This window comes from Struthio camelus, chromosome 2 (genome assembly GCF_040807025.1).
Source record: "Struthio camelus isolate bStrCam1 chromosome 2, bStrCam1.hap1, whole genome shotgun sequence".
NCBI classification, from domain to species: Eukaryota; Metazoa; Chordata; class Aves; order Struthioniformes; family Struthionidae; genus Struthio; species Struthio camelus.
In genome coordinates this window covers 13,444,479-13,516,567 of record NC_090943.1, presented here as the reverse complement: position 1 = coordinate 13,516,567, position 72,089 = coordinate 13,444,479, and the positions used below count along the sequence as shown (strand labels likewise).

General features: G+C 36.6%; 1 long non-coding RNA gene across 1 annotated transcript; it reads right to left on the bottom strand.

The window, feature by feature from the left end:
* Positions 1 to 17,940: 17,940 nt before the first annotated feature.
* On the bottom strand, positions 17,941 to 52,973 carry LOC138066275 (uncharacterized). Its single transcript, XR_011139538.1, has 5 exons — positions 52,520 to 52,973; positions 50,206 to 50,940; positions 40,611 to 40,674; positions 21,308 to 21,578; positions 17,941 to 19,038 (listed from the first exon to the last, which is right to left on the bottom strand). It is a non-coding gene; the product is annotated as an uncharacterized lncRNA (long non-coding RNA).
* Between the last annotated feature and the right edge of the window lie 19,116 nt (positions 52,974 to 72,089).

Sequence of the window (72,089 nt, the reverse complement as noted above, 5' to 3'; positions counted from 1 at the left end):
CTTCCCTTCCTTCTCTCGGCATCAAGATGAACATTTTAACTTCACTTTGAGTTCAAATATGAAGGTTTCAGATCATGTACTTCAGACAGAAAAACAGAGAAAAGAGTAAAGCTCCAGAAATGAAGATGGGGTTTAACTCCGACAGACTTTCAGTAATTGAGAGACAACATGAGAAATATTCCTCATCTGTACCTGAGATGAGGAATCAGGTATCTGAACACATGGCTGGGTATCTGCATAAGGTCTCTTAGTCAGTCTGCCTTAGGGATTCCTCCAGCAAGTTGCTACGAATGCAGCTGTATTGCCTTAAATTCCATTTACAAATTACAGTGTTCCTAGTTTTGCTAGAGGAAGATCTTGTTCATATGCATAATTATTTCCTACAAAGAGCCTCCAAGAGATCTGGACCTGAGTACTGCAGTTTGTGACACCTTTGGCAAGTGAAAGAAATGGGTTATTAATTTATTGGCTAGCAATGGACATGGCACTTTTAAAAATAAACAGATTTATTAAATAACTCTGTGAACTTCTCAAATTTTTCAAATTTCCTTTCCATCAACGCTTTGAATGTTATTTTTTTTTCAACTTCTGCTTATCTGAATTTAAAAATTGGCAGGAAATTAAATTAAAATTAATTAAGAAATACAGAAAACATTTGACAGAAAAAATTATTCAAATGACTGTAATATAAGAAAATTTGACCCCTTCCATCGAGCACATTACAGATTTGCCCACTTCTAGCTGCATGTCTCAGACTTAGGCAAAGCAAAGCATTTTGTAAAGAAACGGTTCCTTGATCTGCTTATTAGACAAAAGCTAACATATAGCCACCCTCTAAAATTTATGCAGATATTTAGTCAGTGTAATAGAAAAGCTTATGTTCTGTTACAAGTTCCCTCAAGCAACAATGCAACCCTGTAAAACAAAAGCCAACTACCATACAACAAACATCCTCATTTTCCCTGTCACTTCTATCCATCACTTATGTCTCACCAAATAAAAACAGTCACTTTACTCTCTTTCTTCATCAATTTGCAATTAAGAACTGACAAATAAAGGCTAAGGGGTAAGATAATACAGTAGGTTTATGTAGAGTACATCACCAACAGTGTCATAATGCTGGCACAAGGGAACATGCACATTTTAAAATTAGTATTAGTATTAGTCTACTAATTTCATTAATGAAATTAGTTTGAGAAACAATAATTGATCAAAAATATCAAATAGTATTTTAGTATAAGCCCGTTTTCTATGAATACCATTAGTAAAAATAACATGAGTCATCCAAATTTTAAGAGAAAGTATTGTGCAATAGAACTAGCTGTAGTAATTCTCAGAATATATATATATATTTTACATTGAAAGACACACGTTTCCAGTGACCAGTTTCTAAATTTTTTGAGGCAAAATTCTACAATAATTCTAAAAAATACTATATAGTCAAATTTTGCCATTTCAGTAGGAAATTAGAGGTATCTTAATTCAAAATAACTTTCCTAATGAAAAACGAAATAATTTAGAAAGGTAGATTTTAAAATAAATATTAGTCATAGGATGTTCCACACAAGGCCAGACTCCCTGATGATATCCTCGGCTCAGAGCTAAGACATTGATGAGCAAGCAGGAGGATTCGCAGACCTCCTGTGTGTCCCCTGTGTGCACTCGAAGCTTGAAGAAACTGTTCTCCTCTTTCTGGTTTATCCATTCAGCTAAAGCATCCATCCACAGCAATGAGTTTAAGAGATTTCCTGTTCCTTGTGTGGGGTGTGGTGACTCTTATCATAGTAACGTACACAAAAATATATATTACATTTAAATAATTTTACCCAGGCCTTTCTATTTATTGTATCACATCAGGCTGCATGCATTAATCAGAGGCACTGTGATACATACGTCATGTCATCTATTTAAATAAATTACCTTTCTTCAAGAGAACCAATGCGAGCAAATAGTTCTATAAAACGAATGTTCTGAATCTAGTCATAACAATTTAGATGCGCACCACTTAAATTCCTGCTTTCAAGTTCTACCTCTTTCTCAGGCTTCTAAAAGACCATTTATTGAATCAATTAGTTGTAGAAAAACAAGCGTCCTCTAAATAATGCAAAATACTAAATGCATGGTGAATAACTCTCTTCATAAGAAGCAAGATTGATTTTGCCTTTGATTATCCTCGCTACACAGAAATACTTTTTCCAATTAAGGTTAAAAAGTTAATGTTACAGAGTCAACAACTTGACAAAATATCACATTAATCAGGAAGTATAAACTCATTGGAATTCCACATATTATGCTGAAGGAACCATTTCTGGAATATCAGACAAGTGCAGAGATACAGAGCACTGTATCTGGAGCACTGATTAGCAACACCTTTAAATAGTGACATTTTGATTGTATCATAATATATCTTTAACTAAGGTACCAAAATATCCAGTGTATCAGCCTTTTTTTTCAGGAACAATCAAGAGCCTAAACTGAGGGTGAGGAGCAGTTGAAATGATTTCTAAGGAATAAATGCTGCATTCCATAAAACATTTTACTTAAAAGTAGTTGAATGTATCTAGTTTAACAATACTACCACAGTCAGCTCTTAACTATCAAGCTGCACTTCCCTATTTGTCCCACAGGCTCTTGCACAACACTGCATGAACCTTACTCTGCTAATTCCAGATATAGCCCCAGTGTGTGAGCTTTATAACCACTTTTTCCATAATGTGGAGGTTAAGTTAATAAGCCTAGCTGGCCCCTGCTGTGTTCCCGCCTGTGTCTCCATCGGGTGCCTGTACTGCACCCTACAACCGGACACTCAGGGAACACAATGCAAAGACGTTTCAGCAGTTCTGGATGGCCAAGCTTATTAGCTTGGGCTCTATACTGCCCTGCCAAATTGAACTCCAGAGCTGGTAGTAGCTTCCCATTTCCAGGAAGGGCTCAGAAATGGGCAGAAGATGGGCAGATAAGAATGGGGAGAAGAGAGAAAGTGGTGGCAGTCACCCTTGGGGCTCAGTGGAAAAATGTTACTAGCTTAGGACAAGACAGCAAAGATAACTCTGACGAGTTTGGAGGTACACTTTCCTCAGAGTTTTGAAATATATGTCATGAGGATATTCACTTGCCTCCACAGCTCTAATTCTGTCACTAGGCACATCTTTTTCACGCTTTTCATTGCATCCTGTGTTATACTGTTTTCTGCCCCAATCTGGGGCCATGTAGCTTGTGTTTTCCACAAGGTAAAGCTCAGAAAGGATTACATTTAAACCAGTGTATTCTATCTAAAATTTCTCCTGCCACTTTCATTGGACAGACTATATTTCTTCATATGTATCCTTGATTTGCAAGGCGGTTGACCAGTAACCACTGGAGCAGCTAGTTCCCCACACCTCTGAAAATCAGACAGCAGAGGATTTAAAGTTCTTGTAAATATTTATAGTCAGAATAGTCCCATACTTGTGGGTCCTATGCTCTAGAGTTGGTGGGGAGATACATTTTCTGGACAGTAGAAATGTAAAAGAGATTAAGTATCAAAAAAGAAAATCTACCAAGTAAATTCACTTCATTTGGAGATTCATTGTTGGCTCCCATCAATGTGATGGACGTGTTCAGAGGAGTGCAATAACTTCCTGGTGTTATGTCTCTGCATTCCTACACGTTACACTCAAAATAAAATGCTGGAGTGATGGTTGAATAATATGTTGTCATTTATATAGGATAGTGATATCATAATGGTGAATGAGACATAAAAATATAAATAGATAAATAATGTCAGATATAATGAGGGAGGATATGACCAAATGAGCATTAAGAAAGGATGATGTCATAAAAAAAAACAATTTCTTGATAATTTTGTTAATGGATAGGGAATAACATTCTTCACTTATTTTTTTTACATTGATAACAGTGCAGAAAATGAAAGAATCAATACAAAGAATAAAATAATGATAAAACTTTTTTTCAGGAAAAAGAGTAGCTCAGAAGACTATCAAAAATATAGTTGTTATTATTTTTTCTAATTTCTCTATCCTGTACAATAGATTTACATTCTCCCATTGTAAAACTAGGTATAAAAAAGAGATAATGAAAAGACAGATTATTGGCATTAATTTCAGTTTGAAAACCTTGTTTCCTTTATCCCAGAGTGTACTTACACAAGGAGGAGTCGTAGTTTGGCCTCTGGCAGTTGGATATTCAAAAGGCATAAATGGAAACATCTAATACTGCCTGTAGCAGTAATAGCCTTGCTAAGAATAATTTTGAGAGAGACAATGATGAGATCACTTCATTTGGGACAATGAGACAGTATTTGAAGTGCTATCTAAACCCTACCACTCTTATTGCACATTTCAGCATACATGATATTCCCATATAAGCTCCTCTAAGCATTGAACTAAATTCTGCTCACTTCTGCCTAAGCAGTCCTTTCAAAATCAATAGGAGTGTATAGGTTTAACTGAAATAATTTGGCTTAGTACGCCAAAGATGAAAAGTACCATTTTGTATTATATTAATCAGGCCCCCATCTGATATGAAATTTAACTTATAAAAGATCACATCATGTGATGGAAAGAGTAAATCTTAATTCTAGAGAAATTGTATGGGGAGAATTGAGAACAGCTATTACCATGCTGAGGAATAATAAACGAGCAGTCGGGGAAGGGAAGGAAAAGGTAAGAGCGTAAGGCAAAAGGAGGTGGGTTGTGATTAATGGGAGTGGCAGAAAGGACAGATTGACTGATCATAACAAAAGAATACTCTATAATTTCTTAGTCTACTTCTGGAGGACTTGTTTTTGCAATAAAAGGCAAGACGAGCACTACAGTAGTTCCTTGTGCACACTGCTAAAATTACAGTGCTAAATTAGCAGGCTAAGACGGGCCTTCAGGAGTTCCAAGCCCTTGAGACCACAGAGGAAATATGGTGAAAGGAAGACTTACCCTTAGTGCAGGAGGACCAGGTTTGGGGACCCTTGAAATGGACACAAACGATTTCACGGGCGTTGGTGAGATGCACCACGAGTGCTGAGGGAGTTGGCCAATGTCGTTGTGAAGCCATGCTTAATTATCTTTGAAAGGTCAGGGCGATCAGGAGAGTGTCTGAGGTCTGGAAAAAAGCAGGAGTCACCCTTATCTTCACAAAGGGCAAGAAGAAGGTTCCAGAGGACTACAGGTTGGGGAGCCTCATCTTGATCCCTGGTAAAGTGAGCGAGTAACTAATCCTGGCTACCATTTCCAGACAGGTGAAGGACAGGAAGTAACTGAGAGTAGTCAGAATCAATTTACAAAGGGAAATCAACCTTAACCAAGCTGACAGTGAGATCTCATCTATCGTGAGGTGACTGGCTTGGTGGATAAGGCGGGGGAAGTGGATGTTGTCTGCCTTGACATCAGTATGGCTTTCGACACCGTCTCCTCGTAGACAAACTGATAAGTACAGGCCAGATGAACAGACAGTGATGTGGACTGAAAATTGACTAAATGGCTGATCTCACAGGGCTTTGATCAATGGAACAACATCTAGTTGGAGGCCAGTTACTAGTGGTGTCCCCCCAGGGTCGATACTAGGTCCAACATCGTTTAACATCTTCACTGATGAGACCTAGACGATGGGACCAGATACACTCTGAGCGTTTCAAGGTTTGCAGGTGGTACAAAACTGGGTGGAGTGGCTGATACATCCAATGGTTGTGCTGCTATTCAGAGGGACCTCAAAAGGGTGGGAAAATTGTCCTACAGGAAACTCATGAAGTTCAACAACGGGAAGCGCAAAGCCCTGTACCTAGGGATGAATATGCCCCTGGACCAGCACAGGCTTGGGATTAACCATCTGGGGAGCAGCTTTGTAGAGAAGAGTCTTTGCACCCTCACACAAAAGAAGGACAACAGTATCCTGGGCTGCTTTAGGTAAAGTGTTGCCAGCAGGTTGATTGAGGTGATCCTTCCCCTCTACTCAGCCCTGGTTAGACACATCTGGAGTGCTACGACAAATTCTTGGCTCCTCCTCTTGGCTATAAGAAAAATATAGATTTAGTGGAGCAAGTCCAGCGAAGGGCTCCTAAGATTAGGGGCCTGGAGCATCTCTCATGCAAAGAGAAGCTGAGAGCTTGGACTGTAAGCCTGGAGAAGAGAAGGCTGAGGGAACTGTTATCGATGTATATAAATATCTGATGGGAAGGTATAAAGTGGACAGAGACAGACTCTTCTCAGTGGTGCCCAGTGATAAGACAAGAAGCCATGGGCACAAACTGAAACACAAGAAAGTGCTTGAACATAAGAGAACAATTCTACACTGTGAGGGTGATAAAACATTGGAACAAGCTACCCGGAGAGGTTGTGGAGTTTCCATTCTTGGAGATATTTAACACCCAAATGGACACAGTCCTAGGCTACCTGCTTTAGGTGACCCGACTCGAGCAGGAGGGCTGGACCAGATGATCTCCACAGGTGCCTGGCAACACCCACAATTCTGCGATTCTGTGAACACGTCTGTTTTATCTAACTGTTCAGAGGATGGAATTAAGGGTAGGCAAAATAGACATCTGTTTCTAAATAGCACATGAACATTTTAACAATTATAACAAAACAACAAGATAAACTTATATGATGATTAATATTACAGTCAAATTTTTAGAAGCTGTTTTTCTCTCTGTTAACACCAAATAAAGGGCAGAAATATTACCATATTTCAGAAAAGCTGCTCTCTAACTATACTGACTTCTTCTGTTCTCTAACTATACTAGTTTTACTCCTAAACTACCTAAATTACATGATCTTATATAATGCTTGAATTCTGCATGCAATTCTGATTTCTCTGTCTCCAGAAACTGAGAAGTGGAAAAGGTTCAGAAAAAGAAGGCAAGAACGATCTGAGGTGAGACATGGCTTCCGTATAAGCAATATCTATGCCAAAATAACCTAACCCAAATCAGAGAACTGATTACTAACACAGATGGTTTCATAAAAGTATGAGATGTCAAAATAAATAAAATGAAATGAATATAAGTTTATATTGTAGCCCATTGTGTGATACTGGCACTAACAATCACACTGTCATTAGTCTGTCCTCATTGGGAGGTGAGACATGATTGCTTCTTCCACGTAATGTTTTAAAATGGGTTGATGCGGACCATGCATGGTTGATCACTCTCTGCAGGCTAAATTAGCCTGTTCAGCACTCCATGCCACTATGACTTCTGGTACCTGGCTATCTATATGTCTTCTACACTCTGCTGCAGTGTGCAGTGTAGACAGATCCTAAACAACTTGTCTGTGTCGTTGAAAGTAAGTAACTATTAGAGCCAGAAGCAGAACACAAGCAACCTTAGCTCCTAGTTACCAGTAGATCACAGTTCTGGAGGGATTAAAGAGTGTGTGCTAATACTTTTCGGCTGAACTGCTTCACTTTGAATACTCAGATTTTTTAGTAAAAAAAAAAAAAAAAAAAATGAACCCTAATCCTGCAGTTTTTCCATGTACTCATTTAAATTTGTTAATAGTGAAGAAAATGTAAAAGCTGTACTTTCCCAGCTTAGCTGCAATGACAGCTGCAATAAGGACAAACTGTGCAGGAAGAATAAAAAGAAGGAAAGGAAAAAAAAAAAAGCAAGCTTAAAACAATGGTGGAAGCAATTATGTCTTCCAACAACCCCCTCAACCACTATCACACCTGCTTTCCATCTATCCTTATTAACAAGTCTAATGTAAGAAATTAAAAACTGGAGACTTTTGGCACCCAAATACTCATTACCAGCTGTTATGTGCAGATGTCAAAAATTAGGACTTTCAGGTGGGTTACCTGAACCACAAACAGCCTTCGAAAGCCTGGGTCAGGTTTTCTATCGCCTCACATAAAATGTATTGATGAGAAAGCCTGTTTGGCTGGAATGAAATATTATTTTATCAACATGCTCTGTCAGAGACAAAGGGAGGTAAGGGACACTAGAAAAGAGAGGTGGCCTCAGCAGAAAAACGTATGTATTCATAATATATATGAACTTTCTTTCTCAAAGGTTTTCCACTCCTATCCCATCCCAAGTAAAGCCATTATCTTGTGACCTGTGCTGTGCACTTTCAAAATTAGCAAACAGGTGTTAAATTTGGTATTTGACAGCTATAGCAATGACAAGCATTGTCTTCACAGCTGTGGTAACTGGCAGCTATTGTTACCATAAGAAATGCTGGCAATTGAAAGAATAATTTGCATTATTTTGCAATTGCATAGAAATTACTATTGTGCAGCCACTGCAGCCATCAGTCAGCTCTCTGGGCAGAGCGTTCAATATCTTTTGTATCAGTGGAGACATTAGTCCATTTATCTTGCAAACTGGCACTTAGCGTCAGCTTGTTACTTGGTGGATTAGGTAAATGTGTGAACATAATCTCTGTAGCCTCATGAGTTATGAGATCTTCAGACTACTGTAGTTAAAGGTGAAATGTGACTGGAACATCCACTGTGACCTTCCTCTCCAACCTTGAAAGAAAGTGGGCTCTTGATTACTTTGTGATTGTATGGGCTCAAAGCTGAATGTCCACTTGCAATTCTGAGGATTTTTCTCCATCTCTGACTTTTAGTTAGACACTGAATCTCAGAGCTAGGTCCAAACATAACAGTTTGTAAAGCCAGGGACAAGGCAAACTTCCTATTTACCGAGACAGTTTCTACCAGGTACAGTATTACCACTGGAGGCAAGGACTAAGAAAACCCTTGAACACCTTTCCTCCTCTCCTTCCTGATTTATTTGCTCATTATCAGTTTGTTGTGTGTAACAAAACGGTGCTTCTGGACTAAAGTATCAGCTTCCTTCATTCACAGAGCTCTCACAACATTTCCACATTTTAGACTTCCATCCCAAGCCAAAATCAAAAGATTTTGCTTCCAAACCCTACTATTGAAGGCACTTCCATTCCTTTGAGCCTGGAAAAAACAAATGGAGGTTTTAAAATTGCTTTGTCACATCTACAGGACAGCAGAAGGTGTTTTTCAGCCTTTCTTTACTACTGCGGAAGAGTAAGGAGTAAATTTCTCATGATTTGCTATGAAATTAACCATCAGAAAGTGTTACAAATAAAGCTATAATTAAAAACGAAGTGTTTAAAAAAAGGAAATTTGTAAATCAAACTGTTTGCTTAACTTTATGTTTAAATATCTCCTAATAAGCAACGTATTTCCACAGCAAATCTACCATAAATCACTTCTTGAAATTATTTATATTTTAGGAATGCACAGCCCATATCCATAAATATTATGTTTGGATTGATTTGTTTTAGTATTTATACACAGTCTGTTCTTCAAGCTTCCGGGCTTTTAATTAATCTGGATTTGGGGCATAAATTCTTTATGCCTTGATTAATACCAAGCAGGTTTTATTTAATTAAAGAGACAGACTGGTGAGAGACATTTTAATCAAAAATTTCATATGCATACAGTACATCTGTATTTTTTAATACAAGCTCAAGCACATTAAAAAAAGATTTATTCTTTCTCAGCTGTTTTCCTTTTTGAATGATGGCATATTTCAGGTTCATATGAGGAGTTACTTTCATGCATTCATTCCATCCTCTAGCTCCTCTCTCCTCAGCACAGCAGAGAAGGAAAGCAAAGTGAAGTGACAGAACAAACAGATAAACAAGGACAAAAGTAAAATAATCACATGCTAAGAAACAACTTGTAATATATCTCTGAATTTTCCAAAAGTAAAACTGAATGCTCTAAAAGCCTTCACTTGAGGAGCAAAGCTATTCCAGTAAAATACTGGAAATTCCTTTGGTACTTGCTAAAGAAATGGAAAATGAGAAACTTTCAAGAAACGGCCTGTAATACAGTCACATCTTCACTTTCTTTTCAGCTGTGCTGCTACAAGGCGAATTTTAAAGCAGTATTCATTTGTTTTGTATGGAAAAAATTGTTTTACAAAAGGATAAACAGTTGGCTAAAGTTTTGCACCTGTTTATATTGTGTGTATGGTCATCAGAACAATGCCATCTTAGCAGTTTTTGTTTCTTCAGAATATTTATTTGCCACTTAACTATATCTATGTTTAACATTTTTAAGTATCTGCAAAAATATTTTGAAGCAATTTTTTTTCTTTTAATAGAAAAGATAGTCTCTTCAGCTCATAGAACAGATGTAGTTTCATTTTTCATTGTGTTGAAAGCACAATCAAGAGTGATCAGCACTATGTTTTCAGTGAGACCACAATATTTTGGGTGAGAGTAGATCAGTTTAGATTAACAGAGGGGAAGATCTGGAAGTCTGAAACAAACTGATATATGCAACTTATATCTTTCACAGGTAATTCCTCTAAAATCAAATGCAACATTCAGATTACTTTCTCTTGTGTATAATTTTTGGGTATACCTCTAAGTTTGTTTATAGTCTGTACAATTATATATGTATATCTATGTACTGGCTCAATATAGACTAATTTGTAAGTGAGTATTAAAGCTGAATGTCTACCCTACTGTGGACAGGGCATTATGGTGAGGTGCAGCCCCTCCGAGGGAGGATATTGTGCTTTTCCAACAAAAGCGTTTGGGAATGTGCCAAAGAGCTTCTAGAATAAGCTTCTAGCAGAACCAAACACTGCAAATGAGAAACGCCTCACCTGGCTTCAGATGTTTATAATGCAGCTATATAAAGCTGAGGTCACCCTAAGTTCCCTTTTAACCTGTGGTAAGAAGCAGTTTTTGGGTGACCCAAGTAACCTACTTCAGTTTGAAATTAATTTTACCCTCAACATCCTTAAATAGACCTCCACAGACTAGAGAGAGAGGAAACAGTGGCTACCTCAAATGTTCATGTCTGCTTTACGGATTTCAGTATTTAGTCAGAGAAATCCTCTCCTGAAAAGTGTTGCCCAAGTCTGCTGGCTTGCAACCTAGCAATGGTAGACACCTGAGAAAAATAAAAGCTTGTCTGCAACAGGGACCCAGCATGAAGACCTCCCTTAGAGGAGATGGAAAACCCTGAGGAGACTACATGGGCATTGTGGAATGCAGGAAGACACTAAGATATGTTCATTTATTATGGATCATTTATTTTCCCCTTTGCTTTTACCCTTCTTACTTTCTGGATTTTGTTGCTCTATTCTAGTTTAGCATTTGAGGTTTTGATAAAACCAGATTTAGAAATTTGCCATCCTTTGGGTTGTTTGTTTTAAACAAGAGAAGAACAGCTCAATTCAAAAAACTGGCTATGAAATCCTCTAGCAAAAGATCCTATTATCACTTATGGGAAACTTTGAGGGGAAAGTTGTCCCCAGAGGGGAAAGTTCTAACTAAGTCGGTTATTTGGTCATTATAATTTTCCCATGCTAAGTCAAAGACACAAAAGCTAAGAGCTCATGATGGTTTATTTGTATAACCAATTCACATTTAGTTTGATTAAAGTCCAGCTTCATTTTTTGAACTTTTCTTTTCAAAAACATTTATTTTCTGAACTCTTGTTTTCCGGTAGAAAATTACCTCAGAGGAGGATCCTTTAGCTCTAGATAGGTCAAGACTGATATCTACATCTGAATTACTTACCCTATATTTCCCTTATAAACAATGAAAAGAAACAAGCTAGGTAACTATTTTTCTGGAAGTACTATCCCTGGTTATTGGTAAAGAAAGATTATAAATGCTAGCTCAGATTTTTATATCCAATTTTCAATAAAAAATATTTATGCAAGGGTTGATGAAGCCCTCAGATGACTGCAGGTAGAAAAACAGAAACTGCTGTCAAAAAGTCAAGTAAATTGATCTGAGACTAACTTGTGTGGTTACCTTGCCAGTGCACATTTATAGACAACCTTGCTTGAGAAGCAGGTAACTATATTTCATGTTTTTTCAGTACTGAGAAGAAAATGGGTACAGGTCTCTAAATAAACACCAAGACTTCAAAAACATCACCTACCAAGACATTTCACCTTTTACTCCACTTTGCCTTCAGATGCGGGAGTATGTCAGTGAAATCTGATATCCCAAAGAGCACTGAATGATGCAAAGCCAGAAGACCAAAATCAGGATCCTCTTCTTACTCTCACATGCGTACATGTGACCTTGTAGTAACTGGTCTAGCTGCAGTCTAGCTGAAGGGGTTTGCTCCGGGTCGCTCCCCAGGAGTTCAGGAACCTTGGGTGAACCACGGCCGGAGTCACCACACTGTGGGATTGCTGTATCCTGGGGGTGCATCCTCCAATGACCCCATGATTGACAGGTCCAGGCAAAGGATAAGTAACACCACAGACTCACACCATAAACGTCTCCGTGCTGTGCAATTCCCCATAGAGAGACCTGTTAAGGGGCGTATTGTTACCAAAGGAGCAGTGTTGTGGACTGAATACTAGATTATCTATTGATATGCATGCTGTTATTGACTAAGGCTATACTGCTTTTGTTCAACTGTGGGCTGGCGTTGTTTTGACTGGATATAAAAGAGAATATGACATGTACCTTGATGTGGACTCAGCTAGCCCGTGGACCCGAGGACCCACCCATCAGCAGGGACACACTTGATGACAAGGGCGTGGTAAGGAGAAACCGGAGATAATTATACTAGAAGGATGGCCCATAAAGGATGAAAGAAGCCATTGTACTGTGCACCTGTTGTTCAAAAATCTGAGAAAAATTAAACCGGAAGGATGGCCAGTCATTGTGCTGTGCATCCATGGTTTAACTGTAGAGCTCTGATATGTATATGTATTTTGAGGTCTGTTATATTTCTAGCTTAACTATACTTCTAGTTTTGCTCTTACCTCTTATATCTAATAAATTCTCATACTTGACAAATGATCTCTTGAGTTCAGTGCAGCTCGTCTCAAAATCTGAAAGAATCCCAGACACACCTCTATTGGCACGTCACAGAGGAGCAGTTCACAGTACATGATAATTCAAACAGAAAGGGAAAGTCACAAGTAGAAAAGAACATTGAAAGTCACCGACTTAGATACAAAAGGTAACAAAGAGTACTATTATCCATACACTAACATTCCTCTTTTTAATAACAATCAACTCTCATTAGTTAAATTAAAAATAAATACAGGATTAACATATCAAACATCATAACATACTAAGTCACCATTCAAACATAGTTCACATGGGTCTTTAAATAAATACTAGAGGAGATTAGATCAGTGTTTAAAAGATGAGGATTAACAATAATTTTCACTGCTTTTTGACTGTGGACGTTTGAAGGCAGATGCAGGAAGTTTTGTTTGCCACCACCTTGCAAACCTCTTCAGTGGTCATCATATTTTTCAGTTTGATGTGTCTGAGTGATACTTGTGCCAAGAATTTTGTGTGTTCAAGCTATGCAGTCTTGAACAGTCTTACAGAAAACAGTCACAGGGCTGCTCTCTCTCCCTCTCGCTGATGTACTAGTGAACACCGATTTATTGTGTTTCGCCAGCTGGCTGTCAATATCTCCCTTCTTTCGACTAAAAGCCATTTGGAGCTTTTGTTTCATGTTTTACAGCATCTTATACAGGGATAGCATCCTAGAAATAAAGTAATCAGTGTGTTCACAGCATCAAGATAACCACAACAGACTCCCAGCACTACAAAACCACATAGAAGATGGGGCGTTACTACTGTCCTCTCTCCCTGCTCTTGCGTGTCCATGTGTTAAGTCTAAATTATTCAGCCCTACAGCCGTCCCTGCAATGTCTGTGCCTATGAAATGGTTGTAGGAAATGGCTTCACAAATATATCTACCTACAAGGCAAGGCAAGCACCAAACCAGACAGGCACGTCTTTTGGAATGAACTAGTTATATGTTGCATACATTATGTAATGTATGTTCTTATAGTCATCATTCAGAAGAACTCTGGTCTGGATGTACTCCCACTGTTTTCAGTGGAAGTCACTGACAATTAGGGGCACTAGTTGAATTTTTCTCAGCAAAAATATAATTCATAGGTTCCTGAAGTTGTGAATCATTTACACTTAGGTTTATGTGTTTGTTGTACCTCCAACTTGTGTTTAAACTAGTATTCACATGTTTTTTGATATAAGTCTTGATTCATAAAAAATATTTTAAGAAGAAGAATGGCAAAGGAATTTGCAATTTATAAGAGATGTATTTGATATTGATACTTTTCTACCTATCTTCACTCAAGCTTCTGTAAGGCATATACTTCATACAAATATCTTTATAAAGAAATAATCACTCCTCCAAATAGTTGGGGAGAGAAAACACTCTAGTGGATCATGATTACTTCAAAAGCATGGTTCTAGATTTCATTGAAAGAAACACTGATAAATACTTTGCGAATGCTGAAATGTGCTATAGTGCTGAGAATTTGCTTTGATATACCCACAGGAAAAATTGTAAAGATTTTTGTCTATATATTTTTCCATTTTTTTCCTTAGAATTTCACATGCTGAAAAACTCCTCTGCGAGTGATTAAAATCTGATTTTTAAAAATTTCAGTTCATTTTAAAAAAGAAGCACAACTCACATCACGTATTTTCAGCTTTTAGGGATTAGTCCCTAAATCTACAAATTAAACATAAGTTTTGTACAAGTTTTGTGGATTATGCAGGAGCAGATTATGTCATTGTATTCTCTTTAAACCACACTCTGCTCCTCTCCTTACAGACAGCCATTGCGAGAAAAGCAAATAGTGCCACTGAGATAGGTGAGGTTCAGCTCAGGACGAATAATGAAGGCAGCAAGTGTTATATTTACTCTTTGACTCACATGACCATCATGAGCCACAGCTTTCCCAGTGTATCACTTAGCTCTGCAAGCAGCAGCAAAGTATACAGATATCAAGCATTACACTTCCATAGCAACTTATATCCTGGGATTTCAAAGACCTTGAAGATCCCAATATACTATCATAAGGAGTCAGAACATGGTGTTTCTTGTTTAAATGACAAAAAATGGATTTTTTCTAATGCATAAGGAATTGCATACAAATTTTAATTGCTGGATACATCTTTTCAATACGTAATATAGCTATTTTGATAAGAATCACATCACATGAGAATTCTGTTTAGTTGCCTTAATGCATATGCTACATGCATTTTTTTCTCTTTTAACAGATTCATTTTGGGGTTTGTCAATCTTATTGATAAAGAAAATGGTTGCAATGTTCCAAATATCAGAGCCAGACTTCCTGTGTAGAATGAAATTCAGAATTTCATTAATTACTTTATTACCACAAATTGTTGGAAGAAACATGTGTTCTTGGATGTTAATTAATAGCTCATTATTATTATACAAATTAACTTGGCAGCACTATGTACCGTATATTTGCGGAGTAATGAATTACATTAAAGGGAAGCCAAGATGGCAAATACAGAAGTGCATTCATCTATTATCTGCTCCTTATAAATGCATAAACCTTTCCCAGGGCGTTAAACAGAAATCCTAATGAGATGCACACTAGAGTCAAGAGAAAATAGAAAAGAGTAAGGAATAGAAGAGAGAGGCACATACAGCTTGAAATATTGAGCATTACACCGAGAAGCTATAGCTGCTGTTTCAGTCCCACAGGCATTTATTCTTAAATAGGTTGTCATAAAAGCTGGGTAAGCTGACAACATACTGAACAGTAGTGTGAGCTTTGAGTCTGACCTGTGAAACTAGTAGTAGTAACGGGCTCATCTGAACTGCACGGAGCAAACTGTGCAGCAGAAACAACTGCTGGCCAATACAGTAATGTAGAAATTAAAGGGTTCAAAAAGGATTGTGATCCTGCATTTTGCTCTGTTCCCTCTTCGCAGGATCCTGAACTCCATCATCTCGTGGTCACCGCAGCCAAGGCTGCCTGCTGTCCTCACATCCCCAACCTGTCTGTCCTTGTTTGTATGTACGAGGTTCAATAGTGCACCTCCCCTTGTTCATTCCTCAATTATCTATGTTAGAAATCCACTCCAGAAACTTCTGGATTGCTTGTGTCTTGCTGTGTTACCCCTCCAGCAGACATTGGGATGGTTTGAGTGCTGCGAATATGCAGGCTTCTTCCACTTGTCTGAAGAAGACCTTGTCTACTTCCTACCGATCAAGCAGTCTGTAGCAGACACCCACTACAACATTCGCCGTGTTGGTCTGCCTGCTTGTCCTCACCCACAAGCTCTCAACTGGCTCATCACCTTTCCCTGGGCAGAGCTCTGTGCACTCCTGCTGCTCTGGCCGTGAAGGGCTGCTCTGCCCCTGCGCCTTCCCAGCCTGTCCTTCCTAAAGAGCCGATATTCGCCAACGGCAGCACTCCAGTCATGTGAGCTATCCCACCCCGATCCCGATGAGACTGATCTTCTGTAACGGCATCAGACTGCTAGCTCCCCTGTTCGTTCCCCATGCTGTGCGTGTCAGTGCCCAGGCACTCCCGAGAGGCGCCCAATCACGCTGACTTCCCAGAGAGGGCACCAGAGATATCCCCGTGATGCTGCCCCTAGGCACCTCCCTGTTTACATTCATGTGCATGAGATGATTCCACTTCAGCCCTGTTTTGTTCATTGCAAGGTTCCTTTCCCTTTCCTTTTCCCTTTCACTTTTTCTTTTTTTTTTTTTTCCATTTAATGTAAAGGAGATTGAGCTGAGTTCATGTAGATCCAAAGAAGTAAGAGTTATTCACTGGAAGAAGAATAAGCCAAATGCACGATATATTCACGGGGTAAACCATCAGGCTCCCTCATTTAAGCATTTTAAGTTCCAGATATTTTTCCTCCACTTCATACACAGCCATTTTCTTTTCTGTATACTCATTCCCAATAGCTTGCCTGATCTCTATTTTTATTATTTACTGAAAACTAAGAAAAAAGTTTAATTTTGAAGTCCCTATTTAGATTATCTCCAAATTCTATTTTATCTTCATGTTGCACTCTTTGTACTTACATACTTGTTTATATTTTTATGTATTTTAACTTCCTTGAATTTTGGTATTTTTCTTGTCATTTCTATAAATTTTCATATATCCACACAACATTATATTCTCTGCTGTTCTAGCTTTTCTTTTATCTACTTTATAAATTCTCTGCTTACTCTAGTGCTTTTGCATATAGTAGTTCTCCACTAACTTCTATTATCATGCATAGATGACTATTAGTCTGGGCTGAAAGGAATGCCTTACAAGTGTTACTTTCTTTTCTTATAGCAAATTTTAAATAGCTTCAATTAAAGCTTCTCCAAAATTAATACCTTGAGATATTCTTTCCTGTTTGCTTCCCTGATAGTTTTCCTGAGCTTCTCAAATTCTGCCTTTTTAAAATCAACTGTTGAGAGTGTATTTTTGTTTAATGTTTCATTTAACTGCAGTGAAATCTCTGTGTTATCACATGCTCTAAGATTAATTTTTGTTGATAGCTTTTCCTTTACGTCTTCACTACTCATAAGAGCAAGGTTTAAGCCCTTTGTTAATTGATTGGTAGAGAAATCTGGTAGCTTTTACAGAACAAAATTATTAGGCTTCATCAGTATCAGTAATGATATTAAATAATCTGTTTATAGGAAGTTAAATTCTTTCATAATAATATAATTTCTACTAGCATTTATCACAGTGATTATGCCATATGCATAGCCAAATCCAACCCTTGCTGTCTACTGGAAACTCCTGACACTGTCTCAAGAGATCCTCTTTTATAACCTTTTCAAAATCATGCTAGAAAACAAATCATTTCTGCTTTACCTGCACTATAATGTCTTATTTCTTAAAAAAATTATCAAATCACATCATTTAACATGCTACATAAAAATATGTGCATTCGTACAGCTATAAAACTTTATTCTGAATATCAAAAATGGGTATTATCTTCAAGTATCATTTCAAGTGTAAGTGTACATCCATGAGGAATAATATTCTCATGCAAAGTTTGCATTTTCTAGTGGACAGTTTGGCTTCCGAGAAGTATCAAGTACGCAACAAAACCACCTCATGCTTCCCAAAGCTTATTTTTACAGATTTAGCATCTTAGTAGGAAAAGAGAAGGGAAGGGAAGGGAAGGGAAGGGAAGGGAAGGGAAGGGAAGGGAAGGGAAGGGAAGGGAAGGGAAGGGAAGGGAAGGGAAGGGAAGGGAAGGGAAGGATCAGCCATATCAATATATTCTTCAGTAACATCCCCCTCTGAAAAGCGCAAGGGCTGGATTTTGTCTAGATCTTGGTTATTTCTTTCTTATTTGTCAGGTAGTGAACAGAATTGTCAACATACCTAGTCAATAGGCCTATAAGAAAATTTTAGTTTCTTCATTACTTCAGCAGCAGGTACTGCTTTAAAAGTTGTTTTCTTATATATTTAGATAGCAAAGGGAACTATGATGAGGTGTAAGGGGGAGAGATGAAAAGTGCAAAAAGTCAGTCTTTAAACAGTATAGGTAATGTAGTGAAAGCGTATTATCTGATAACACCAAAGCCACGGACTAAGGCAGTTATGACACTATCAATAAAGGAGGTTGATAACAGTTTCATCTTACAAAAGAGAAGGTAGCTTCTTTGATGTCACCTTAGTATGGACCTTTCATCTAGGTTTCTACTCTCATAAACTGGATAAACCTATCCAGACAATTTGTACCACTTTTCTGCTTTTTGCTTTGCATTTTTAATCATCTACTTACTCTAATTATATTACCACAGATGCCTGAATCATTATTTTACAAAGTTCAAAGGAAAAGTAGCTTAATAGCAACATGGGGCTGGAGTGGAGATAAAATAGAAATGATAACCTAAATTTTAAAAGTTAAAAAACAGTGAACGCAGTTCTCAGTTAATCTTATAAGAGAGGGAAAATACTTGAATCCCACAATTACTAGTGTTCTCCGTAAGTGAAAATTTAGTTCTCCAAAATTCAATTTATTACAGCATCCAATTTTTGTTTCTCCACATGTAGCAGAAAAATCCAGATAAAGATTCCATATTTTAAAGCCGTAAGCAAGGAGAATGTGCTGAAGATTCATCTCATTGACAATCCAGCTGATGTCAGAGTACCATGTCTACGTACGCAGGTCAGGGCAGGTGCTCCAGGTGTTTAAGTGCCAGTCCTATATTTGTTGTTTCTGTGTCTCCATGTTTTAGAGAGAGGGATAGAATCACACTCCACCAGTATTTTATTTTACACTGAAAATCCTGAGGAAACAGATGCAGTAAGAGTATGGTAAACAGCAGAATCCTTTATTGGCCACCTACTTAGAAAATAAGTATCAATTATTAAGTAGCCACAGATACTGCAGTCTTTGTCAGTAGAATTTCCTGACCATCATTTTTAGCTTATAACAACATTAAAACATTTTATTTATATTACTTGCTGTGTAAGCAGTTTTGCACTTGAAGAAAGTAATGATCAAGAAGGTATGGTATATAACCTTTTAAATATTATTTTCTTCATATTATGAGCACAGTTTTAAGTTTTAGTGTAAAACATCCCCTGAACAGATAATCTTGAGCAGGGCTTGGAAGGAAAACAAATTAATTTTAGAGAGATTCTCTGGTAGTTAACATCTTCAGGTAAGAGTGTTCACTGACTTGTCTGAGAACTAAAAACATTTAATGACCATTCTCTCATGCTGTATGTAGCTAACGATAATGGTCTGTATATCAATAATTATTTATAAATGTATATATTTTTATAAAAAGAGAAAGTTAATAACATCAGTGGGACCAGAAGCTCTCCCCTAAATTCATGTTTTTAACTACTAGTATTTAAGTCGTTAGGCAGAATGCACAACTAACACATTTTATAGACAGGAGCTAAGTTTTGGTCCAGGAAAATGGTAAACTGTGTACAGTATCTTCCCTCCCAGTCTGGTAATAACCAACCTTTAGTTTAGATCGCATACATAAAACCATAGCCTCTCTTAGGCTGATTCTTACTACTATTTGTACAATTCTAGATACTAGACTTATTTTGTAAGAGAGCTTTTTAGAGGGCTAATATATATGATATTATGACCCTACTATAACGATACTAGTTTTTATTTTCTGCATTTCTAGGTCAGCTGGCATATGTGACCCTGCAGACAGAGGTAAAGGCTTCATCTAGAAATAGTATCTTACAACCATTAACCTCCTCTTCTTGAAGAAGCCAAGGGAAAAATTTGCCTGATCTTTTGAATTATCCCCATCACTAGCCCTTTAAAAAGTTCAGTACGACTGTACAATCCGTCTGGACTGTGCTACTTAGCCAGCTCTGTGAGGTTGTGCACAAAATTCCCTAGCAGAGTTTTTTCAGAATATTTTGAACATATCAGTGTCTGTTGAAGTTTCCGAAAAGTAAAAATACAGAACATCATTCAAGTAATCATCAATTCCATAATCCCACTATAGTGGCCAAGGAATTTCCAATTGTACTATGGCATGTCCAAAAATTTCCTTCAGAAGTGTTTCTCAGTGTTAAACTTTGAAAGAAAATGCATGTGCATATTTTAATATTGGGGGGAGAAGGGGTTATAAAGTAGTATTTGCTTTCTGTGGAAAATATTTTACTTTTCATAGAGAGAAGATTGGGTTTTTTGGTGTGTTCAGAAATGCTGCTATAGCATTTCCTAGGAAATTTATTTTGATTCCCGTATTCCTCTGAGGGCTGAGCTTTCCATCCTGAGGAGATCTTTCACCTCTCTCCCTGAGGCATTACAGCAGTTTTTCTCAAAATATTTGGTTTTCTCATTAAAAAACAAAAACAAAAACTAAAACTAAAAACCAATTATTTTAAAATTAACGCATAATCTGACTGTAAAATTACAGCTCCTTCAAAAAAAGAAGAAAATAATGGCATGATGCTAAAATTCAGAGGCATGCAAAACATTTTTTGTATTCAGAATATTTATGTGTATTATATGTATGAAATAGAACAGAATATATATGGAGGAACCCAGTTTCTGAAAGTAGGATAAAATAGCATGTATGTGCTATGTTTCTGTTATGTTAATTTAATTAAGTGGAAGGAAACGTCAGGTTGATGGTTAGGAGGTGGCATGAGGTGGCACTGTGTGTGAAGCAGCTAAGATAATTAAGGTCTCTTATTTCATGTCTAAAGCTATAAAACCTTAAGCCTTCGTAGATCCTACCAAAATTAAGAATCTTATTTTACTAACTACCACTTCCTCAGTAGTTATGATCTGTCTAACTTCGGAGTATCACAGACCCACATGTAAGCTGGTTAAAGAGTGAAATAGTATTGATATCATCCAAGTGACACCTCTGCTTTATTCTGAGGAACCATCCACTGTTTTATGAGTAAGGGCATGCTGAATACGTGAAACCATTGAAAAGTGTAGTGTAAGCATTAATCAAACCTTGTTTAAAGCATAGAACTCAGCTTGAAAAAATCTAATATTTTAGTAAAAAATCACAAAGCTCAACAAAGAGAAAATTTCTTATAAACTGCAATAACACTTACAGAGAGGTATGCAAAGAAATGCTTGCCGCAGTCAGCGCTTAATTTGAAGGTAAAGGCTTGGGTGTGCTGTGTGTCGAGTGGGGTTTAAGATGTGGCAGCAGCTCAGGTCCACCTGGAGAAGGCTCCGTCTTCCTGGACGGGGGTCTCTTCAGAGCTCTGTGGACATGTTCATTCAGATTCAGCAGGCAGTCAAAAGGGCAGCAGAGTGAGGAAATTCTTTACTTCATTTCACTGCTGAAGATGTTGCAGCAGGAGGCCTTTGGTGACAGAACTGGAGAGAAACAGGTGCCTTTTTAGCTTAGATCTTCTCAGAGAAATGGAAGGATTTTACCGGTCCTGCGTTGAAACTATTGCTTGAACACTAAAGGACCTCACCAGACTTAGGTAAAGATCAAGACTGTGATTATACACTTCTCCAGATGAACTTTTTAACTATGAAATAAACTGTCTTTCCAGAAAGCTAATTCTTTCCACATACCACCTTGCCTTTTGAGATCCAAGCTTCTGTACCTCACCACTGTCATAGTCTGTTTATTCTACAGCTCCAACAATAAAGGGTCCTAAACTGAAAATTTTTATATGAATATCTTTGATTCTGAAATATAAAAATTAATTTTGAAATTTATTTCTAGAATAATTTTATCATATTTATATTGAAACTAGGACTCCCCTATGCATTCTTATTTTCTTATTTGATGGGGACTAAAATTATTTTGTCTACACAGTTATCATATGCTAATACAGGGCATAGCATTTGGAGCATAGTATTTATGTATGTGTGTGGTGTAAAGGTAACTTTGATGCCCATATGACGCATAGTCTTGGATTAAGTAGTCAAATTATGTGTTTACACTTGCTGACTGCAATTGTCACTACAATGGTAAAATTCCATCAAGTCAAAATACAGCCTCTAAAAAGCAAGACCATTATATTTTCTAGAGCTAGTGAATAAATGGTTTTGTATTGACCAGTGAAGAGCAATACTTGCACAAACTTTATGAACAAGAGCTTCTCACCTGCTCTTGAGGACTATCAGGAAGGCATTATTCTAATGGCTCTGGTCATAATAATTCTAACATACCTAAGAATTAAACTGGTATTCGTGTTTTGAATATGGAAATGTAGAAAATAATATGGTAGCTGCTACAGAAGCATCTGTACTGCAGTATTGTCATTCATATAAACTGCTCTACTTTGACAACAAATTAAATAGTATAGTTTTACAAGATATACTTACAAGTAAAATGATATATCTTCGTAGGGCAAAGCCTTTGTATTGTCAGGAATATGACAGGCAATATTTTTCTCTGCAGATGGTTCTGCTTCATTCCATGGAAATATTAAAAATCTTTCACCAGTTATTCATTATGACAGACTTAAGAAGGGAATAACCCTTTGGCTTCTTGATTTTTTTCAAGACAACATGGAAACCGAATATTTGAATCAAAATAGAAATATTTGGAATGTAGCAAATATATCAGAAATGAGTGAACTGAACTTTGATGTATCATCATGTACAGCTGATAACGACAATGCTATTTTTGACACAGATTACTCTCTGTTTGCTTCTAGCTAATTGTCCAGCAGCTACACTACGAAATGCAGTACAATGCACTTTTTATAAGTCATTTGATCTTGGATGTTGTATGTCACACATTTTCAATATGCTTTTCTATCAGCCAGCAGAATTTCCAGGTTAGTGGAGATCTCATTTTTTGATCTTAAATACATGGAAATGGTAACTATTCTCATAAAGGATATAAAGATATTTATATTTTATGACTCTTTCTGTTACATGGTATAACATTTTCCAGTAATGAGGAACTACTTAGCAAAATCTGATTTGAGTGAACATGAGGATTATAGAAACATACTTTTTTGTGACTTACTGCTTATAGGTATTCTATATACACATAGACTTTTGTGACATGGTAGAAGAACCTGGTCTTGTATGGGCAGAACTTTACAGGCTACAGCATTCACTACACAGAATGATACACTGCCAAATTAATGACAAAGCCTCTGGTCATCAATGTAACTTGCTTAAACAGAGCGCTGAACCAAAAAAAGAGAAAGACTTTTTTCATTCAATGATATTTATGAGTTCATCAATAGCCAAAAAAGAAAGAAGTTTTGGCAAACAAAATAATTTTGATTCAGTTCAGCCATTTTCTCTGAAAAAAAAAAACAACCAAAATTCAGAATAGATAAGCTTTACCAAAAGTTGTATCATAACTGTAAATATAGTAGTTTGTATGAAGAATATTGTACTCAGAGATTTGCCACTCAGTCTGTATATGCTTCAGGAGTCCTGGCTGGTCTCTTAGAGAAATTACTAATGCCTTATTTTTCAAATGCTGGTTTTCTCCACTGCTATTTCACACACAAAAGTGAAAAGTATTTTCCTTCTAAAGGCTGAACTGAGCAGGTTGAAGATACCTCATAAATAGTTAAATTGTTAAGCTTGAACATTAAATTAGTTCATTTGTCTGTGTAAAATATTTCATAAACTAATGTAAAATAAAAGGTATATTTAAATATGTGGAACAAAATAATTAGTATTTTACATAATAAACTGAATCTTATAAATGAAATACCTGACGGAGAGCAGTGCAAAAACACTTATACTAAAGCAAAGATACTTTCCTAAATGAAACTTTAAATAAAAAACTGCTCTGAATTTCCATCCAAGAGAGATACCTGTTCTACAGCTAATATGAATGTGATGTGTTTTATATTAACCATATGTTATAGTGTTTCAGTGGAAATCTAGTCCTGCTATTTCCTTTTGTCCGTATATTCTCAAACTGATTTTCATTTCCTATAGGACAAGTAGATGGTGCAACTGATCTGTGACAGCAATTTAATGTTGCATGGTTCCTGACTGTTTCTAAGTCATTATCTAAAATGACAGCAAAAGAAAAGAAACTAACTTACTAATTTAAAGAATTATTGGAAAAGTCAAAATATCTGCTTTATCTGCTTTACCTTGATAAAATACACTAATACATTCCGGTCGTCCGTTTTTGACCAGGAGTCCTTTATACATATAAATCTTCATTGAATCAAACTTCTATCACCTTGAATTGCAAAAAGATTTTCTGTTGTCTTGACAGAAAATCTTGATAGTTACACAGTCCACAGATTTTTATGTGCCATTTCAAACATATTCTTTTTATTATATCAGAATTCAACCAACCAGGGTAGATGCAGTATACTGGGCTTAATTTTATAGGATAAGTTGTTGGCGTATTTTCCAACTACAAGGGAAATAGTCCTTTGCCTATTTAATCAGATATTTCCTTAAATTTACCGAAAAAATTATGCATAACTTCTCTGTAGCTTGTATATTTGTTTTTGCCTGTGTAAAGCAGGTATCAGAGATCAAAGTAGAATAATGGTATAGCCATTCACTCTACTTTTTTTTTCCAAAGGATTGGACAAGGCTAAAAGTAAAACTCTTATATCAAGCTTTATCATATGCTAGAAGGCAAATGAGAGAAGTGCAATTCATCCCACTGAAGTGGAAAGATGCTCAATAGTATCAGTGTATTGTCACCACATTTTCAAATGCAAGTGATAATTTCCATTGCTCCCAATTAGGTGAAACTGGAAGGTATTGGTAATGCATGGTGGTAGACTAACTATCTCTTTGTATTTATTATTCTGATACTTTAATTATTACTGTTAAATGTGAGACTTTTTGCTCGTATATCCTGACATAATGAAGTGAAATTACTGAAAGTAAAAGGTCTTGTACTGTATTTTGTAGCTATGGATTTACCTTCTTACTAGGCATATATATAAGTATTATTGAAATAGGGACCAATAAAATAAATGGCTTGTTTTATAACATCTTATAAAGCACAAGTATGTATGTATAATATGGATTCATAAGTACTATGCAGCTCATACATACGTAAGGCAAACAAGAGCCATTCAAAGGTCTATTGCTAAATTCACACTGCTTTGGGGTTAAAGGAGCATTTCTGTAGTTCATAAAACAAGCAATGCTATATATTTTACTCCCTCTGTCAGTGTGTCCCTTAAAGGCACGCAGCACTGCGTACAGGAGGTCATCTGATAACTTTGTTGTGTAGCTCCACGTGGAGTACATAAGTCATATCTTGATTTACCACATTTGTCCAAAGCTTTTTTGAGAACTAATTCACTTGCTTCTCACAGCAATACATGGCGTAGGTATTTCACGAACGAGATCATAGCTAGACAAGAATTAAAGATGCTTCTCGGTGTGAAGTTCTGCCAAAGCACCCTAAAATGCAAGGAAACACTAAGCGATGGGACATCTCTTAGCTACACTCTCCCAAACACTTTTGCACCAATATTTATGTCTTTTGCACTCCTTAGGAAACTTTCTACAGCTTCTGACTGATATATACACTGAAAACAGGAAACTGATCTTTGCAAGTCTAGGATTTCAGTATTAATGGCAGACATTCAGGACCACAAAACAGCTACATATACCAGTGTGGTATATCAGACCTCTGGGGAAAAAGTGAGTTTGCTGTTAAATCACTACATTGTTCAGAAAGGGAAAACGTGATTTTCAGTTGAAGTCAGTAACATAAACACAGGTTAAAAAAGAGTTTGCACGTTTCAGAATTGGGCAATACAGAGTAAAGGAACTTGTGGGAAGGATCACAAGCCTCTTTCTTATTCCTCACCTAACAGTACCTAGCAGTGGAAGAAGTTCCTGAATTTATTCAATATCTGTCGCCATCAAAAATATATGTGCTTTGGGAGAGATACGGTACAATTAAAAAGTATCCCTAACTTAATGTTCCCTTGTTTTTCAGAGAGCGTTACCAATCATAATCTCAATAATTGTTTGCTTTTTTGTTCTCTGCACTTTCAATATGGCCAGTGTAAGAGGTATTGAAGGAAAATATTTCTCTTTCATCCCAGACTCCCTCCTTTCCTTGTATATCACATGAGATGTAACGGTTTTTCATTCTGGAGGGAGGAACAAAGCAGTGTGGTTGAGGGAAACAGATGAATTTTTTTTTGATGGAAGCTCTACCAATCCATCTATAGTCTTTCTATCTTTCATGCAACACACTCCACACTCCTTATCAAGCAATTTATCTATTCTGCAGGACAAACTGTTTTATCAGAACACAGCTGCTTCTATCAAAGCTACAGAGCTTAGACTTGCCAGAGCTCAAAATACCTTCTTTCTCCCATAAATGCTTCCTGCCACCCACTAGAATTACCAGTGCTCCCAGCATAGATTGATCTGCTCAGAATCGCCTTGCTCTCTCATGAAGGGACAATAGCTCTCCCTGGTTCTAACATCCTAATGGCCACCAGTTGGCCCTTTTTTCTACATTTCACAGGACATGTTCACACCTCCGAGTGTGCCATTTTTCAGTTGAATATGACTTATAGTTCACAGATGGAGAGACATTCCTGATAAAAACTCTTTTTAGGAAAATACTTTTCTGCATTGTGACAGGTTAATACTCTCCACTATGCATTGATTTATTCAGTTTTCAGGGTGTGAAGCCAAAGACTTTACCAAATTAGAGTCATCTTCCTTGAGACTAGTAAGGGAAATGACAGAGTCTGTATAATAGAGGCTCCCGCTTATGTAAAAACAGCAGTTATCCTTATGGCCACGTTAGCAACTCAGATTTCAATGGGTGGCAGTCCCTAGCCATTATCAATCATGGGATATGGTGACTAGTTATTTTTTTCAAAGGAAGTAATCATCAAAACACATCTGTATATAAATTAAGCACTACTCACCTCAAACTCAATGTATTTATTAGAAAATCTCTCAGGAATTCATTTTGTCTGTTCACTCCTTATCTTTATAGCATCAGCAGGGTCAACAGCATGACTCATCCCTGTCAAAACTAAAGGTCTAATTTACAAGATAGAACTTCATCGCTGAAAAATAAAAACAAAATAAACCTCTTCTGGGAAATGGAACAGCGTCCTGAGCAGAAATACTGTACATATATGAAAATAAAGAACAAAATACCCTCCTGGGAACTTTGTCAACATGGCTAATTTTCTTTGCCCTCCATAATGAGATTGTTTAATTGACAATTGTTTGGACTATGCATCTCTACCCCTGCAAACCTCTCATCCTTTTTTTTTATTTTGATGACAGCCAGTGTCCTAGTTGTCCTATGTTCGTCTCCAGTTCAAAACTACTATTTTCCTGATTTTCCTGGCCACCTCAATGTGCTGCCACTTCTACTGTTCACTAACCACTAGAGTCAGGCAGCGTGAGGGCAGTCTCCTTCCTTCAGTTATTCTGTTCTCACTGATCAGCTTAGCAGCAAAAAATAAAATCTTTTTCATCACTCTTGTTAATTCATGTCAGAGCCTCTTACAGATATGGTTGTCAACATCACTCCTATCCAAATTCAGGGATTCAATTTACGTGCATAATAGATAGTGCATCACAGGAGTCCATTTCACAAAGTCTCCAGCTGTTTTCTCTAACATCAGTACCAAAGGAAAAGGGTTGTGAAGCTCTTTCACTTATGGAGTACAGTTTTGGCTTCTTGGATACAGACTCTTAAAATCAGCTGGACAACCACTAACCCCATAATCTTGGTGACCCTGCAAATGATTGAAAGATTTTTACAGAAGGAAGCTTTTTAATGGAGAACTTTCCCTTTTTACCAACAGAAGCAAAGGAAAGCCATAAATACCCGTTGAATCTTTTATCTTTGCACGCATGCGCACACTCGTCATACACTGGTGAATATAGTATGAGAGAAATAAGATGATGATTTTCCTATGCCTAAGTATAAAGTCATTTTCCAGATTTAAATTTTCACATAGAGCTAAAAGTGTTGCATTATTTCTCAATAACAGTGCTATTTTTATTAGTTCAATAATCGCTATCTAGTCATGTGGAAAATCTCTTCTAGTGAACACTTTCAAAAATTAATTTTATTTTTTGCTTTGTTATCTGGATATCTTTCTACTGAATCTTTAAATGTAATTTTCCATTTCATTTTGATAATTCTTTTTCAGTACCATAGCTTCATTGTTTCAGTGGGCACCAAGTTATTATGAGGCTTAAATTTAATAAAACTTTTATGATAGCTTGCATTTCAGTCACCTGTCAAAGAAATTTTACTGTCTTCCTGCTTGTCTGTGGGAAGTTACTGCAAAGTAGCTGATAACACCTTACTTGTTTTCCATGATAAGTAAAACTCTTTAAGTTTTTTTTGTGGGCAAAACTGAAATTTGTAAGACAGCACAGAATCTGGAGAGACTATGTCATCTTCTTGGCATGAAAGGTGCTTCTTTGATGCAGACAGTCAATCCAAGAATAAAAAAGTCCCCTTGATGACAAAATTGGAGATGTTTATGGAGATAATCTAGTTCAATGCCTGAGGCCTAACTATGACTACCCACGATGGATATTTATCTAATATGTTCTGGAAATGCTCTAGCAAGGCCCTTTAAATTTTTTCCGTTGTTTTATCAGCTTAGCACTTAGAAAGATTTCCTAAGTTTTTCCTTCTTTACTAAAATGTTCATTTTTTCCTATCCTTCCCTAACAGCCATAGAAACCATGAAATGAACACAAGGTTATTCTATATGGATGTAATCAAAAGCTGTTATGTTATCACCGCAAACAAAGGACCACAAAGCCCAGTCACAGTAATTTGATATGTACAAGCTTTTAGTTTGTCCGGTGGTGAAATAAATAAAGTTTTGTTTAAAGCAATATTACATTAATACAGCTTGAGTATTTCTGATAGTGGAAGAGTAACTTATTCGCTCCACATCCTCCTAGGAAGTGTATGGTCATGTTGCCTGTTTTGGAAACAAAGGGATGAAATATTGACCTGATCATCAGTTAAATATTGTTAGCTAAGTCAAATCAAGAGAACGAGATACAGGAGGTCTTTGTCTTATATATAAAGCCAAACAAATAGTAAAATATTACTTTTAAATTAGTTAGAACACCTTGGGCTTTGATGGCCACAATGCAAATGCCAGTTGTCCATGTCCTTCCCGCTCCTGCCCTGGTGAAAGCCACTCGTCCTGCCCCTCCGTCCCCTTCAGAGGCAGCACCGAGGAGCAGCGGGGCCAGGCCCTTTCCGCAAGCCCTGCAACGCCATCAGCCACTGGCTAGCAGCCTGTCCTGCAATCTGGCATTCACCTATTTGCCAGATGTAAGTATGTTTTGTTATTAATCACTCGCTGTTCGAGAACTTCACTAATTGAAATAAAGATTAGAAACAATGGTCCATTTTTTTAGGTTATCGGGGGTTTACGACAAATAGTTGAAATGCACCGCTCCTAGTTTCCATTCTAGCTTGAAAATTATTATTCAAGCCATTGATAATATAGAATCTTCCTGTCTGGCAGGATTAGTTTTTGAAGGGTCTATCCTAAATCAGTAAGTTTGAAAGGCTCAAATCTAATTTGACTCACTCAGGCTTGGTTAAATCCAGGAATTTTTCCCTTTGACATCAACAGAGGAAGCTGTATAAGTAAGCAAAGGGAGGCTATTTATCCTTAACTGAAAGCTTGTTCGTCATCATAGAAGATATCTGTCACAAAAGACACTTGTTTTTTTAAAAAATTTGCAATATGACCTGCACTACTCACTGAGCCTTATACAACTCTTCTAGAGTCTTGGAGCCAGAGATCCGAATTTGAAGTCCACCTAAATAAAATAGAGGCAAAAATAATAACAAAAAGTAAAAAAATGTTGAATTTTGGGGGAAAATCTGTAATCCATAAAGAGGTGACATTTTTATAGACTAAGTAAATATTTACACTTTGTGTTTAACATGTAGTCAGTTTCTGTGTATTGTCACAGCAGCGTCAAAGCTCTAATAATGAATTCTGAAGTTTCCTTTCCTCAAGCAATAGCTGCAATTACTGATACAGTCTAAATATTTTAGTACCCTCTGGCTGTGAAAGTCCTTTGATAAAAAGACATATGTCTCATTTTTTCCTCTCTTTTTATCCCTTTTATATAATTTCCAGAAAGGAAATTTTAATATATGTCAAAGTTACCTTAGTAGACTAAGAAGTATAACACCTCTACTTAGCTAGGCTATGTGAGAATTTTGGTAATATGAAACGATTTTCCCTTAAAACTGACCAGCTCTTTTGTATTCACCCACCTTTTCTATTCATACATCTTCTCTAGACACATGGGGTCTTTCTGAGGCTTTTAGGAGGTGTGAGTTTGATAATTTAAAGCAAAATTAGTTTCTTCTTTTCGTACAATAACAAGTCACATATAGAAGGAGGTAAAAAGCTAGGGTTTTCTCCTAGAGGTAGATTTCTCCTACAATTAAAATGCTTTTCTAAAATCCAGCTCTTAAAAGTGATGTTCTACAAGGAGTAGTAGATTCTTATCAGATGTGGAATGCTGGAGCTCTCAATCATGTGGCAAAAATATTATAGTCCAGATCTAATTATTATACAAAAAGAAAGAAAAAGAAAATGAAGAATGTTGCTATACACAAAAAATCTCAATAATAATAATAATAATAATAATAGCACAGTTAAAATTGTTGTACACACACTTCCTAGCTTCTACTTCCTAGCTTTTTTTTTTTTGTATTTTGCTTACCCTTCCACTACCTCTAGGGAACCTAATGTTTTTGGCCTCTCTCTGGTGGTGGAAGGAGAGGCGAGGTGAAGTGGCAGCATCTGGAATCTTTCTCTAGGAGGAGTATGACGTACATGATAATCACTTCTTCCTCACTCTATGATCCACTTGAGGTCATTTTTGTATGTTTGCTAATATGCTTTTAAGCCTTGCTCTTTCTTCTTTGGTCTGCAAGTTCACATTACATCTGAACTTACTACATATAGTGCATTTCATGTATGTTAGGTACTTGTTCTTGTTCTCTTTGTTAAATAAACCACTTTTTTCCAGCTCCAGGCTGGCATTACTTTAAGAGACCATTGGTGAGTCATTTACAACCATGGGGTCTATAGTCCCATCCTGTGCCCTGCCTTTTATCACCCCATGCCTGTGCCCCTCTATGCCCCATCCCATGTCTCCACTTCTCAAGGCCTCTGCTATTGTACAAGGCCTGTATTGCTGTACACATCATTGGACTGGAGTTGTAAATATTTCTTTCTACACTGTGTAACTACTTTTTACCATCAGCTATATAATACCTACCATTGTGCCGTACAAATATAAACAAAAGTAAAACAAATTAGACATAGCCACCTGGTCAAATTGCTGTTACAGCTAAACTAAGTGAAAATAAAGCTCCAGGCAGGTCAAGACAAGAGCAGAAAAAGACTGATAAGCCTCAGGATGAGGCTTTGCAAGCTCAGTGCAAAGCCTGCAGCCTGTTACTATCAGTGGCAGTACTGCATGTCATGGGCTATAGCGCTACAGTCCTTTGCTATCATTTTGCAGTAGTACCTCCTTGGGTGAGGTCTTAGTTCTTTGCATGTATGCAGTGAGCAAAACTGGGTATGTCTGCATCTGCTCGTCATGTCCTGCAAAAATATCCTCATGCTCTCAATTTCCACATCTGCTTAGAGCACTCTTGACTTGCACCTTGTTTTGCCAGGAAGCACCATGCTCATTGCTGAATTTGAGCCCTAGTGAATAACCATTGAAAAACATTTGGGAAGTATGTCTAATATCACTATAGATGGTCGGACTATGACAGAAAGATCAAAGTATTAATCTACTGAGTTTTTCATCGGGAGTTGTGAGGATCTGAACCAATACAAGTTAATTTCTTAAAGGGATTTGTGACATAGAGAAGGTGTAATTTGGCCCTTACTAGAAGCTGAGTTCTTAATTTTACAGCAGCTCTCAGCCTAACTAGGGGGCTTTGTCTGTGCAGGCTACTTTAACAACATGTATTTAGTTAAGACGACGTCACAGAGTGTACAGGGATGCCTCATTGCAGCACTCTGAGCTGTCAGAAGATCCTTCCATAAATCACAGGGACCTCTGAGATTTCATGGATCCCCAAAGAGTCTTCACAAAGAGCAAAAGGAACTAGCCTGTTTCTTTTGAAAATAAACAAAAATACCAGAAGAAGTCAGTGCTAAATTTCAAGTCCCTTCTTATATTTCCAAGAATATCCTTTCAAAGAAGAAAGCTAGACACTGTAAGAAAGGCCATTACCTTGACATAGCAAGTTCCAAACTTAAGGGTACAGGTTACAGACATTCATTTTCCCAAATATTGTATTGATATGCTACATATATGACTCTAATATTGTGTAAGCTCCAGCTGTAATACAAACCAAGTAAAAGTTGTCTTTTAATTCAATGGATTATTGTGAAAAGAACTAATAATGGCCCTGGTTCTCAAAAATCTTTCAATTTGAGGCAAATTCACATGACGTTCTGAAGATGAATTTCCAGTGTCTTCTAAAAAGGCCTACACAACTGTGCCTGTGAAAGGAAATAGGATTCTCAGATGGCTTCCAGAATACTTGCCATCTACATTACTAATTTTTAGATTATTAATTTTTAAATCATTGGCATGTGTCAATTCTAGGGAAATTTACTGAGGAGTAAAAGCAAGATAAAAGGTAAAAGTAAAATTTTGCATCTCATGCGTTAGACAGCAAGATAGGAACAGCACATATTTTGATATGTTGATAGAGAATTGGATAATTAAAGAGAAAAACTCCATCAAAGTTAAATCACAGAGCATAATTGTAACAATACAGCTGGGATGTGCTGCAAGATATTTGACTCAATGACTTAATACTGGAAAACTTAAAGTGTTTGTCTCTCACTTAGACTCCAGCCCAGCAAAGCAATCCGCTTTCAATGAGACCTAACTATTCAGCAAACCATTAAGGAAAATGCTTAAGGCCAACCATGTTCAGCAAAGCGCAAAAGCATATGTTAAACTGTCAAGGGGACGTCAGCGTATGCCAAAAAAGGGCCTTGCTGAATATGGATGAACTGCTGTATGTCGGGTGACAGCTGCCCAGTAAAAAAATACTCTAAAAACCACATGTAAGTGACCTCCAGTGAGATGCTGAGCATCTTCACATTTTGATGTGAGATCAGGATACCTAGTGCAGCGGAAGTTTGAGTCCTTGAAGCATGTTCCTCTTCAAAATGCAGGTATGTTTGACAGCCTTGTCTATATTCCCCAGCTTTCCCAACCTGGAGACTTTAGGGCTCACAAGTATGGGATGGTTTGCTACACTATAATGGGAAATGTGCAAACTGTAACTGAGGAACAAAGTACTCATTTGAGTTGACATTTATTTATATTTATTTTGCAGTCCTTTTCTTCTGAACAATGATCCTTTGTGCTGCAGGACTTGTTCGCACTTTAGGTCTCTATTAAAAGCTATTTTGTGTGTTTTGTAACATTCAGCCTTAAGAAACATGAATGCTTATAATTTCATCATTTCAACATTGATACACAATACCTTTTGGTAACCCATGGTAACAATCTCCCTTATTTTAAGTAGCAGGTGTTGAGGACATGGCAAATGGCTCCCTATTCAGTTTAGGCCACCTAACGGAGCTTTTAGGTCTAGTCAACATTTTCATTTAAATTACACCAGAATATTCTACACGCATCTCACACAGTGAGCTTTGCTGCAAAGCTGCAGGGATTCAATAAACCCTGCATTACACAATCTGTCTCTACAGACAATTTTAATACTGAGAGTCTAGGCTGCTTTTATGTTTGCCATGTTGAGCCTGGGTTTTTACATACGTTAAACAAGACAGACAGCATGAGCCAAATTCAGTCCTCCTGCAACCGAGTTGTAGTCAATGGATTTATTCCAAGAACAACCTGGCTTACTGTGGTCAATTTTTTCCCTATAGAAAAGAGTGAGTCTCAGTCTTGGATACATTTCCACTTATGAAAGGGAGGAAGTATGATTGGTTAAACAACCAGCATATTCTAAAAACTCCTTTCACACCTTTCATTTCAGCCCTTACAACTATATGGCCTATATTTGTCATAAAAAGGGGTAAATGTCAATGCCACTGTTTTATGAAGATGAAAGTTAAAAACTGAGAAATTTGATGTGAGGTCCTAAGAGTTTTCAGAAGCTAGAATTGCTGAGGTTCAGATTTAAGATCTCAGACTATTCACAACTGTTTTACTATACAGGAAAAATGGTTGCTTTTCAGATATTCCTACATTTTGTTTAATCAAAATTCGTTCCAAATGTCTTCCGTTATTTATCTATCAGAATTTATGTTTAAATCTAGGCCATCATCAAAACATGTGCCTTTTACTGAACATATTGCTTAGGAGACAGAGGTCTTCCCCCATTACCTTCTATTCCAGAGATGAGAGTACGAGGAGAAGGGAGGCTTTCAGCCACAGAACTAAGACTGAAACTGGCTGTTTCCTGCACAGATCATTTAGCTATTCTCAGAATTAAGAAAAAAAAAAAAGTATTACAATCTTTCTGAGTTGGTTTCTGGAGGAAAAAAAAAAGTCATGCAGTAAATTTGTTAGAACTCAGGTAGTCTGGGACAACTAGAGCTGTATAAGTATGTCTTTAAAATATTAGTTGCCTTCATCAAGTCTTACTTCAAATATCTTGAAATTTCATTAGCATATCTTGAAAAAGTATTTGGCAGCTTATGTTCAAATATTAACATTAATTCTTTAGCAATGGCTCCAGATCCAGGCTCAGCCTAACTCCCATAAAGGGTTACAGATGCTTTAGGGCAGGATGTAAGAAACTGCTTTAGCCCAATATGCATTTTGGGTCTATTGCCAAGGAAGAACCAGAGGAACCTGCATGGTTTGTGATACATACAATATCAGCTACAGAATCAGATAGCCTCTTGTTTCCTTAGAGAAAATTTATGAATTGAGTCAACATTGTGTCACTCTGATTTCCCTTTCTGTTAATGAGGGCAGTATATAGTAGTCTAGTTATTTTTTTAGATCACATTTGTCCAGGTACTTACTTCATTTAAATAAATTCTGGATCTAAGTAATGATTTGATAGCTAGCACTTGCTCTAACTATAGAAATATTCTGCTGATATAAAATGTAAGGTCAAGATTGGTAAGATTTATGTAGCATCAGTTCAACAGCAACTGTATGTGCCACACTCTACTGCATAGTCTTACCTAGAGCACAATGACATTATACACTGCAACAGCTCTGAAGAATAATACAAAAGCTCATTGATTTTCTGCTATTCTTAATAAGCTTTAGAAAATTCAAAGCATCATAATTGCTCCAAAAGAGCAGCTAGAGAATACATTGTGTCACCGAGTCACAGATTAAGAGGTACATATGATACAACCTTTTCTGCACAGTGGAACAGCAAGAGGGACAATATAAATTTGCCCAGCTCCTGTTTGATATTAAAAGGAGATTATAAATACTATACAGATACTTTGAAACATTCCCAATTGTATATATGTTCTGCCTATACACACGCAGAAGGTGAATGACTTTAAGAGTCTGAAACGTTCCCCACTTTTTAACTGCTAGCTTGCAATTGAAGTCAAGGTGCATTGTCATACCTGTGCTGCGGACAACATGTATATGAGTACATGCAATACTATGCGCAAGAGATTATCGTTGCTTATCTAATATACATATGATCATATGTTCCATATGATCCATTGTCACACACTGGATTCTTTTTACTTTAGCACATTTATAGGATCACCATCTTAATTGAAAGCTTCTTCTAACCACCTACTGGACTCTGCAGCCATGTAATGTGGCTCCATTCACTAGGATTTAGTGAGCAATTAAGACGTTATCAGAACTGGCATGTGGACATAGGAAGGACATTTCTGGTCATTTGGTTCAGTTCCCTGCTATCATAGAAAACACACTGTGTAATTCATAATAAACATAATGAACTCCATTTAAAATCACTTACCCTACTTTGCCCACCCTACTCCCTCTGGAAGGCTGTTGCTGAACCTGGTTACTCTGATGTTTTGGAATTTTCTACTAACTTCCAACTTAACTCCACTGAAATCAGATCTTACCCATACAGTTATTGTACCAGAACTGTTAAAAAAAAGAATTTTATCAATTATTCCTTCCAGAATTTTAATGTCCTCAGGTAATAGGTAGCATAGCCCCTCTCATAACCCACTTAGCAAGGCTAAAGAAACAACAGATCTGTTAATCTCCTCTCAAGAGTGATGGAATAGGGAATATTTTCTCTTTATTGCTTCTTTGGTGTAGAGATTGTTCCCCAGCAGTCAGCATTGTTTCCCTGTTCATTCAACTCCAAGATAGTCAAAAGCCCCAGCCATCCTCCATGTGCTCCCTGCTGGTCTCTCACCAGGCTCCGTGCCCTCAGTGCCAGAACTGCCTCAGCCATCCTTCAGGGAGCTCAGGGCCACCGCCAAGCCATTTTTACCTTAGACATTCTGCTCATTATAGCCAGGCTCTGCTCATTAAACTTCTTCGTTGTTCCCTAGGCTTCTGCTACCTCTGTCTCTGTAGGGATATTTCTGACAATAACAGTTTACTTCACGGTCCACGTCTAAGACACATCGGAAACATTTCCATACCCCTCTATCACTTTCTAACTATTCTACAGCTTTTTGTGCCGGATGCTGCTAATTATCCCGTTTAGTCACTACTAGGGATAGCACCTTGGAAGAGACAACTTTTCCTGGGCCGTTGCAGCGAGGTGTTAATGTATCCTGTCTTCACGTGCCCATCAGGACTCATTTTCCAAAGTCACTTGTTCAATAGTAAGTGCTATGACCCTTGTGCCCTTGAGAGATTAGCCAGAGATGTAAACAATTAGAGCAACCACAGACAAATACCTTCTGCCCAAACAGACACCTTCTATTCAAACGGCGTACATCTTTACACTACTGGAAATAAATCATCCATATTTGTATTGCAATGGGGACTGGGAATTGCCATCTTAGGTAAATAATTCCACTGTACACTGAAGAAACTCAATAGCCTACAACGTAAGTGTGAGAAGATGGTTACAGCAAGCATAGGAAAAGGGAGAAGAGATAAAAAGCACACTGTAAATACATAGCAGCACAAGCTAAAGTAGTTCTTTTTCAGCTAAGACCATTCACCCTACTATCTCATTTTACACACACCTGGATAGCATCAAGTCATATAGCTTCAGAGTATGATTTTAAAATATGTTATTCAAGAGAAAGTATTCATATTATATAATACTGAGGATCCATACTGTTGCCAAAAGCTGGACAGTTTGTGTCAAAAATGCAAATGAACTGTATATTTAGTCTAAGACTGAGATACAGATTATGGGATACATTCTTCTTTTAAACCTCAGTTTAGGAGTACTAGAAAGGTTGGTAAAAGTTCAGGACAACTTTGATCAAACTTGATTAATTGCTTGATTAACATTTATTTTGCTACAGAGGGAAAGGAAGGACATCTTTTGAATTACTGGGTAAGCAGAGTTTTATCAAATTGTCTGCCTCAAAATGTGCTGATTTTGGGGGGAGATTTTAACTGCACTATCTATTATGCCACAGACAGGAACCATTTAGACTCATCCTCCATCTGTAGAAGAATTATCTTCTCTTATGCATTTATGATTTAACTGATGGGGTAGAGAAATTTTAATCCATAAAATAGGCAATATACATGACTCAGTACAAAAGCTAACCTTCTTTCCAGTGAAGCAGGATAGGTTTTGCATGTATCAAAACCATTTAAATCTGTTAAAAATGAACTATATTCATTCTAATAGCTTTTTTTCCCCCTTATCACAGTTTGGTTGTTCTTAATTTTGTTTCATCTTCCTGACAACTATTAGCATGAATAAGAGCCTTATGAGACGCATTTTCAAAGTTCTTGTTCTACCTGGAAGAAGTGTGAATGCTTTCAAACAGAAATAATGTGTTTTCAAGATCCCAATTTGTGTTTAAAAATCGATTCTAATTTAACCATTTCAGATTTTCATTTGGCTAAAGCCTTTTTACACCATTCTGATTTGGAAAGTAAGCCTTCAGGCCGTATAAAATAAATGAGAATTTAAGCCCATGCATAAAGCTTTGCAGAATCCAGCCTCAATTACTAGACCATCACATTAATATCACAATGCTGTACTGCAGCGTTAACAAACCCATAACTTTTGGAGACATGTCAGTTCTGTGCTTAAATTACAAACATGCAAGGTCTTACCCTTAAAAAATTGCAACAAATTAGATTCCATTTCAAACATGTTAAAACATACAAATTAATAATACAGTAATCATTTTATTTAAACAAATACAACAAAAAAAGCAAAAAGAAAAACACTTATCCCCTTTCTCAGGTGGTCTCAGAAACTTTTTAGTGCCTTTTTAGACTTCAAAAGAGGTGTGAAAGGCTGAGGGGTTATGCAGAACACAAATATTATCACATATCACAGATCACACAAGCATTTTCTTCTAAGCCTGCCCAAGTCCAAAAATGGACAGTGGATTTCTGTTTTCAGTAAATTTTTTTTCCTATTTTAGTGATCATATCTCACATAAAAATATACTTATGTTCCTTAGTAAGCAGCATAGCTTGCTTTCCCATAACAGGTATACAGTCAGTACTCAGAAATGATGTGTATTAATTGATTACATAATATGCCTGCCTAGAAGTGATGTCAACGTGTTAACGCAAACACAATTCTTAATGAAATAGAGCCTGTTTTTATAAGTAAGTAATTGTTGCAGGTATGTCAATTTTTCTGCAGATGTTATTGCTTGTAGAGCTTTTTGCAGGAAGATAAATAAAAGGAGGTTAGCTATTTTTGGAAAGGTAAAAAAACAACCTTTTATTTCCTCTCTCTGAAACCCCAAGCCCAGCTGCATACTCCTGTCCTTCTCTTACATGGTCTTTGATGCTATTTGCGGGAAGGAGTGAGCAAAGAAGAAGGGCAGAGGCCATTTTTCTTTTGGAAATGAAGAACCATCGGACTGTCTTGAGCCATCTTGTACAACTATTCCCCAGGATGACCAGGGAACTTGCATGACTAAAAGGATAGTTTTCTTTACCCTGGTAAAAAACAAGGGGAAAAGGAGGCAGGACTTTTGCCTGTGAAAAGAAGGGGGTGAAAAATTGTCTTGAAATACGTTGCACAAGGTGATGGAGTCTCACTAGTATCCCCAACCCATCCTGTTTAGCTAACATCATCTTGATGAAAGAAAAAGTCACTTCAAAATAATGTAATTTGATATAGATTTTATCTTTTAGAACTAGAAATGACTTTTGTTCGTCTTTGTTTTGTTTTGTTTTAAATCCCAAATTACTTTAGGCTTCAATTTATGGTGGAAATACAGGTAAGGCAACATTTATATTTTGATATCATTGCATCAATAAAAGCTGGAAATATGACTTTTCTGATTAGGGTATAGCAGCCTTCTTCCCTCAAAATGTCTGGGAGTTTGGACATTGGATTTCAACGCAGAAGAATCAAAGCCCTAATAGATTGAAGTGAAACATCTCTTTGTCAGGAGTGCTTTATTTATTGTTCACAGAAGCCTCATTAAACAGGCGAGGGAACGGTGTACTTTTTTCATTTTTTCCTTCCAGCTGCACTTCTTGTTCTTCTGGGGTTTTACGAAGTAGTGTAAAAGCTCAAAGATAAAACAACAAAAGACCTGACTGGAAGCAAATAGTGAAGTATTTCTCAATGTGAATAGGGTTGAAAGAACCAGACCCAAATTATTTGCTGAAAGAAATGTAAAGTAAGAAAAGTAATGGCAGAACAAGAAAAGATGCTGTAGGAAATGTTCTCATCTATAGCGTGGGAGAAGAAGTAAAACAAATGAGTAGATCTTCAACATTCAATGCTTGAAAATAAGGCGTCTGATAACCTGCATTGTTAGGCATCCTCTGCAAAATGAAGGAGTGAGGCAGCGGTCTAGGGGATGATATAGCAGAAAGATGGAGACCCTTGAAGGAAACAAGCAGTCGTGGATTGGAGGAAAATGGACTTCAGAGAGGGACATTCTGAAATAATCTTCCATCTACATTATCTTCATGTCCGTATAGCCTGCACTGCTCTACAATCTCAGGGATCTTTTACTTTCCTTAGATAATCTTTGGGTTATGTTTATGAAACAGAGTAGACACCTGACTTTCCCTTTGATAGTCAGTTCAGTGGATTTCATTTGAATCATCCGCATGGTTAGCATGACCCTCTATTTCACGATGACCTTAGTTTATAAAGACAAAAGGCCATCTCCTCTAAACTCAACTTTTTTTGACAACCATTTTCATTGAAATAAGGGAAAAGCTAAACCATCTATCTTAGCATGATGATGATAATAATAATAATAATAATAATAATAATAATAGTAATAATAGTAATACAACTTAAAGAATTTTTGAAAAATGAATTAAACTCACCTTCAGATTGCACCTATTTGGAAGTCTTCCAGTGCTGCTGCTACTGGACAAATTCTCTGCTTTCCTTGGGGCGGAGGGGGAAGGAAGGAGGGAAAGTCATTCCTCAGTGTTTAACACATAATTTGTAAACAGGCTAAATTGCTTGTATTTTATCTTCCTGTTTCATAACTCTCTTGCATTTGTATTCAAAGACAACTCTTCAATGTCTTACCAGGGGTAAGATTTTGGCTTAAAATATTAATAAGGGAAAAACACATATTCCAAGGGAAGGTGCTGCTAATTTTACATCACTTTTCATATAACAATATAATGATACCATTTGTTAATAATATTAAAATGAGAGCAATCAAATCCAATGATGACTGAAAATGGCCTAAAGCAGAGCTCAAGTATTGATTTAGTGGGAAGTTATATGCTGTTCATTATTAAACCCTACAAGAGCGCAGATGAAAGCATTCATTGCTTTGGCAACTTAGCCAGAGCAGGATGAACACGGCAAAAAAAAAAACAACAACAACAACAAAAAAAAAAACGCTGAAACAAAAACTCTTAGTTGCTTCCTATACTGAAGGACAATTTAAATCAAAGATTTACGTTTTCACTATTTTATTGCATTGGGAATGCATTCTTCTGACTAAGAGAACAGGAAGTCTAAATCAAAAATCTAACCTTTAAAGGTCCCTTTCCCAAAGGCAAGCTTGGATTTCTAAGCTGATCTACATTATAGCAGCCTTGGCAGAAGTTCTGTTTGTACTGGCTAAGGAGCTCGTGGTATTTTTTACTAACTTTTGCTTGAGCTATGTTAGAAGAGCTGATTCCTTGCTGGCATGCCATTGTCAACACCAGAGTTTTGAGAAAAGTAGTTCTACTTTTATGCTAAGAAAAGTTTTAAATGAAATCTGGTCTTCTGCACAGTAGCATTACATGTGCACTTTTTCACCCCATGTGAGTGCGATTAAATGCAAGAAACCATTCAGAAGATAAGCAGAGGATAATAAACCTATAAATGAACATTTTTCTTACAATCTAGATTATGCCTGAGAAACAGCATTTCTTATCCTATTAGTTCTGTAAATATTCAGCCTCTATTGAGCACTTGTAAACTCTTGGCTAGTGTGAATCTCTTTTAACAAGAAGTTCCACAAGAAAAATTTCATATGGAATGAAAGAGAACTTACGTCTCATTAGTTTTGTCTTTTTCATATTTCCATTTAAATGTGTGATCTTTTTTAAAAGATGACACAGTTTCCCATTCTACATTACCTATGCTATTGATTAGTTTGTATATCTTAATCTGAGTTCTCCTTACTAATCTTCTTTGTAAAGCATACAAGGCAGATTACAGAGATTTTCTTTATATCAATTTTTCCAAGGTACTCATGGGAAATTGCTGTTGACCATTTCCAAACACAATCATTTCTGCACAGACTGAGGGACTTCTTTAGTGAATAAGGTCATTCACAAATTTTACTGAGGCAGAAATGAACAAACATGTTTTCAAACTACTTTCCATCAGTTTTTTAATTAAAACTAAAATCTATGGTCCTTTTGGTTTATTACACGGCATTCATGCTTTAATATCTTCCTACAGCATATCCGCTCAGTCATTTCCTTGAGAAGCTGAATAGAAACATGAACAAATAGGAGCTATTTACATACTGTGCATTAAATATTGAACACATTCCCATTTATTTTGTCAGTTTGATTAAACTATAGCTGTCATTGGTCTGCTAGACAGAAAATCCTGGTATCCTAACTTTAAAAATATGCTCATCTTAAGTGGACAAATGGTGTTTCTCCCTAAATCTTTTAGAGTCAGATCCTTACAGAGCCCAGTACTGATGGAGTAAATGTTTGCAATCATCCTCAGATGTCTGTTCTTTTTTTGGAAAGATGTTGTTAAAAAACAGAAAGCAGTTCTGCATTCTGCTGAGGAAATAAAATTGATGGGCTCTCTGGCATGCTGTATCTGAAGAGCTGAAGAAACAGAGGCAGCAGCAGCAGACTGATTTCAAAATGTAAGTTAAATACTAATTTGTGTCAGGATATTTTATCCCCTCCTTCTCCTACTTCCCATAATCTTTTTTTCACAGCATGCTCTCACAGCAGAAGATAATAATTAAACTACTGTGCATTGTCTTTCACTGGCACATATTGGAAAATTATGAAATAAGATTGAGTAATAGCCAAAAATAACTTTTAGAAAATCAATTTTTGCCTCAGTTTCATGTGAAATTAGATCATTAAAAGGGTAACTTAAAAGGTTTTTTTTTTTTCTTAAGGTTGGATCAAGAACAGAAATTATTTCACAAAGGATTCAGAGGTTTAGAAAATTATTTTCCTCACAGCTTAAAATTAAATCACTATTTTTTTTCCTATGGAAAGAAAATCTGATATTAAAAATAATTTTTTTTAAAGTTCATTTTGATCATTTTGAAAATAAATTCTTTGCGGTATGTTGAAAGACAGCTAGGGAGTCTCAGCTGAGAAGTTTACCAGCTTATATCCTCAGCACTTCTCATCTCAGAGTATCATTAGCTCCCTAAGCAGACTGCTCCATGAAGTAGAAGTTAGAAGTCTCAGGATTCCCAGCTGAGGTTAACTTTTCTGGCAAAATATCCCAGAGTACAAAAACATGGAAATCCAGGGAGGGTATGAACAATATCTTTTTGAGAAGAGCTGAAGTAGAATTTGTTGGCTGCAGTTGGCTTCTCCAGGTGGTCAAAGTGACTGGAGTCTCCCTAAAGTGCATCTGAGCTGTTATACTCTTCAGGCAGAACTCTGCCATGACCCGACATGTTTGCAGATTTGTTTCGAATTACAATTGAAATTCAGCAGTTGATATAGAACATATTGATTTCAGCAAAATCAGAACTCCAGTGAAAATTATATTTTTTTCCAGTTTCCACTACAAATGTCACCTTTTCCTCATCTTTTCATGCTTTATATTTCACAATACTGCTCATTGTTTAAAAGTCTGTTTAAATATTTTCCACTGAATGCATCACAAAAATGCAGTCAGTAAACTCTTCACTACTGGCATAACTATTCCAGTATTTGAGTATCTCCATGTTTAGGTTTACAAAAGACCAGCAAGAAAGGGACCTACTTTTGATTTCAGAGACTACATATTCAGGCATAAAAAACAGCATGTTCATACCTGCATAAATCTTACCAATAGTGAACCTTAACTCAGCTTGAGGCTGAAACTTAATTTTCTATTGCTTAACTAACAACCTGACGAGTAAGTCATTCTCCTTTTGTAGCCCTGCAGAAGATTCCAGGATAAAGTCACAGTCCTCTGAGTCTTCTGCACTTCTGGTTTGGATTATCAAATGCTTGTGGAGTTTCAGAAAGTTTCCTCATCTCTCAACAAAGAAGCAAAAAGGCTCTGTGATCACTTCAGGACATTATACATTATTCTGTAAAGTCATTTTACAGTTCCTCAGTACTAGAAGCAAGGGCTGACATGTAGGATTTCAAAATGAAATTAGCCTTTGAAAACACGTGTTTGAATGATGGGAGAGAGACATAGCCTTGAGAATGCTACCCCTGGATCCTGGAGGATGATCTACATTTGCTTGTATTTGGTGCTTAGGGTCAGGGCAAAGAGGGTGAAGATGGAGAGAGAGCAGTTTTGAGTTTAGGCTGTCCTAGGGAAAAACTATACTTTTAGCGTTTCCTAAAGAAACAAAATGCACTGGGCTGTAGGAGACTGAAACACAATCAGTTTCCCCTAGAGTGTAGCAATGTGAATTGACACTACTTTGAGCTGTCATAATACCATGATGTGAAAGGTTTATCTGGGCCTTGATTTCAGAAGTGAATGAGCAAAGAAGCACTTTCTTTTGTTTCTCCTTTTCTCTTCCTAGCTCATTTGTACATGTTATAGATAATTGCCAAACAAGATGCCAAACTCTTATCTCATTGTCTGCGTTCATTGTTTCATAATTATATATGAAAGCTAAACTTATGGTTAGAGACTGCAATACTCTGTTATCAGCACAACAAAACACAGGAGGGAAATTTATAGCATGCGTGATGTTACAATTACCCATATATGAAAGGAAGTAGAAATAGCTATAGCTACAGCTAGAATGGGACTAGCTATTAAGTACACAGCTATTCTCTCTTAGCTAGATTCTCGTTCAGGCCTATTCACCATACTTCAAGAACACCATCCATTAGTGAGTTAATCACCTTAACAGTTGTTATGTGTACATGAGCTTTTCTTGCTCCTGAGAAGGAAAAGTATAAGCAGCAAATATTTTGTTTCTGTATTTTTAATTGCCTTAGGGAAAGAATCTGCCACAGATACAAGAACATGTGAATTCATCTTTCTCCAACTGTTCTTGGAAAAGACACCGTCATGTTTGTACAATATAGGACAGACCTGGCAACTGTTACATGGATGGAGCCTTCCCACAGATCATGCAGTGCCTCAATCTATTAATGACCTAAACTCCACGCAGCAGTGCCCTTGGAGAACTTCTGTTGCTAGCAAATGGTGAATCCTTCATACTCCCAAAACAAATCTGTTGCAGATTAACTTAATTATCTAAAGCTTCTAAGACCTTGGGGATTTGCAATGAAATATTTACAAACAGCAGAAAAACAAGAACTAAGTAGAAAATGAGTACATTGTCCAATCTGAGCAATAAAAAAGCCTTAGTCATTCATGTGTGTACGGGTAGTGAGGACATTAACATAATATACATTAGAAATGGACATACTGTGATTTACTTTTTACCATACTGGATATAAAGTCCCAGGGTGAATCGTGGTTCCCTGAAGTCAAGGAGAGTTTTTATATTTAATTTAATGGTCATGACAATTCTCTTCTAGTCTCTGCATCATTATTCATGGGGTTCAATTCAATGCCTATGCCATATCCATTGACCTTAGCAATAGGATTTTTTCTGCTTCCTTAAACAACTAAAATATGTACAAACCTATAGGTAAATTTTCCATTATCTATGCTGTAATTTTGTTTTGTCTAAGTCCACATATGTGCTATAACTCATTGCCTCCCTCTAACAGGTGAAGGTGCCTGCAGACCCAGCAGGACAGGAGAAGCTGAAGCTCCAATTTTTGCACCATATAGGAGTCTGTGGGAGGTCTTCCCACCTCAAATCAGTGCTTTGAATGGGGATCATAACTAACACAGTGAAGGTAAGCAAGAAATTGCACATTCCTTACTTCTAGTATAATGAGAAGCAGTATAATAACACAGGAGAAGCATGCTCCTCAGTATCCCAGCTTGCTTATTTATGCAGCTAGCTGGGATGTGGCAACTGAAAGAACGATCTCTCACTTAAGCAGGTACCTGTCCCCCGATATGATATATCCCGCTGGGTTTTTTACCCTATAAGAATGCTAAAATTACCATACTTTCAGTTGTATAATCTACATCTCAATACTCACATTCCTTCAAAATTATTAGTTCTTGAAAATAAGTCTAAAAAATCCTGCTAGATAAGGCTATCATGCTTTGATAATCCCATGAGACTGGAAGTAAATGGCTCCAAGTAAATGCAATGGCAAAAAGAAAAGAAAATATAGGAAATCAGAGGCAAAGGAAATTATTAGGGAAGAGATGTTTGGAATAAACTTTCTATTTTAATATTTCACTCTATAACTTACACTTATGCGTAATCAGGGCAAAGAAGCAGGTTAACCTATGCAAAAATAATGATAACTGCTGGTGTGCAAAAATTGTGCTGGGCCTGTTCGATCATTTGGGGTTTTTTGTATTACGCAGGGTACTAAGAGCATGAGGGGATTTCTTTCTGTCAGAAGGGTATTTCAAGGAAGGAAAAGAGGGTTTTGGAACATGTGCATTTTCTGAATTGGCCTCTATTATGCACTTTAATTCTCACTGTATTTCTGCAACAGTCAAGTCCTATCTTTGTGAATGACAAAGGCTATTAGTTTGACAACCATAGTAATTCATTACCATAATTAAAGAGACTATTTAATATGTCAGAGTTGATGTTTCCTATTAGATCTAATTAACATAGTATTTTGCATTCCTTAAAAAAAATTGCAGTATCCCTTCACTGCTAGGTATTTAACCTAACTGAAACAAGAGTTGCAGAAGGATCTCCTGGTGCTCAGTTTTCAATAGTTGCAAAAGTAACCTCAGAAACCTATTCCCTCCCTCGCTAACTGTCTGGGTCCGTTAGTACTACATTTTCGCCTGTGTTTTATATCACTTTCTTTTGAAACAATGGGGAAGTAAGAAATCAGTTCTCTGCTCTGGAGGGTAGCTCTTCTTATCCATTAAGATCTCTACATTTAATGGATAGCTATTGTGCTCCTCTTCCTAAACAGCAAATGGCACAGTCCTAACTTGGTCATTATAAATTTCCGTATGTAAAATATTGCAGTAAGATATCTGTTCATCATATCGCTTGATCCCACAAACCCAGCCCTCCTTATCATGAAGATTCCATAAAACTCCTGGTCCTATATTCGGGATTCAACTTCTGTCTTGATATTTGTCAATATGTACACATACAAGTTTACACGTATTATGTTTGTCTGTGTGTAGTTTGTGGCTCTACTGACTGTGAAGGAAGACTTAAAACACACACACCAGAATTAAAGCTGAGCTTTGCAAAATCTAAAGTCAAAATATATTTTTTGCTTTTAAACAAATGTGTTATTTTAAGGAGCCTCCTGAGTCTGGTGCTGCAGCACTTTAAGTGAAGAACAGTGAAACTTCTGAAATATCTGATCTGGCCTTCTCTGAAGAAAAATGACAACAATTCCAAAATCTTCTATACTACAAAGAGCCTGGACAGTCCCTTACTCACTCCTTTGTCCAAACACCTGACTATACCTTTATTTCACAACTCTTTGGTCCAGCGCTCTCCAGCAAATGGAATGTGTTTATAATAAAAAACACTTTGCATTTCTATAATGCTGCCCATCTGGTGTCCCCAAAATGCAGCAAAACATTAGTTAAGCGTCAGAAGTTGTTGGAGGATAATGGAGCTAAATACATTTCCTTAAAAGTTCACGCTTCCATTATTTCAGACTCAGATGTTAATGGGTCCACTTAGGCTAATATTTTAGACAATGTTTTTTTCTCCATTCAAGTTTTGGATAAACTCTTTTTGCGCTATGCAAATGTGTCAGTTATATGTGGAACTGTAAAAGAAGTAACACTGATGGCAGAAGGAGAAAGTTTACTTTCAGGCTTGCTAATATTTTAGATCTAAGGAGTAGCAAAGAATCTATAGAGTAGAAAAGAATTTCAGGAGGAGGATATAGCAGTCACCTGTATCATAACCCCAGTTTTGTCAGCTCCACAGTTTATTCCATCTAAGTTCACTTTCCTTTTATACATTGGTTTGCAGTGTGTGTGCCCTTAATCTATTGGCCTCTATTGAAATAAAATATCTTACGTATTCACAACATCGAAGAAGAAAATGAGAAAGTAACTATCCTGATAAAAACCAGTCTGGTCCACATTTCACCCAGAAGGTTTATGCCAGGAGCTGTCCATCCAAAACAAGGGTCTCATGCCCGTGTAAGTTTGCAAGCTGTTAAAAGTCAAATTCTCTTTTCTTTGAAACTGAAATCTTAGCCATTTGACAATGTTACTTAAATGGCTTAGAAATGCTGATAAAATGATTCACTACTTTTAAAAGGATGGTTAAGAAAGTGTTGATACGGAGCTGCCAGCAAAAGATGCAGTTCAAATGAGTTTCTCTATCCAAAGGGAAAGAAATGAGGTCACAATACCTGAAACTGTACAATTTCCCAGCAAATCTCCCTGTTTTCTGCCTGGAAAACAGGTTCTTCTCAAGCGCAGAGTTGGAAACATTTGCACCCACTGGGTAAGCATCAGCCACTTCTAAGCGCCGTACTCTTTTTTAGGGACATGTTTTTGTAAACCTAAGCTAATTTTTCTCAACTGGAGCCAAAAATTTGCCTGAGAGCCTTCATTGGCACTCTTATAAAAGGGTTTTGAAAGAATATCAGCAAAATGTTTAGGGATATGAAAGAACCGTAAGGTCACCTCTATTATGTCAGTTTATGCTAATTCACCAGGAAACACTATGCACAACATTGTCTGTCTGCTACACTCAGAGTCAGCTAGGAAATAAGACATTCACCGGGATACTGAAGGTGCTCCTTGGGCTGATTGATACAGATCAGACAGGCTTAGTTGAGGGACTCCAGCCAGCTTTAAGTGACAAAAATTCTCTCAATGTTATCCACTCCACACAATCCTTTAAAGAATAGTAATTGTTTTGCTCTATAGACAATAGGAGAACTCATGACTAAAGCTGTGTAGATCTTCCTGGTGTCTGTGAGGAATACATTGGGATTTTGACCATAAGCAATAAAAGATAGTTCAGCTTTACAGTAGGTAAATCTAAGGTGCTTCATGACAATGGCATCAGATCCTAACAGAACAAAAGCAGCTAACTAACCTTGGGTCTCAACTGTTCTATTGTAAGTAAGAATCACTGGTAGGATAGTGTTTAAAATTTAGGAAATAGATAAAAAAAAATGAGTGTTTCATTGGCGTATCTCAGAGAATAGAACAGATTATATCATAACATGTGTTTATTCCTTGCTTTTTATATGCTGACAGAGAGTTCAGTACGAAAATGAATGACTGGAGGAAGGAGGAAACCAGAAAGTTGTTGCGGGGAAAAGTTACACATTAGCAGTACTCAGAGACAAAGGGAGGCAGTATTTCTCCAGGATAATAGTGAAGACTTACAACAACCTTTGAGATCTTTTCAGTATTTCTTCAAATAATAGCTGATACAAAATAGGGATGAGACAGACAGATTTATGAATGACAGATGGGTTACTAGATTTACTCTAATCTGAAGTATAATGTATGCATCACACAGAAAAAGTGTGATGGAGGAGAGAGAAAGGAAGACAGAGTGAGATTCATCATTTTAGTGAAAAATAAATTGTTCATTCTTTGAAGTGCTGATAGCTTGACATCAGGTTGAATTTTCAAAACAACTAATATGAGGAAGGGCTTGAAACTGCCTTTTTATTTTGATGAGAACAGATATTCTCTAGGAGCCACAGTGGACTATTTGCTCCTTTAAATCTTCTAAAGGTCATTACTTCTCCTTTCCATCTGCAGTCCCATATTAAAGATCAGGGATAACTGAAGGTCATAGGGAATGTACGGGGTTGTGAAATTATGAAGAGAATAATTTCAGTACACAGAGGTTATTTTACAAATACCTAGAGTTTTCTACAAAAATTAGTAGGCCATTACATAGTATTTTTTTGTTAACTGTTTACATAAGGGCAAATGCAGACATGCAAAACTACCATTCCAAAAATAAAAGTGAACCAGAACTGTAGTGAGAACAGCTGCTGAAGATCTGGCCAGGAGTCAGTGCCTGGCAGAGTCCGTGATAGCAGGCCCAGCGTGTGAAACTACACACTGACCAAATTCCCATTAGGGCCAGGCATGCATATTTGGTTTTGTCACAATTTATAGCTGCTTCCTGAACAGTAGCTACTCAGGGTTAGCACAGCTGAGATAAGGAAATAGTTCTAGTAGATTTAAGGGGCTATTACAATACAACAAGTTGAGTCTCACCTTGGCGTCTGACCCATGCATCCGACCCATGCGTCCAGCATCCTCCCATTGACAACCTCTCCACATGGTTCCCAGAGCTCCCTGTGCAGCTTGGAGTGCAAGTGAGTCCTTTATTAAATCTATCCTGTTTAATCCTTCAGGAATGCTGAGTGTCTGTCTTTGCCGATATCCAGCCCTCTCTTGCCTGCCTTGAACATACAAGAACATACACAAAAAGGCTTAAAAATGAAGAAGATAGATATAATCTGGTTAGAGATCTCTGCCCTTGTTGCTGAATTCTCCGTGCTAAGCAAAAAAAAAAATATGGTAATTAGAAGACTAGTGACCATCACAAACTGTTAGAAAAGTTACTTTAGCCTAAAGATTTTACTGGATGATCCAATTGAGGTTAGACTACACTGATTTGTATAAATTTCATCTTTTGCTGCACAGCACACCCGCGCATTTCCCCATAGGCCCATAATTTCATATTAATGAATGCTGGCTCAGAAGAGCTGGCCCAATGAATGTTACGCTATTCTCTTTCTAGGGCAGGGATCCATAATCCCAGGGATTAGGGATATGAGGAGGTGATTGAGATTAGGAAAATACACAGCAGTGAAAGAGGAAGGAACAAGAGAAAGCCAATCCATGGAGCAGTGGTTGAAGGAAGCAGTGACGTTTTGATGTGCTGGCTCTTTCTATTCCTGCTTTTTCCCCTTTCTTCATATGCAACTCTTCTGTTGCCTCTGACACCTTAAAAAAAAAAAAAAAGGGAAAACAAACCTGAACTTTTAGAAAACATTCCAAACTTTGACTATGAATGCCTCTTTTACAATTTCCTGTTTACTTCTGTTAAGTATCAAATTCATTCAATATTTGTTTTAAAGTTTCCTTATTCCTTCATTATCCAGGTGGCAAAGGAAGCTTTCTTTGCTAGGCTTTGAGTTTCCATATACATGGAATTCAAGTTTGTTTTCTAGACTGGTTTAATGTCCACAAAATAGAGGAAGGGCTGATCACTTTAAGTAAAAGTTCAAACGTCTGTTGAAGGAATCTACAAACAGGACTAAGTGTAAATTCCAGGATTTCTTTCCTCTCTGTTAAAAATGCTTAACTATCTCAATTCCTACTATATATTAGGTCAGAAAACTCCTGCATTTATTTTAATAGGTTGCACTGCCGAAGATCAATGATAACTAGGCTAGAATATCTTACGAAGGAGAGCCTCTATTTTTCTGATGAAAATTCATTTCTTGATTGTTGATGAAATATCTTGGAATTTTCAATGATTATCCTTTTCATTTCCACCTCATAGGGAACTTCACATACTGTTTAAGAGGTTTCCTTTTGTTCTAAGATCATTTCAGAAATGCGCATGTGTTGGCATCATCATATTGTCCAATTGCTGCTGATAATTTTTCCAGTCTGTTTGTGCCTTGCTGTCAAGAAGACAAGCTGTTTTCTTTCTTTCCTCTTTGAGGATATCATAACATGAGGAGCAAAACACCAGGCATAATGAGACAGAATTATGTTATAAATCCTCAGAGGAAAATATATTTTTTTCAAAACTCTTGGCAGAGAACTTCTCAGAATGACCTAGTTGGTAAGTTGCATGAGACAAAAAGTTAAGTAGCGTGCTATAAACTAAATCCTACCCTAAGGAACAGAGAACTGAAAAGTCCCTGCATTGATCTGTTAGGCATTTTCTCCTTCACAATATTTCTCATGCCTTTTATGCCTTCAAATTGCTGAGTGTCTGATTTCATTTTCCACTGTCCAGTACAATATTTCAATCTGCAATTTGCTTTTGGCTTGCTTTATATTAGTATAATCTCTAACATGAGAGAGTCCTGATCGGCAATCAACCTATATAAAGTATATATTCAAAGTAAAAAGAAATATTAATAATGGCACATGGCTGATATGGTCAAGTCAATGTATTTTTCATAAAATCGTTTGAATACCTCCAGTCGTATAGCTTTGTTTCAAATAATGTTTCTGGTTTTGTCATACCTGTTGCCAAAAATTTATTATTGAATTGTAATTTGACTTCTACACTGACACTACCCGTAAAATGATCTCTCTGAATATGCTGAAGGCTGCCTGAAAACACATTTTTAAAAAGTCATTTAAATAAAAAGTATATTTGGATTGATTAATCTGTAGGCAATATAAAGATGAGGAAAATGCAGACATTGCAGATATTTCTCTTTTAGAAACCTTTTTAAAAGGAAACACCTCAGGACTTTGTTCTTCCATATCCATGGTAGTCACCTAAAATAAGAGAATTAGAAATGTAAGTGGATGACAGTAGAAAATAAAGGATACTTACTTATGTGAAGCACTCAGAAAAGGCTCAGAGAGGCAGCTTGTCCAGGATTCCTTCTAAGACGTCTCCATTCTGCTCCAATAAAAGCAGTGGCAAAACTCCTACTGATTTCAAGAGCACAGGGTCTCAACCACAGCTTAAAAAAACTCTTTAATAGTTGAGATAGACAGCAAGAAAAATGTAACAGACTTCCAGACATTCAAAAGAAAGGGAGAAACATATCCCCCAGTGACTTTCAGTGAGAATTTTGCTTAAAGCATCCCTTTGAGACTTTGGAAATCCATGCTGTAGAAATTATATGATGACTGCAGACTGCATTTACTGTCCTTGATTTCTGTTTTCTCTACTGTTCTAATTATGCCAGCAGGCATACGCTGAATGTGCAGGATGAGTCTTCTGAACATAATTGCTCTGTCCAGTTTGAATCTGGGAGCCATTCATCACTCACTGATCACCAGACACTGTTTTCAGCCACCTTAACTGATTGAACCTTTAATGTGTCAGCTGTTCTTGGGAATAACGCTACACACACATCAAGCTGCACAGATTTACACCAGAGCATCTATCTCTAAGTTTTTTTCTGTTTTAGCTTGGATTTTTATTTATAATGTTCAAGGGCATATTTCAGTCTATGTTTAAGTTTAAGCTCTTGCCTTTCATTTCCTTTAAATGTATACTAAGAGCAACATTTACTGTCAGTTACTTCTCTGTCCTTCCCTGCACACATGAGGCTAGAAAACTGTCCCCCGGGATCAGTGTCATACTATTGTTCATTTTATTAAACTATCACCCCAGTCTTGATGCTATTTTGGCTATTACACTCTGTCAACCAGTGCCCATGCATAGTCCAGATCAGCATAGTCACCTTCCAGTCCTGTAAAATGTCACTTTGACATAGTGCTAGTAAGAATTTAGCTCTTTTCTAATGGTTGGAATCAGGAATCAGCAAGGAAATTCAATGTTTTTCTATGACTTTTAAAAAGCTTAAGAAAAACAATATTCATCCATTCATATAGAAAGATTGACCGGCACATTCTTCCCCACTGATTACTGTTCATCTTCTTATAAGTACTTTGGGAAAGGGACAATGTTTTCTTCTGCTCAGTAAGTATTTGACACAACAGTTACTAATAGATCCTCCGGATGTTACTATATATACAAACTAGCTAACAGTACTAAGGATTTCCATTGCATATGTACTCAAATTGTATGTTCACTTTTATCTCAAGAGTCAAATGAATATGTACAATAGAGACACCACAGAATGGATTTCTATCAAAGTTAGCACTCATTCTCTCTTGTGTCATGTACAAGTCTGCATAGGTGAAAAATGAACTGGCTCACACAGAATTTATAATTCAAACTAACATTGAGACAGAGGGAGAATAATGACCAAATCCACAAAGGTATGTTGGTACCTAACCCAGGGCTAGATGCTCAGGTCTCATGGAACTGATTAACAGCAGACTGCTGGAGGTCACAGTCTATGGCAGAAGAAAGCACTGACTAAGGACTGAATGAATTAAAGTCCACCCAAGGATGATTTTTCTTTGTCAGGATTGTTCCTGAGGTTCATCAAATTACATGGAGGAATAAAAGCCAAAGGAGATCATTTTTTTTCTTCTCTTGAAAGTAAGGCAAATCTTTATCTTGTCTGAGGAGCAAGCATTTGGGAATGTAAACCCAGAAAACATTCCAGAAAATATCTGACCAAAGAGAACTTTGCCAGGGAATATGTCAAGGGATGTTATAATTATAAAAGCATATTTTAATGATTTGTAGCACGGTTGCCTTTTTCACTTACCTTAATTGTTTCCAGAGGGTAGAAAGCGAGCAGAAGTTCCCTTTTATTTGCTGAAAGTTTTATTGGTAATTTCAATGTCTTTTAAAGTGATGGTGGGTTAAAAAACAATTGCCTAAGGAAAGACAAAGGACATCCAGCAATTTATTAATGGAAACACCTGACACATGGCTGTGACTCTCTTTAAGTCAGACTAATTCTCACCTTTACCATTTCAACCTCAGATTCCTTCTGAAAGTGTCTCAAATTTTTTGTTATTTTCACATAAAGACTGGTACACTGATGTGACTCTGAGATCATCTCTATGATTTTCGTTTTAATCTTTGACCAGAGTCAGGGCCCAGGCTGAGGTGTTACGTATTCTAGCTTAAAATTATAAAATGTTGATAACTGCTATAAAATATTGGTAACTGCTATTGAATAACCATCTCCTTCCCTGGAGAGATTCAAAACCCGTCTGGATGTGATCCTGGGAAATATGCTCTAGGTGACCCTGCTTGAGCAGGGAGGTTGGACTAGATGATCTCCAGAGGTCCCTTCCAACCTAAATGATTCTGTGATTCTGTGAACCATGCTCATAACAAGCACTGTGATTTCAAGATGGGATGTGTGACAAACAATATATCTGCGTTTGGTCCACCATTTCTTGCTTTTATGAAGAGTTTGCATGTTCCCTTAATAAGGACAGAAGAGAATTTGAGCAAAGTGGAATTTCTTGGCTTCTTTGTGGAGAATAACCCAAATCTGCCCAGGAAGAGAAACTTCTAGAAAAAAGCCATGGCAGGACAGCAAGGGAAAAAAAAGAAAAGAAAGTCACCTCAAGAACCTTGGAGCCTGCAGCTCAAGAGAGAGTATGCCGGAAGATTAGGCAGAAAACACGTAGACAGGTCTCAGGGATAATGAAAAGAAAAATGTCGCAGATAACATCATGCAGAGTTGGCTGCAACACAGAAACCGCTGTTTTGATTGAAACCAGACGTGGTAGTTCCTTTCCTTTCCTTGAAGGAAACCACCTTGGACACACTGGGTAAGGGGGATAGCTTTATACTCTATTTTTTTATTTTTATTCTCTCTTTTCTATTCCCTGTTGAGTTTTCTCTATTAAAAATATTCTAGTTTGCAGTCTAATAAATTCAGCTGTTTAAGTGATACAAGCTTTTCATTATTTTCTCTGATGAAGTCACTGTAAGGAAAAGGTCTGTGCAAATCTTTGCCATCTTTGGAGAGTCATTGAAATATCACAGAAGTATACATGAATCTTCTGGAACAAAGGAGTATGTTAACCACTCAATAACTAGAATAAACTTTTAAAATATGAGCTGTTTTGAGAAAATGCCAGTGTTAAACTTCATTATATTTCTTGATTTTACAAAACGGAGAATATCTTTCCTAAATGTAAGGCTAGAGAGGCATTAGAACAGATTAATTTGACTCTACTTGAGCAGGGGGGTTGAACTAGGTGATCTCTAAGGGTCCCTTCCAACCTCAACCATTCTGTGATAGATTGCTTAAGGCATTTGTGGAACCTCTGTCATGCAAGTTTTAAAAAACATATCGGACGAGTGCCTGTTAAGAGTGGTATCGTTATAGATGATCTTGCTTTGGGCAAAGAATGGACTTGATGATATTAGTGTGCTGTTCCCTCCCATTTGTTATTACTAATAATTCTGAAAGGCACACATTCATATAGAAATATTCCTTCAGAACACTTTTTCTCAGTATAAATTAGGTAGAATATATAAAACAGTCTAAAACAGCCAAAATAAGAAAGTCATATAGGACCTGTTTATCATTTAGCTTACTCATACATGCAAGGTACAAATAGGATAAAAGACCCAAAGATAATTAACCTTCAGGAAAGCATAAAAAAGGCCAAGGAGAATATTACTGAAAATACACAATATTCTTAATTCCTCCAGGTCAACATGTATCAGCTTTCCCAAGCTTCGTTAAGAGGATGAAATACATGATGCAATATTTAGAAGAGTCCTGATTCTGTAAAATACCCTATTGTTTCTAAGCTTAGTCTTATCACCTCATACTCAACTATTAAAAATTAAAAATCCTGTGGGCGAACTCTCCCCTCCCATATGCATATTGTTTTCATAAAGCTTTTCCATAATCTCTGAACTCTTTTGGTATCAGCCCCATGACAGAGAACTAGCTTCCACAGAGATTTCTTCTTAGCTAAGATCACAGAGCTTAAGTTTGTCATATCTTACGTAACTAAGCCTTCCAGCTAAAGTGTATTTATAAAGCTTGAGGCAGACTAGATTCTTTCTTGTATTGTCAACACATTCATTAAACATGATCTTCTACTTCTTTCGCAGGGAACACTGGGAGGTCACATGTCATGTACTTTGTCCTTAAAAAATAATCATGCTATCTTTTTAGTGTTAGCAGTGTATAGGAGAATTTTTATTTTGTGTATAGCTTTAAGCAAAGACTCTGATAAAACTTCTTGATAAATAACAACAATTAAAGGAAGAAAGTCCCAAAGGAGGCCACAAAACAAAGGGCAAAAAGAAAGGACAGCTTTAGGAAGAATAGAAACCAGGGACTTTTACTAAAAAGTCTCTACCTTGGAGGCAAGAGATTTTAGTTCTATTTCTGTCTGTATTTCTGGCCAGCTGTGTGTGTGAGAAACCTCAGCTGGCTCTTTCCTCCCCTCAGCATAGCTCTCAGCATCACGTTTCCCACCTCCTGTGTGAATAATGGTCGCTCTCAGCTAAGTGGAATGCGAAATTCCCTACTATCAAAGCCTTGTCATGCACTAGGGCAGAATCCAGTAGAGAACTCCAAGGTTGGCTTGTGTCCTACAACATCCCTGTATTAATATTTCTGCGTCTCTCTGAGCTTCTGGAAATTCTCCGTTCAGAGTGCCTTATGTAGACTATAAACAGCGTTACTTGAAAATTAATCATCTTGGCTTTTTTGATCTCTATTGCTTAGATAAGCCATAGAAAAGTTAGGGGTAGCCTACAGTTGCAGATTATGACACCTATATGGAGACATTTACAGTTAGAGGTCTGTTATGTGACATAGATGTGCGTGTTCCAATTGTAGCCAGTAGAGTTATAGTCAAGGTAGTCAAGAGAACTACTCAGCTCACTGTAAAGTTGACATCTACATTTGGTTAGTCATAATATGTGACTCTAGATCCACAGACTAGAGGAAAAAATTCCCATTGCTTCCATCACTTCTCAATGAGGCCATTTGCCCCGACTGTCTGACCTTCAAGCTGCCATTCCAGCAATCAGTCAGGTCACATAATTCCAGAGCCCTCTCCACCTCATTTAAAACAAATCACACATACTACACACAGTTTTTTTTCCCCCCCTTTAAACTCCCCCCCTAGTCAGTTTAAAGTATAATAATCCATTTGCAATAAATAGTTGGCATTTACTTATTGTCTGTTTGGAATAATTTCTTTCCTTTATCAGGTTTATGAAGAGACAGAAAATTCAACCAGACTTCATGTGTCTTGCACCGTACAACAGCAGGAAGATGGCATTTTTCTTATCTCCAATGTTGTTTTCACTGAAGCACTGACTAAACCTATTTACATATGCCCACAAATGTCCATCAATCTCTTTATAATAAAAACCCGTTAAACCTGGCAATTTTGTTCTTTGTCTGTAAGCATTTTTTCCTCTTTCAAATATAATTTCAATATATCAAACACCATCTTGTTATAGCCTATTTAAATAGCTAACCTAGGATTTTCTTTTTCTTTTCACACAGGGAACATAACTAATAGCTTGGATTTAGCAAAACTGATTTTTTTTTTTAAAGCAACCTTAGACGAATAATATTATATAAATTATTTTCCCTGCTTCCCCCTGCAGAACCTTAATAATTGCTTCCTCTTTTAACACCTTCTACAATCTGACAAATAGACCTTCTAAAAATGGGATGTTTCCCCAAGGTAAAAATGTGCTTTTACTTCCTCTGAGATCCTAAATAAGAATGTGAAAAAGACTCATTTAATATACATTTTTTTCTAACAAACAACTGTTAAACTCATCCTGCTCAAATGTTGAAACAGAAGGAAACTGGGAACAGACAAAAAAAAAAGATTATTGTTTGACCATAGGAAAAAAAATGATCCTATCAGTATGCAGTTGAAGTAATCTGGCCTGGTGTACTGTATTACACAGGACAAATAATTTCACCTAGTGCCTCAGTATCGAGGTGGTAAACTCATCTAGAGCCAGAATTAAAATTTTTGTGAAGACATGAAGTATTGCCCATTGCATAATACTCGTAAGTTCTTTGAGGGAAATACTTTGTTTTGCTGGGGCAGCAGTTAGTACTGCTGGGGCAGCAGTTAGTACAAGCAAACGTTGGCTAACGCCTAACTTTACTACATGTTAAAATATAACAAGATAGAAAAAAAAATAAAAATATAATAATAAATGAGAGTTCAAACAGATGAATATTCATCATAGACTTACTCAAGTTGTTCCAGGATCCCTTTTTTTCTTTAAAAAGTGTAACTTCACTTTGTCATTCTGACTTTGATTAGTTTTAACTTCCTGACACTGAATCTTGCCATATCTTTCACTTCTGCCATCAAAAATCCTCTCCCTGTATTGGTATTTAAAGGACCTTGATCAAGTCATATCCCAGCCTTGTCTTTAATATACTGAAATTTTTTTGCTGTAGATGAGATTTTCAAAATCTTACATTATTTTCAAATCACTTCTGTTGAAAGACGCTTTGTTTTTGTCTTTTAATTTTCTCTGGGTGAAGATTCTTAAGAAAGATTTTTTTAGTGTTATTTTTCAAAAAGAAGATATGCATTTCCTTTGTTTCAGAGCGCTTTTAATATTTATTTGCTAATAGGTAAATGCATATAATTATAATTTTATAGTTACAGTTATTCTAAATGGAAATAGTTGCAGTCTTAAGAAATGACAATTTAAGACTCTTTAAAGTGATAATTAGGAGTTTCATTTCCATCCTGCCTCGCACCACCTCCCTCATATCGTACCTTACATGCTGTCTCCAGACAAAACCGAACTACTTGACCTGTACTGTGGAAGATGACAGGAAAATTCCAGATGCTACTCGGGGCCACCCTGCTGTGCAGTGTTGCATACGGCAGTTTAAAAGGGTGCCCTATACAGTCCCTCTCTGCACTTCTGCCAGATGAGTGCATCTGGGAATATCAGCATATCAGCTGGTGGACGCTTCTTAGCAGAGCAGCATGAAGGATCTCCAGAAGCTACCGTGCTATTCCCACAGTCCTGCTACAAGCTGGGAAAGAGGGGCAGTTTCACATCTTCCAGAGACATGCCCCGAGATTTATGTTCCGTTATTGGGCCTAAGAGAGTGCCTTTTTACAGTGAAAGTATCAAACTGAGAGAAAATAAGAAATACGGTGAAACTAAGCTTTACAGTTTAAGTCTTTTAGTCAGCTGTTCCCAAGACAAGCTGAATACTCCCCCCAAAAATCACAAATTCTTTTAAAAAGTGAAAAAATGTTGTATTCAAGACTCTGGTGCAAAATGAATGAAGATTCGATCTTTTTTATGATCAACCCAACTGCAATGTAGAGGCAGGTGGAAATAACTTAGTTGTTTAAATATTGCTGCATGGGCTATTAGAAACTTGTTATTACATTTTCCATACTCAATATTGGTAGACATCAGCAGCTTTTGGCTGTGGAATAAACTTTCTCCATAAAAAGGTCAAAGGGTGCCACTATGCCATCTTTGTCCTTACACTGCACCATATAAAATTCCTCCGTATGTACCCAGGCAGCTGAGCTAACAGGATATTTAATAGGATTTTTTTTTTTTGTCTCCCTCATTAGTGATATAAGAAGTTTATGACATGAAGAATGAAGATGCTATGAATCTTAAATCTTCCACATGCGTATGGCGGATTACTTTTGAATACAAAGGTAGTCCTGGAAAAAAGCATGAGAATAGCCGAGGGATTTCACTATAAAATGGAAATTGTTTGAAAAAATACTTGAAGATAATGGATTTTCTTTTTTTAAGGAAAAGAATGGTAGATGAAAAATAAATAGTAGATGAAGATATGAATACACTATGATTTAAAGCTATGTAACTTTTTATACTGCAAGGTTATGTCCTTCTTCTAAATCTTTCAGAAGCACAGAATAAAATTTTAGTTGACATCAAGAGCTAGACCTTAGTAATGATCTCAGGTGCCTCTTTTGTTTTCATATACAACAATATTTTTACAGGAAGGAAAATGTATTTTAGAAAATCATTGTTTATGGAAAGAAAGGATACCAGAAGACAGCTTACTGAATCCTGAGAATTTATTGGGATGGAATAGGTCAACGTAATTAATCAGTATTGCTGCAGGCATCAGCAGGTAAAATTCCAAAGCTTTTGGTACACAAGGAATTGGACTAGATGATAATACTAGTCTTTTCTGGTACACTGCTGTGAATGCTGGAATAGAACTTCGTGAAATAATTCTTCTGATCTTTCTGGTCCCAGTAACTTGTGGTTGAACTAGCATAAATCTTTCAGCCTAGGATATTCCATCTAATTTTTTTTTAGATTTCAGTCATTAGAGAATTTATCACATTCTTTATTTGTCTATTACATAACTTAATTGACTTAACTATAAAAATTGAGTACTTAATGTTCCATTTGATTTTTAGTAGTATCAGGTTCCATTCTTCGGAGCTTCCTGTTTTCCTCTCTGATAAGTTATTTGCCTATTGAACCAGGTATCATTTTTCAGTGTAGAATTTATGCACAAAAAAATTGAAAAGTACTATGTATAGTATTTATTTTTCTTCCTTGACCCCGTGAACCACAAATAATCGAGTATACTCTTTTCCAAAAAAAGGTGAGCTCCAACAATATTTCTACTACTAATGGTTATTACCTAGGGAAAAAAACAAGCTTAAGTTGCCCATTAATTTTTTCAACTCAGACTTCTTATTCGGAACTGTTCAGTGATGCATATCCGAAAAAAAGTCTCTACTCCGAGTGTCCAAAACCACCCCCACTTTGCCACAAACTTAGGGCAATCTGCTATCTCAGTAGGCAGGAAAAATAGTACGTCATTAAGTATCCTAAACAATACTGTTTTTCAGGTACTTTGAAAGCATCGTCATATCTTAATGAAACCAAAAACCGTTTTGGTGCATTTCTATTTTCTCTTTATGAAGAACAGTGTCAGCTGGGATTTTCCCCAATATCTGTGATATCGTAGCTTGAGAAATTTTATAATTACTTCAAAATTCACCTAAGCCTACAATAATTCCCTGCCATTTTCAATCATTTCAACCTGATTTAGGAAGAAATTGTGGCTACTTTTGGATGACATATGTCTACAGAACATTCAGGATAGCTGTGTAACAACAAATAGGTTCTGCTGTTTGGCACGCTTCTGTCAAATAGTGGTAAAAAATTTACGTGAGGGAAAGAATATATTTTGTGAATATCATGAATCTTCACATTCTTAAGTTTTTTTTTTTTATATGGATAAATTTAAGAAAAGTCATTTTAGTCTGCATCTCAATGTAAGATAAATGCCACATGAGAGGTAAATAAGATACACTGAGTCTAACTCATAAAAAAGGAGGGGAGAAGAAGAAGAAAAAAAAGAAAAAACTGTCAGGTATGATGAAGAATGATTTAAAAATACAGCCTGTGTTTGTAACCATGTCTGCAAATTTGATATACATTTATTACATGTTTCTGACAATACTGTGAAAGTCTGAATAAAAGAAGAGACTATTCAACCCAAAATGCTATTTCAAGTTATTAGCAAATAATAACAGTAATACTATATTATTGACTCTGTGTGGAATTCAATCAATAGCTAGTCTCCAAAAATGAGGAAAGAAATGTAAAGCACTAAATATTTCATTTAAACGTATTCATACTAACAGAGTTTGTTTTCTTTGTTGTAAGATTTTAATTTTAAAAGAACATATTTGGCAATGAAAACAAGTATTCTAGATGTTTGACCCTTTACCATTATTCTAGAAATTATTTGCTGAGATAAGTAAATATTGTTATTTTGGATCAACATGTTTTTCAGTTTGGTCAATGAATTTAAACTTCAGTAATTTTCACAGTCCTGTTTAAAGGATGTTTATATCTAGAAAGAAGGAGAATGAGTCTTTATAAGTGGTAAAAGTAGTCGGGCACTGAAAAATGTTCTGTATTTGTCAAAATGCCTTATCGATGTAGTCCACAGGAAGCTAATTCATCTTCTGCATGAAACAGGTGGCTCCTATCCGTTTTTCAGGAATCTATCATGTAAAGAACTGGGTACCCTGATTTCAGTCACAGTTGTTTGTGTCCTATAACGGAGCATAAGCTCATGGAAGTTCTGAAATTCATGTCCTACAGGACAGAATTATCTGCATTACAGGAACACAGTGTAACTCGGAGGAATGCACTCTGCAGAGAAAAAGATGTGTTTTTAAGCCCAGAGGTCTATATTTCTAAGTTAGCTTTAGATAATTAGGCTCCACAATGTTTAAAATTTTCAAACTGGGGAAATATCTATATTAATCTAACATTAACATTAAAGCACGGGTTAGAATTCCCATATATTGAAATAATATATCTGTCTCTTCACAAATTAAGTCTTAATATCATACAATTAAAAGCAAGGTATAATAATCTAAAATGTTCTTCCATTCAATGAATCTTTAAAGTGATTATAGGTTTCTTAGTCAATACGGTGACCATCCCCACTGCATGACACTAACATATTAACCAAAGAACATTTATTGTAGCTTTTCACCAACCTGTGCAACTTTGATTTAAAGTCATGCATTCTAAAATGTTTTGACAAGTAAATTGCTTGCCTTTTTTCCTTGATAGCCAACCATATAAATAATGCATGCATAGTAATAGTTAGAGCAATAATGTAAAAGTCAAGTAAGGAGACACATACAGCATGTTAATGATAAAGGTGCAATCTCCATTTCAAGGCAGGAAGAAAAATTAAGTAACTATAACATAGGAAGGGGAAAAGCCCAGTCCTTAAAAACAGTTCTTAAACAGCCATGGTAATAGCCAATGAATATCAGGAGGGTATTTAAAGTACTTCTTAGACACACATCATCCTAAAACTCTTTCTCTTCTCCAGTGCGGAATGATTCAGTGTGCAACGGTTGAAGCATGAAGAGTTACACATTTTAGAGCTGGAATGATCTCTGATCACTTACCTTGACATTTTGCAGCACAACTCTTAGAACTTCATGGAGCAGTTTCTCTGTATGAAGCTCAATGACTTGACTAAAAGTAGTCCAGCAAGAAGGCCTCCAGTTTCCCTCTGAAGACCTCAGGAAAGCTAGGCTTCCACAGTTTGCCAAAATAGGGGTTTATGCCCCTGAACAGTAAAATCAGTTTGGTAGCCATGACTGTCATCCTCAAATTATTTTTCTTGAGAAGAACCGAATGTGACTAAAACTACTTTTAAGCATATTAAACTTGCATTTCTGTAATCTGTCATCTTTATAAGTAAACTTCCACATTTTAGAACAGGAAAATAAAATACAGTAAATCTTTCAGCAGTTTGTTCTTTTTCCAGCGCACACCTTTTTTCCATACCTTAGGGTCTAGCTACAGAGTCATTGCAAATTATTCAGTGTAATGCCTGCTACAATCAAATCAGACAATCGTTGAAAATTCAGCTCTTTTCATCTAGCTACAAATCAAACCTGTCATTCTTCTTTGGTTTCAGCTGTTAATCACCAGATAGTCACTTAGTACATTCAAATAAATGTTTTCATGGAATTTCTGAAGTGGTTCCTCTGGACTGAGCATGCTTATGGCTAGAAATATCACATGTAGGTGTCACTTCCTGGGAGCTATTACACTTGCTGACAAGGAAGGATAAAAAATAATTATATGCTCTTAGCCATTTGTAAGAAATATTGTATAGGCGTCCAAGTGGATTGCTGTATCTGGTCCTTCTCTTCTTCCTGATAGGCGAGGCTCCCGTTTTGGACAATACTTCTCAGAAAAATGCAGCGAACCCCAACCAGATTCCTTATTCTGAACGCAACCGAGTTACGCTTCAGTAAAATCAACAAAGATACCACATTTCTCAATTATCAGAGATGCAAGAAGTAAAGCAACTCAGCAAATGATTCCTGGCTTTATACGTTGTTTTGTTTTGCTTGATCCATTTAGTATTATTGAATAGCCGCTAGATTCTATTCCAACCATGGGAAATCAACTCATTTAAAAAAGGTGTTTTCAGCACACTTTTAGAAAATATTTGTTATTTTTTCCTACCCTTGGGAAATGCTTGGACTAAATCATATATATGAGAAATAACATTCTGTCTTTCACACTCTAAGGTGTGGTCTTTATGATATGAATTTTTGTGTCAATTCTATCTATAATTTGTTGTTTTTAATAAAGGAATATAAAGGAAAATGGTTTTAAATGCAATTATTATTTAAATAATGCCACAGATGCAGAGACAGCATCTTTTGTTTTGTATTTTTAGTACAATATGTAGCTGCCAGCATTCTTTTCTGATCAGTTTATCAGCATATAATTTAAATGCTCGTATCTCCTCAGACAAACTGTATGATTAGCCACTTAAATACTCCCATTTTGTTCTTTTAAACAGTTTCTATAAAGAGCAACTCTTCGCTATATCAGCAAACGATTTGAACATGAATTATGCAACATGTGTACTGTAGATAAAAAAATCAGAAAGAACTGATAGCAATGTTTAAAATATATAATTTTATTGAAATTATGCTGAAACACACACACGGCAAGTTAGTAATAATCATGCTCATTTTAGCAGAAGGAATGCCTATACATTGGACACAGATAACTCTTCCTTCCCTCCATCCATTCCTCTCTCCAACAGACAGGGAAGCAAGGATGGAGAGAAGTACAAAAGGCTGTCTTACATGGAATAGCCATACATGGACCTATCCTTACGGAACTAAAGGGAGAGAACATAAAGACTATGCAAGGAATGGTAGGAATTAAGTAACAGATTTTTACAAATACCACAAATACACTTTCCAGAAGTATTTTCTAACTTTTGTCAGCCTTTTACCATGCTTTTTTTTGTGTTGTCATGCTTTCTTCTCTGGATTCTCTTAGAAAGTTCATTTTAAGCTCATAAACTCTGCAGTTATTTTCAATTAGTATTTGTATTACTAGAACATCTTGTAGGCTATGTCTACACCAGCATTTTTTTCCACCCTAAATTTTTGACCACTGCTACCTTTAGAACTAACCGACCAGCAGAATTAACTGTTGTCGCGTTGTGACTACATCAGGGGATTGTCTGCACTCTAACTACTACACGATCTAGTGTGCAAACCCCATTTTTTCCTCATACGTTTAACAACAGGTGTCATTACACAGGTACCTCAGCTCAGCAAGATTTCTATGTTGGAAAACAATGAAAATGAGTGAGCTCTTAATACGCTGACTCTTAGTTAACAAGATTTTCTCTTTGTCATGCAATAAGATTTTCTATTTAATTTTATGAGCAAGAACTTATTTTTGCAATGCAGACAAAATTTGCTTGTTGCCTATTTGCCAGAAGCGTGGCTGAACAAAAGGTAGAGTGATTTCAAAAGGGAGTTTAATCGTCTCTAGTTAAAAATTTGTGGTTTGGTGAGTTAAATATAACTTCTTTGGAGGGGTCTCCTGGCTAGTGACAGCAGAACTGAATGCTGCGGGCAACTTTTTATCTTTTCTAATTAAGTTAAAACTAAAATGCCAAATGGAAGCTCAAATATTGTTTAACATGGTAGAGACATTTCAAAGTTCGTGACTCACATGGCCCTTGAGTTCCCAAATGTGAAATACTATTAGCTAGATTCCTAGAAATAAAAGATGCAGCAACTGCAGGTAAGGAGCAGGTGCTAAATTCTCTCGGGATTAAGGATATCAGCTGGACCAGAAGCTACTGCGCATCACTCAGACATTAGCAGAACTGGACTCTGACTTAATGAAGGAGCTAGGAGTTTACAGGAATCAAAATACTCTTGACTAAACCTGCTTTCTATTGATGTCAAATAACCAACAAAACTCTTGTTTTCTTGCGTACCAGTTACAGAATAGCTGTGTATAAACTGAATCATGTTTAAATTACTCTTCTGATAACAATTATTCAATATTCTAAAGGTCTGAGAACATATGTGAAACCAATTGGCCAGAAAATGAAAATTACAGTGTGGCCAAAAGGTCTTATTGCTTTTATAAACCAGTGAATACAAAATGCTCTTCATAAAGTGGCAAAGCCCTTAGGAGTTGTTTCAGAAGCCTCCTGTTGCTTGGAAAATTTGGGGGAAAGAAAGAAAGAGGAAAAAAAAGAGAAAGTAAGCAAATGGAAAAGCATAAGAGGAACAAAATTTCCATATCAATCAATCTGCTGGAGCAATGGAAGGAATGGAGAACCTCGGGAGATTAAACTGAGCTTACTGTACCAGGGAAGAGGAAAATAGAGCATATTTTGGATAGCATCTGCGGAGGAAGAAAACGAATGTAGAAAAGAATCTTTCCCCATAGAACACAGAGAGTCCGCTGACACAGAGACATTGGCATGTGCGTGCTATCCGTGATTTAGAAAAAGCCAGCAACTACACCGGTTATATTAGAAAATAACTTGTTAAGAACCAGAAATAGTTACAGAAGTGTGATCTTGCATCCAGGCTGATAAACGCTGCTAGGCTACTTTGTGCTCAAATCAGTCTCTCTTTATCCTGTTATTTTGTGCTTTTGGAGAATTTCTGATTATGTATCAGAAACAATTATTAACTTTGTTGCATTTGTCACAGTACAGTTTTAATTTCCATAGAGTCTTTCAGCACAAAGGATTGAGCAGATCTGTAGAATTCTATCTGAAATGCAACTCTGGAAAGTTCAACCTTATACGATTCCCAATGACTCTAGGGTGGAAAGCTGACATAAACGAAAGTATAGTGAATCATATGGTTTAAGGGCGAACAATTTGTGTGGACAGCTTTGCCTAGTCTTTAGTCTTGGAACACAGATTTCAGAGAATTTGCAGTGTCTGTGTAGAATAGGCAACCCATCCCTGAGAATACTGCATCGAGGGAGACCCTACTGATACGCACAGTTTCATTTAGTCTTATTTGGCTCAGAGAAATTAAGGGCTTGAGTCAATCCCACCAGGGACTGCATCATTACTAGGAACCTAGGTTTTCTGTGGTCAAGCTTAGACAAATATGTTACCTGGAGTTAACTCTGCAGTGTAATTGGCTGACAGGTCACCCCAGTGAATAAATTTCACTGAAAAATGCTGTTTATACAATGAGGGCAGCTGCTAGAGAATTTTTTTTCAAGCTGACACAAAATTGTATGAAAGATTTCACCAAGCTTTCTCCTCATTAGCTGGTAAAATATTAAAATTCTCACATCTACATACACTCCTTATATTAACCCATTTTATATATTCATTTTACGCATTATTACATGTGCTATGAAAGCCTCCTGTGTCTTACTCTCAGTGATTTGAATGGGAGCTGCACTAACAGAATGCTTAGCTTCACCATGGAAATTTAGCAGCAGGTGAACTCTTTTTACGTCTTTTTAAGTTAGCCACAGCTAGAATCACCACATAATTCCTTTCAGTTGGTAATGTGTAATTGTCTGTCTGCCTTAATTCATTGCTTACAGTTTCATCCAGTAAACTAACAGTGGTCAGCCAGTAAGGTCTATTGAACAGTTTCTAAAAAGCAGCTCTTACACGGAAAGAATCAGAAAACAATAATAATAGTCTTAACACTATTATTACATTTTAACAGGTCAATTTTAACCTGCAGAATTAAAAAAAAAAAAAAAGCTGGATGAAGGGGAAGGAAAGAATCTTTGTTTCTGCCCTTACAAACCCAGAAGAGATGAAAAAAAAAAAAAAAAAAAACAAGCCAGGTGGCACTTCATGCACTTGTACAATTTGATTGAAGATCAGCATCCTTGTGTTTAATTTCTTATTATTTGTCTGTTAGAGGTAATATAATCTGTGCTGGCATCTGTTTCATTTTGACAATTTAATGCAGTCTCCATAGACTTACTTTGACAATGCTTTGTTGTGATTTGACAGTGTGGGTGTCATCCCCAATGACTTACGCAGCCATTGCTGAGTTTACATTTTGACATTTAAGTGGGCTCAACTGTGAATAGATATCTAAGATGTTTATTTGCATTCACATTTTGTTTTGACATATTATCATTTTCTTAGGTCTAAATTCTTCCCTAAGTAGGCTATTCCCAACTGGGGAGAAGTTCTTTGAATTTTGAAGTAAAATTTGATCTTCATTGGAGAAAATATGCCTTAATTTAGTATTTCAAAAATATGGAGTTTTTGCATGAAAAGAGAAATATTTTCTGGTAAGAATTAATTTCCTTTTAAAGTGAAGAACGTACCTACCTCAAAATGGATAAATAGGCATGATTCTGCTTTGGTATGGGTATGATTGTTTGGGATATATGGATATGATTTAGCATTTGTGTGTATGAGGAAAAAGTCATCAGATGTCAATGGCATGAATTGAGTTAAAAATAAGTTGCAGTATCAGAATTAGGGTCCACGATCCTAAGCGAAACATTTGCTACTATACAAGTAACTAGTATATTCCATTATCTATCCATATCTAGCCTTAGCTGTATACATGCACAACCATGTCACTGTGTGGTTATGCTGTGGTGCACTGTGAGTTCACAAAGTTAAGAATGACTGCGAACTCTCAATTCTATTTTTGTCTGAGAAAGCAAAGAAGCTATAAACACTCCATTTAGGAAGAGTCTAAGGAGGCCTCATGCTACATGTGCAAAAATTAATATTGATATTGAATCTTCTAAATGAGGAGGCCATCAGCTTCAGTATCTAAACTTCCAAATGTGCCTGTGTGATAATCTCCATCAGATATTTCCCTTTTCGGGTCTGCAGGCACAAGGTCCAAGTAGAAAAAAAAAAAAAAAAAAAAAAAAGGAGGGGTTTGTATTTTGTTTGTTTGTCTAAGTGCAGGAATAATATTATAAAAATATAGTTTGCCAATGTAAGCAAATTTAGTTAGTCTGATACAAGCTTCTACAAAAAAGTAAAGCATTATTTTATCTAATAGATATAATGTGTATTTTTATTTATAAAAATATGTGCTATATATTCATAAATAAAAGTTATATATGCTTTTATATATTCCTTAGGCCTGTCTAAAAATCTTAAGTTTACATTTTTTTCAATGCTTTCTCGTCTCCTCAAACATTTGGGGAGGAGGAGAAATAGTATGTAAAAAAGACAGAGTTATTCTCCCAAGAGGAAAGTCTACCACAGTCCATTATTATCACCAATTTTTTTTTTTTTTATTCAGTAAAATTTGACCGTTCAAATCACTGAAGGAAATGGTGAGAACTGAGATACTAATTCTTCAGCATTACACATATTGGCATTGGTTTCTCCTGCCAGCAATTACTTTTCAGTACAGGGAAAGAATCTCGACTGTAATTATGTGATGTATGGTTTAACGAAAGCTATTTGACCGGCCTTCAAATTCGATCAGCTCAAAGTGCACACAGACCAGTAAGCAATCTTCCATGAATGTGCTGTATGTAAATCAAAACCTATTAGGACCTATGTCTAATATCAGCATTACAATAACAGTATCTACAGTATCTAGTGAATCTAATAAACTACCTGTTATTCCAGACAGCTTTTTATTTCCTGCGCTACTCTGTTGTCAGAAAGTGGAAAGATGACTGTAATAACCCCAAGTGAGCAGAATAATTTTGCTACATGCAAAAACTGTATTCCTGATAATAAGAAAGAGTGATCTATTTTCTAACCACCTTACCCACTTTCTCCCTTTCCTTATTGCCTAAGTAGCAATCGTCCATGTATCATACAGGGAGTGTCTCAAAGGGGAATTGAAGCAACATCTAATCAACACCAAATATTGAGTAAGTTCGTCCTGCATACTTCCTTAAGTGGAGGTACCTACATAAAAGGGTGAAAAAAAAGAATTTTCAGTGTGATTTTCAAAGGTATCTTCTGGATGTTGATAGGACTTAATGTGAAATACTGATAATATAATGATAGAATCAGAAAGAAATGCTGTATTTATTAAGCCTGCTGATGTCCTAACACTGATACCTGACAACCTTTATTATCTAGAAGAAAATATAGATGCTAGAAAATTCAGGCCTAAACATTCAGGGAAGCATAGGAATAAACTTAAGCTTTTGTTGCAACTATTTTATTGCATAGCTTTTCCTCAAAACCTATGGGTTATTGAGGGAGAAAAGCAGGTTGATGGCAGGAAGAGTTATTCCAGGAGCTTCCTGTCTGGTCATAGCTGCCCTACCAGCAGGGCTATAAACAAACCACTCTCACTATGGAAGTCTAATTTAGATTCATATGGATGGAGCCCTTCTGAGCAATGCCTGCAACATGCAGAATAAGACACAGTTAAAAGGTCCAAAACAGACCTTGCTATTGCCTAAAGAAAAGTCCTAAAGCATAGCAAGAGGCTTCTTATCCTTTCATATACTAGTTACCAAAATGCAATGGCTCCCGTATACAATGCATTGCATTAGCCCTGGTTTGTTAAGAGAAAATTTAAGGGTCCAGCCAAAAGGGGACAAGGAAGAAAAGTGGCAACTTACCTGAGACTCTGTCTTGTGTTTATTAATGAATAATCAGAAAAAGAACAGTATTTCAATACTTTTATTATAAAGAATACCTAGAAGTTTTCAATTTATCACCGTCATGGCAAAGGCTATATAGGCATTTAACAGCAAGAACATGTGCTTTGGAGACTTTGCTGGGAACACCTAACAGCAGCACAATGGATGTTTTTTAAAGGAGCCAGGGAATGATTTTCTCCTTCAGAAAGAAGATCTTTTCATAAGCAAAGTAACATTTTTGAGAAGCAGCATAAGCAACTCCTGATATTATTGCTTATTAAAGGAAACAGCACTGAACTCTCATTTCTGGAGGCAACAGCAGGAAGTTATTTCCAAATTTTGAATAACCTTGCACCTGCAGGCACTCTGTGGTTCTAATGACAGCCTTTCTATCTGACAGGATGGGAAAGAAAGGTTAACTTCTACCCAGGCTAATGGGCCTAAGGACTGCCACGCTGAAAGCATCTAAAATGAAATCCTAGGCCACAAGAAGCCAGAGAAAGTCATGTCAGCAGGTCCAAGATTTTGCAGAAGTTCTCATCAACCGCTTTAACTGCCACCCTTACACATGCATGAACTAGGTACATTCACGTATTGCATGGCTGTTGTTTATGGACACATAGTTGCTATTATAAGACAACAGATTAATTATAACAGATTAATTATAACAGGGTCTGGTCTAATTTGATTATTTTGTTTTGTTTTGTGAATATCATAAATGTCTTCAAAATTATTAACTGTGATGTCCCTACTATATAGCAAGTCCCCTGAAATATCTTGTTCTGTGTGACTCTCTCATGTAAAATTAGTCAATAAATATCTTAGAAATGGTAGTATTTTCAAATGCTAGGATATGTGTAATTGCCAAGAGAGATTCCATTGCCATTCAATTGCCATTTAAGAAAAATTCATCTCTAAAATGTCATGATATTTTCTATCCAAAATAATCAGTCTGAGAATTTCAGTCTCCCAATGTTCTTTTTGTGCTTCTTTTTTCTATTCAACCATTCTGAAACAAAGCAAAAATAGCAACAACAGCAAAGCAAAATAACAACAACAACAAAGCAAAAATAACAACAACAATTGCAACAACAACAACAAAAACCCAAAACTGAAAAAGAAATAA